Source organism: Chenopodium quinoa, unplaced genomic scaffold (assembly GCF_001683475.1).
Source record: "Chenopodium quinoa cultivar QQ74 unplaced genomic scaffold, ASM168347v1, whole genome shotgun sequence".
NCBI classification, from domain to species: Eukaryota; Viridiplantae; Streptophyta; class Magnoliopsida; order Caryophyllales; family Amaranthaceae; genus Chenopodium; species Chenopodium quinoa.
In genome coordinates this window covers 552,457-624,545 of record NW_018743574.1, presented here as the reverse complement: position 1 = coordinate 624,545, position 72,089 = coordinate 552,457, and the positions used below count along the sequence as shown (strand labels likewise).

Below are 72,089 nucleotides of genomic sequence, written 5' to 3'. Positions count from 1 at the left end.
TTCGGGGCCCGGTGTCAAAAAGGTTTGAGATTTTATGGGATACATCTCGGGGTCATATAATGGTGTTTGGAACCATATATGATCATTATATGTTTCATAAATTTTCGTGGTAGGCTTGAATTAATGAAATTAGTGAGAGTTGTAAATCGGTAAATTGGCCATTTAGAGGCAAATTGGATGGTTTCACCTACCCAATTGGACTCCCCTAGATTATTAGGGACCATGGTAAACATTTTGGGAATTTTATTTCTAGGCGAAAAAAGTCAAAAAATTAAAAAATTGAAGGAAAATTGGTGCAAGTTGTAAATCGGTAAATTTATCATTTAAAGGCAAATCGGATGGTTCCACCCACCCAACGGGACTCCTGGAGGATATTAGGAACAATGGTAAACATTTCGGCAATTTTTATATACGGGCGAAAATAAGTCAAAAAATTCAAAAATTGAAGGCTAATATCCATGCTTTTTGAGAAATTTTGGAAGTTTCGGGGCCCGTTCACGAAAAAAACTTGAGATTTTAGGGGATACATTTTGGGGTCATATAATTCCGTTGGAACCATATATGATCATTATATGTTTTCATAAATTTTCGTGGTAGGCTTGAATTAATGAAATTGATGAGTGTTGTTAATCGGTAAATTGGACATTTAAAGGCAAATTGGATGGTTTCACCTACCAATTTTAACTCCCCGAGGGTATTAGGGACCATGGTAAACATTTGGCAATTTTTATTTCTGGGCGCAAAAAAGTCAAAAAATTCAAAAATTGTAGGCTAATATCCACGGTTTTTTAGAAATTTTGGAGTCTACGGGGTCCGGTATTTAAAAGTCTTGAGATTTTAGGAGATACATCTCGGTGTCATATAATGCCGTTTGGAACTATATATGATCATTATATGTTGTTACAAATGTTCGTGGTAGGCTTGAGTTAATGAAATCGATGAAGTTGTAAACCGGTAAATTGGTCGTTTAAAGGCAAATTGGATGGTTCCACCCACCCAATTGGAATCCCAGAGGGTATTAGGAACCATGGTAAACATTTTGGCAATTTTTATTTCCGAGCGAAAAAAAGTCAAAAAATTCGAAAATTGAAGGCTAATTATCTACGCTTTTTGAGAAATTTTTGAGGTTTCGGGGCCCATTGTAGGGAATACATCTCGGGGTCCTAATATGCTATTTGGATTTTTGGAACCATATATGATAATTATGTGTTGTCATAAATGTTCGTGGTAGGCTTGAGTTAATGAAATCGGTGCAAGTTATAAACTGGTAAATTGGCCGTTTAAAGGCAAATTTGATGGTTCCACCACCCAATTGGACTCTCGGAGGGTATTAGGGATCATAGTAAAAATTCCGGAAATTTTTATTTTCGGGCAAAAAAAAGTCAAAAAAAATCTAAAATTGAAGGCTAATTATCTACGCTTTTTGAGAAATTTTTGAGGTTTCGGGGCCCATTGTTGAAAAGGTTTGAGATTTTATGGGATACATCTCGGGGTCATATAATGTCATTTGGAACTATATATGGTCATTATATGTTGTCATAAATCTTCGTGATAGGCTTGATTTAATGAAATCGGTGCAAGTTGTAAATCGGTAAATTGGCTATTTAAAATTGGATGGTTTCACCCACCCAATTAGACTCCCAGAGGGTTTAGGGACCATGGTAAATAGTTCGACAATTTTTATTTTCAGGCTAAAAAAACGTCAAAAAAAATCAAAAATTGAAGGCTAATATATCTTGTAGAGTAAATTTTGCAACATTTCCCCTCACTCTTACAAATCAATACTCAAATTCTATGCATTTCACTTCTTTTTTTCCTACTCTTTTTTTTATTATTAAAAAAAAAGTTAATAACTACCCGTTCTACAATTTTTGTTCTTTTCGGTATTTTTCAAGGAACTCTAATAACTACTAATATTTCACTTTGAGTTATTTTCTTTTGCGTGAAAAAAACCCATGCATTCGCATGAGTATGCTCTAGGTATTCTTCAGCTATAAGCCAAATGTTATTAGAGGACCTTGAAGAAAGTGCGCCTACATATATACTTAGGGCATGTTCACTTCAACTCTTAATTAATTTCCTTCTCTCATTTTAGTTCAGTTTCAATCACTTCAGTTCGGCTCAGTAAATGTGAACAGACTCTTAATTTAGGCCCTTGGGCTTGAAATGTGTATGCAACACAAGCCCACTCATACCTGGCTCAAATTAATTTCACTTTGAAGGAGGAATGGATGAGATACGAACCTGTGACCTCTATGTCACGTTGGCTCCAATACCATGTTATTAACGGACCATCTCAAACAAAAGCTTAATCTTATGGTTGAGGTCCAGGAATATGTTTTATACTCTATCATATGATTTATAGTGTATCAAAAGATTTATCTTAACCAAAGTCGGAATCATAAAAATATAAAAACAATAATTAAAAAAAAAAATTAAAGAAAAACTTCAACTTTAGTGCTTTAATACATTGAAGTGAAAATTGGTACTGTAATAGAGTAAATTAGATACAGTCAGATTGAAAAGAAGCCAATAATGATAAGCAACAATCTTTATTAATCGATGGTACTAAATTATTACAATTGATAACTTGTAAAAGCAACTAACAATATAAAATATCAAAGAATTGAATGATGAGTACGACTGTACAATTAAGTGATCAACTAAACTTAATCCTTGAAACTATTGCAGTTCCAAATACCATAGCTCAAGTGGTTAGATCTTTTCTCCAGGAGAACTTTCTCACCTCCATCCTTGTGTCCGATAAACACTAGGGGTGAACATGGTTTGGTTTGGTGTGGTTTGAGTCTTAACCAAACCAAACCGCAAAATACGGTTTGGTAAAATTTTTCAAACCAAACCAAACCATATTAGTATTGAAACCAAACCAAACCAAACCGTAATAATACGGTTTGGTACGGTTTGGTTTGCGGTTTATGATGAGATGATATTTTTTTTTTTCCAAAAATTGTCAAATAATACTTCACTAATTTATAATAATGTTTAAATAAGTAGCCCAAACGAATTAAATTGTACTACAAAGTTACAATAAAGATATCAAGTACTAACACATAATAAAAATAATACATAACAATAAAAGATATTCATATGAGTACTACATTATAGTCATTAATTATAGAGTATTGACGGTATAGTTTTTATCTAATTTTCATGGTTTTTTATTTATTCTTTAATTTTTTTATATAATATAAAAAAAAATTATTGAAAAATTATATAAATATTAATATACGGTTTATTGGTTTACGGTTAGGTTTGGTTTATAATTTTTGCAAAACCAAACCAAACCATAAACCATATTTACAAAAAAATCGAGATCAAACCGTAATTTTATAAACCGTAAACCAAACCAAACCGCTAAAATACGGTTTGGTTATGGCCCAGACCAAACTGTGTACAGCCCTAATAAACACACACAAAAAAAAAAAAAATGGTCAAGACATGAGCAAGGATAATTAGGATTTCCCAAGCAGCAAAGCTCATCTCTTGGGCGCTGTTACGACTTTCCCAAGCAGCAAAGCTCATCCTGATCAACACGGTCCTGGTAAGTATGTCTTCTCATATTATGAAATGTATGAAACTTCCACAGGGGATTGCAAATAAGATTGGTTCCTTAATCTCGAGGTTTTGGTGGTTTAGCAATGGAAATAAAGGCATGCATTGGGTGAAGAGGAGTGTAACCCAACTCCCGAAGGGTATGGGAGGATTGGGGATTAGGGGCACCTCAATCCTAAATGATGCCCTCCTTTTCAAACAAGCTACTAGAATGCATCTTCACCCTCAACTTCTTCTTGCTAGAGTGTATAAGGGTTTTCAATCGTGTTGCATATGTAGGTTGAACACTCCCTACATCAGGAAAGGGAATGCTTCAATGGGTAGGTCTAGTGTTCAGAAGGTCACTCAATTTTTCAAAGAAGGGTTTGCTTGGAAGGTAGGAAATGGCAAACTAATTAGGGCAATCAGCATGCCATGGGTGAAAGGGGAAATTCCCCTAGTAAATTCAAGTCAAACCTTGAGGGCTGCTTCGGAGTGGAAGGTGAGTGATTTTATTGATGAGGAATCAAGGGCTTGGAATGCAGGGAAGGTCAGGAAGTGTTTCGATTGGAATAGTGCAAAGGCAATTCTAGCAACGGAACTGCCGAAGTCTATGGAGGACGACTTCCTCTACTGGAAATACCACCCTTCGGGGAGGTGACAGGTTAAAGTCGTATCCCCTAATCAAAAATAATTCCTAGATCCTCTAACTAAAGTAGATAGGGAAGTAGGGTCGATCTCCAAAGGGAAACAAGTCTTTTTAATTCTAATTAATTATTATAATCTAAATTATTTAAGTAACCAGTAATTTAAATATGAATTCTATACTACGAAGGATGAGTTTAGGGAGAAAAGAATCAATAATAAGGAAACCTAGGGTCACAGGTTCACCAATAATTAATATTTCGGGATAGAACGAAGCAATTAATAATTAACAATGCATAGGTAACATGATTAACAGGCTCTCGCAATTTATTAACCAACATGGATCTAACAGGCTCTCGCAATTTATTAGACCTAAGTTCCTATTAAAAATAGCCTTTAATATTAAATCAACATCTGCTCGATTCATCAATTCAACATTGCTAAACATTCACAATCAAATTACATCTGTTCGATTCATAATCTAATTGCAAAGAATTAAAACAATTCAATAGGAAATTATCATGCAATATCAACAATCAATAATTACAAACTATCCCTTCATATTAATTATGGATCCCCATAAACCCTAGAATTAAACTACTCACTAATCATCATAATTAAACCAAGCAAATAAATAAATAAGAACATGATCAAGAAAGCAATTAAAAATAACTGAAATTAAAAAAGGGAAGAAATTGTACCAAACTAAATCTGGAATTAATGTAGGAATTAAGAACAAGAGTTAGAGAGAATTTAAGAGAGAGAAAAATACTAAGTAGAGAGAGAAAGTCTAAGAGAAAGAAGATCCGTAATTAATCCATACAAAACGAATAATATATACATCTCCTAAAATAAGAATTAACTAAACTTAATCAGGTTCTAGAAAAACACGCGCCCGATCGGGCGAAGGGGGCGCCCGATCGGGCCCGCCTTTTTCTCATTGCCCAGCCTAAAGTGTCGCGCCCGATCGAGCCAACGCTCACCCGATCGGGCGCGCCTTTACTTGATAGCTGGCATGCGCGCAGCTCGCCCGATCGGGCGTATGCTTGCCCGATCGGGCCCGGCTTCATCTTCATGGTTTGGACTTCGATTGGGCTAGATTTCTCGGCCCAATTCATATTTCCTCTCGGGTCTCGAATACATGGTCCAATTAAACTAACCCTTAATCACCGGCTCGATGTCTCTAGCCGGCCTTGGGCTCCAAGAATGGTCGTGTTCCTCCAATGCTCGTAGTCGCTTCATAAAAATCTCGGGAAAATGCTCCAAAGGTGCAATTCCCTGCAAAACTTAACCAGAACAACAAAAACACTAGAAAACACATATTAGTAATAAAAGTGGCCCTAAAGGGCCAAAAACACTACTAATTATGAACAAGGGACGAGGGTAAAACATTATATAAAATAGACATATCAGGAGGTATACGGTTAAAACAGTAAGGACGTGGGTTTAGAGTCGACCAGTTACTTGGCCAGGGATCGGGATTTCGTCAAGTTAATTTGGAGATTGGAGATCCAGCCAAAATGGAAGCTGTTTATGTGGCGGCTCTTCCATGATGGTATTGCGGTCAAAGGTAATTTGGCCAAAAGGGGAATAGGTGTGGATACCACCTGCGACCACTGTGGAGTGGAGGAGGAAGATAGCCAACACCTCTTCCGATCCTGTATTCTGGCAAAAGAGGTTTGGGATGATGACTCCTTGACTATTTGCCATGACTTTCCTGGATTCGACTCTCTGAGAGGATGGATCCAGCACTATATCCTGCTGTTTTATAGCGAGGATGGTAAACATAGTGCCCGATGTGTTAGGTTTATAGGTACTCTATGGGGCATATGGAAAGGTAGAAATGAGAGATGCTTTAAGGGAGCTAGGGGTTCGACAAGTCTGGTTAGGGAATTCATTGATCAAGCTATGCAAGACCATGAGATTTTTATTTTTCAATCTAGTATAACGACCGATCCAGAGGCAGCTAGTAAGGATAACCCGGTTATTCCTCCAGGTTTCAATTATGTGCAGCTAGGAACAGTTAAAACTGGTTTTGAGGATTTCATTATGGAAGCGGATGGTTCTTGGGATAAGGATACTTGGTTGGGCAGTGAAGTCCAACCAGCAGGGCTTGGGGGTTAATGAAGGAGGAAAACACGGGACTGCTTCTTCTGTTATCCATTGCGAGGCTTGGGCTTGCCTTGAAGCAATGAAGTGGGCTAGGACAAAGGGTAGACAGGGTATTCTTCTGCTCTCCGATTCAACCTCTCTTTTACATAACTTACAGGACAACAATGGTAAGGAGATTTCGATCAACTGGGTGCTTAAGGAGCTTAGGGAAGTAGGGAGCTCGTTTGAACGGTGTACGATTCTAAAGGTCCACAGGGACCAGGTTAAAAGGGCAAACGACATTGCTAGGGAGTGTCGTGTTACTCTTTCTAACCTAATGTAGTTTTCTTTTTGTTCCTTTGCTATTGTCAAAAAAAAAAAAGAAAAAAAAAAGAAAATTAGGATTAAGCAATTCCAAATATTACCGGATTTAACATTCAAATAAAACAGAACGCAAGCCATGATATTTTTTTTAAAAAAATTATTATTACTAATGGTACCACTAAATTATTACAATAATTCAATTCATAACTTCTTGATGCAACTAACCAAGATTGTAGCTAAATATAATTTTTTTTTTTTGAAGGGAGCTAAATATAATTCATAATACTTTTAAACATAGTATGATATTGATTAAACAACCCTAACAAATAATAATCAAAACATCTAAGAATTGGATGAGTAAGCTAATAAGAATTAATTTGGTAACACTTGATTCAATAACAGAAATTAAAGAAACCCTAACAAGTAACAAACGTACCTGATAAAACTAAAACTTATAATAATCAAATAATTAAATAAACAACCCTAACAAATAATAATCAAAGAATTAATTGAATGACGAGTAAACTACACAGAATAAATCTCCAGCATACATGAGAGTGATAACAGTCTTGGACAAATTAATTAAACTTAATCCTTGAAAGAGTAATTATGGCCTATTGCAGTTCCAAATACCATGACGGGTCTTCCTTTGATGATGACAAAGTGAAGAGCGTTGTTGTGTCGACACGTTGCAACAAGTATGTAATCATCTTCTTGTAGTCCATTCTCCTTCTTCAGTCTAGGCCACACCCGTCCTTTCCCGGACTTCAAAACATACTTAAATCCGGGATCATCCTCGTTGTTGTTGTCGTTGTTGTTGTTGTCGTTGTTCTTCTTCTTATTTTTATCAAAATAATTCCATCTACTAAGGGGCATCTTGTACACGAACGATCCCATGATGACCTTGACTTCGATATCCGCTTGTTTAAGAAGCTCTTTCTCTTGATTTGTTAGAAACGACGCGTCTAGCTTTTTTTCTGAACCTGCCGGGAGGGCTAGTCGTGCCTGTTGAGGTGCCATGTCAGATGGAGTCATTCTCTTTTCCATTATTACTTTGACTTCGCTGATATCTTCTTTATTGTATCCCAAATTACGCGTCACATGCTCGATAATTGAGGCTTTAGTAGCATCATTATTATGATCAACAAAACATAATTTAATAGCAGGCTTCTTGATCTTCTTCACTTTAGGTTTGTTGTTGTTGCTGCTGATCACGTGCACGGGGGTTTTCGAGGCCTCGCCGGGTTGTTTGTTGCTGTTGTTTAAAGGTTGTTGTTGTTGTGAAGGTGGTTTGGCAAAGGTAATCTTTAAGTTGAAATTAGGGTTTCTCATAATGTAACATTCTCTTTGTATCTTGGATTTTGGTTCATCATCATCTTTGGTGTTTGGATTTGTTGGTAAGGAAGACGAGGTTGTAGCATCATTGTTTCGTTTCTTGTTGATCATGGTGCTGGTGTTCTCTTGGCTTTCATCTGATTTCTCCGTCGAAATCGATCGAGAAATTAAGAAGAAGGATGAACAATTAAGGGAGAAAGATTTAAAGGGAATGAAGATTGCGTAGAAACTGAATATGAAAGTAGAGTTTGGGATGATATAGGAAAATATGAAAGTAGAGTTTGGGTGATGTAGGAGTGAACAAATTGAACTTGGTGAGCAAGTATCCTAATTGTAGTAGTAATATGATACGAGTAGTTTTTAGGAAATCAAATCCAAAGATTTTGTTCATAAAAATGATAATCTATCTTATTTTAGGAAACAATATCTAAAAACCTTGATTATGATCGACATATACTCTAATATTTTAGGAAACTTATTAGTTTGGAAGCTAATAGACTAATACGAGTAGTATTAGCTAGCTGCCTAGCTGAGGTTTGTTTATAAAAAATCTCATCTTTTACAATAATGTGACGATATAATCTGATATTTACTCAGCCCATTCCTAATTAGATCTTGCAAAACCCTTCCTAGATTGTACTTGTATTACAACGATTCTAATTGTAATTTTATTTTCGATGCAAATTCTAATTGTATTTTAATACGATGAAAGTCCCACCCCCTATCGAACTCAATTTGTTTAACTTGTAATTATATCAACTCTATCTTATATTTTATTGTTTACAATTCTATCAGATGAAGCCCATGCTATGCGATGCACCGTTTATTTGTATTATATACAAATAATATTTTATCTATTTACGGAGTATTATTTTATTCTTGTACATCTTACATCATTTAATATTTTTTATTTTAAAATTAGTTGTGAATTTGCTCCCATTCATTATACTTCATATATTAGTAGTACGCTAATACTTATAATGTCAAAAGATAATATTTTATATTTAAAAAAAAAATTAACTCTAAAATCTCATTCGCCGATTTTGATTACGTAGCACTTGAATTATTTAACTTTTAAAAAAAATCACAAATCTATTATTTAATTGGCTATAACTAAAATTTTTAATCTTACATAGCGTGTTAAAAAATCAAAATAATCATACGCGGCGATCTTAAAACATGGATAAAACTTCCCTTTATACATATGCTAAACTCTTAAATAGACCTGGTTCACACTAATTTATTGTGGACCACTTATAATAGAGATACTATGGTCATTTTATTAACTAAAAAAAAAGGTCACTATGTTAAAATAATGGTCATTATGTTAAAATAAAAATGATTGTTTTTATAAAGGTCATAAGCGATAAAAATTTTTAAATGAAAATTTTAAAATACGGGTCAATATGAATAATATAGGTCGGTAGGTTAAAATTAGGATCATAACATCATACTTCAGGTTTTGCAACAATACTAAAAATAACACATATTTTATTAAAGGTTACTATGTTAAAATTAAGGTTACTATATTTAATATTAGGGTCACTATATTCAATACAAAACCAGTTACGCACATGTGTAACTTCGGGTCCATAATAATATTATTGTGAACCAGGTTCATACAAGTTTTTCTGTATACATATTTTCTGTTATCGTAAAACTCCCTTTTATATATATTTTCTATTATCGTAAAGACGGGACAAGGGTAGTTAGTGGGCCCCACATGACTTCACATTTAAGTTGAGAATCAAGTATGTAGGTAAGAAGTTTCACTACACCAAAATCTAGTATAAGAAACGCAAGATATAAAACGGTTAATTTGGATAACCGTTCTCTATCACTATATAGAACGCATTTCTCTCTTAACCGTTTTATGAGTAAAAGATTATAGAACAGCTAGCTTACCTAACCGTTCTATATTGTTTTTACCCATTAAAATTAATATTCATTTAAAAAAAATAAGAAGTTGGAGAACCGTGTTCTTTCCCAACTGTTGAGCATATTCCGCCCATCTTACTCCATTAATCTACAATTACTCCTTCTAACCCAGAAAAAAAAATTAAAAATAAACCCACCCTAAAACCTATCCCTACTGGCCTACTTCGGCTCACTTTTAACCGCCTCAGCTCCTTATCACTTACCCTCTTATACTTTGCGGTCAATTCGTCAAAATCAATCGTCAACCTCTTTCATTAGAATCATTAACACTCTCTCTACTTTGATTTGAGCTTTAATGAATCAAACTGATGATAAAGCTCTCCGAGAAATGAACAATTCTTCGTATATTAAGAGGTTGGTACTTTTACATACCAATAATATTAATTCGTGGAAATTTTAGATCTGTTTTTTTTGTTAATAGAAAATTTAGATCTACTTATTTTTTAGTGTGATTACTGATTAGTATTGTTTGATGTTGTTGGAAATAGTTGTATGGTATAATGAAGGGCGCAAGCGAAAACGAGATTCGATTAGTTGGAATGGAGCTGCAACAAATTAAGCGTGACTTTGTAAGTTCATTTTTTTTTTTAATGTTTTGTTTATACATTGGATGTTTTGCTCAACAACTATGGATTGTGGTATCAATCCAATCACTTGATGTTTCTTTATATTATTGCGACTTTTATGATTTTATCATTCGTATGTATAGATATCACAAATTCACTATTGTTACTTTATTCTAATTTCTTGGATTTTAGCGAATTCATTATGTAGTCTTTGATATAATGTATAGCTATCGCAAAATCACAGTTGATAAATCTTTTTAGTTGGAATAAATTTTAATCATATATTTCGTATGAATTTTACTTGTATAATTTCTTTTCTTTATTTCGTAGGTTTTCTAGCATGAAAGAACGAGTATGAAAGACACAAGTAATACAATTTACGAGTATGGAAGAAATGAGTAACAGCTTTATTGGCAGACTTTTACTTTGTTCTTCTTATGTTAAGAATGCTAAATCTCTTGCAAATATTAGTTTGCTTATTATAATTGTACATCTTTGGAAAAGATTATTTCAATATATAACAAATTCGATCTTATTGTATTGACTTGTAGAATTTTCTCCCACCAAATCATATAATTACACGTATCAAATTTCAACATATATATATTTTTTTTATTTTAAATGAAGAATAGAGAACTGTTATCTTACCTAACAGCTCTATTAGGGGAAGGAAAACAGAACGGTTAAGTTAGATAACTGTTGTTTTTTCCTTCTTTAGTTATTGAATTTATGAAAGGAAAAGAGAGTTGGTATCCCAATAACCGTTCTCTATTGCTCAGCATACAAATCGCCTATTTAACCCGTTCTATATACTTTATACATCGCTTAGCAGAAGAACGGTTGTAAGACGTTCTATAAAGCCACTTTTAACAGTTCTCTAATCCCTTTTTTGTAGTATGTTTTGATGTTTTGAAAAATAGTTGGTGGTAAAATTAAAAAAAAAAAACACTATAGGTGATAATTGTTAAAACAATAACAATTGTAGGTGGTAATTGTTAAATTTTCCTATAATATAATATAATAATTTTCCAAAAAAAAAAATTATAATATTATAATTTAAGGTGAAAATAAGGATTTGAAAAAAAAAAAGTAAAAATAAGAATAAGAATATGATGTCAATATTTGATTTAGGCGGGATATTTATGACATGTATACTATGTGAAAAGAGGATATTGTGGTTGTTATTGTAGTAATATTTAAACATGTGTAATTTTTTTTTTTATAGATTCATAATTATATATTATAAAGGCTAATAAGATTAGTCTAATACATTATAAGATTTTAAGATAAAATTTATTTTTAGAAAAATTATAACTTTGTAGTGTAAAGGGAAACTTTAACTTTAAATGGAAAATTTGTGAATTCAATAAACTTGTTTTGGTCATAGTTCAGAAATTTATAAAAGATGATCATTTTAGGAAATAAATTCTTAATCCCTCATAAGATGATGATAATTTAAGAAACAAAATTATCATAACTGTTCGATTTTAATTACTTCATAGGTAGTAGAATTTGTTATAAACTCTCGGGTGTATCGTACACCCAAGGCTAGAGCTGTCAATTCGGGTAAACGGGTCGGGTTTGGGTCAGGTAAGAGTGGATCGGGTCAACTCGAGTCGAGTCAATTCGCATTAATTCCATAACCTATACGGGTCGGGTCACGTCGGGTCATACTTCATTTCGGGTTTGGGTCGGGTTTAGGTCGGGTTAATAACAAGTCAGGTTACTGATAGGTTGTCGTACACCTGTCAAAAATAAAATTCCTAACAAAACCAACTAACAATGTAGTAGGGTAAGTAGGGTCGAATCCATAGAGAGATGGCTATTCAATCTAGCTTTCAAGGTATGGAGAAACTAAACTATGTCGCGAAATTGGGATAAAAATATAGTCTAAATTAAAAGAGGGAAAAAAATAATTAATAAAAAGACCTAGGGCTATGGTTCACCATGTTTATAGTTCTAAATCTATCAAATATAAATAACAATTCAATCAATCAATTATCTAGAGCAATTGCTAAGCCTACAGTCGGGTCTTAACGCTCTCAATTCAACATATGTAGTTTGGTCGCTAACATAATCAGAATTGCTAATTGTAGGTAAGCCTCTAAAAGTAAGATCTTTCAATTCAAACTCTTATTAACAAAAATTAATCAAACAATTGATCAAGTTGCAAGATTAACAATAGAACACTATCAATTAGAGAAATCAATAATCAAAATATTAAAATTATCAATCAAGATTCATAATATATACATGGATTCCCAAACCCTAGAAATTTAACTACCCAAACATGAAATAAATAATTAAAGCTAAATCTAATAAAGAAAGCATAATTAAAATAAAGAAATAAAATTACCTCAATGAATTGAAATAATAAACCCAAGAATCATCCATGGAAGAATCCATGGAGATGCCATGAGAAACTAGGGTTCAAGACAAAAACTAAAACGAACGTAAAAATAAAAAGGCATAAAAAAGCATAAGGGAAAAATAAAATCCCTTGGAGTATTTATATTATCCTAAAACTAATCTAAAGATAAATAAATAAATAAAAGATAAGAAATTAAAATAACAAAAGTTGTTCGATGATTGGACAATTAAAGGGGTCGTAGTCGATCAAGGATCGTTGCGATGATGGAAAACAAGGCTCGGAGATGACCTGCTGTGTTGGAAATTCTTGAGTGAAACACAAAGAAAGGAGAGGGAAAATAAATGTGATAAAGTCTCACATTGATATCTATCTTTCAGTTATGTCTTCTGTTGGGGTTGATTCCCCAATTGTTAGCTGTTTAATGGGTGGTTTAATGGCAAAATGTTAATGCTCTTTATGGCTGCCATTTCTCCTTAAATCAAGCTAGTTGTTGCCTTTTTCATGTTGCACGTTACCCTTCTTTTGGCTATATATATTTGTGCTTTCACAAGCTACGAAGATATACAAAAATCAGCTATCTTTTACCCTCTCTAAATTTATCCCTTCGGATTTTGGGCAAGTATTCTGGTTCCAGTCGGGTTTGTGAGTGCATATAAACTCCGGCGCCGTGCTTATCCTGGAGGGCGACCTCTTCTAGTCTACTGCATCGGGAGGTAGCGCGGAATCGTCTTTTAGGTCAGTGGTTCTCCACGACGCGGCAATTATCAATTTGGTCCACACAACGTTGAGATAAGTATTTATCGTTTTATAATTACTTATTTACTAACATGCTGCTGGGCGCGGAAACCAGCTGCCGCTGGGTATCCATCGGCCAGACCAGTAGCTGCTCGTGGCTTGGGAGTGCCGACTGCCGAGCTTCGGGCGCTGGTGGTCCGCTGGTTCGCAGGGTCGTCTTTCAAGGGCTATAACTCCTGTTATAGAAGGAGTCTCGGGGCGTGTAACCTATCACTGGAAAGCTCTTCAAGTCTAGTTTCCAAATCAGTTTGAATCTCATCAATCCAATCTGTATAACTCAAGATATGATCAAAAGAGTGGACAAAGGTCAGTTTTGATAATTTGTAAACCATCGTTTTTCTTCATTTCTAGCTCAAATTCATTTCCGTAAAGTGCATAACGACCCTTGTGGATGCTATATTCATTCCTCATGCATATAAATCTCAAAATCAACATCCACAAACATGGGTTCTCCAATTAATAAACTCAATTCATCGGCTTCCATCCAAATATCATCCGAATCAACTCCAAACACTACGAAAGCGTCCAAATGTCTATCAAATCACCTGAAACATTAAGAAAAACACAAACGGAGCGTAATAGAGTACAAAACAAACAACTTATGTATTTACGACCTAAAAAGCGACTAAAAGACTTAAAAAGCAACTATAAACTTAGCATAAACGTGCCTATAAATCCTATATAAATGTGATTCATCAGTTACATTCGGGTCTGGTGAACAATAGGTTAGGTTTAATTAGGGTTTTCACGGGTTAAAACGGGTTAGGGTAATTCTCGGGTTCGAGTCGGGTTCGGTTCAAGTCAATAATTTGCGGGTTAGAATCAGGTTGGGTCATTCTCGGGTTTGAGTCAGATTCGATTCAAGTCAATAATTTGCGATTATAATCAGGCAGGGTCATTTTCAAGTCGGGTCATTCTCGGGTTCAAGTCAAATTCGGTTCAAGTCAATAATTTGCGGGTTATAATCAGGTTGGGTCATTTCCAAGTTGGGTCATTCTCGGATTCAAGTCGGATTCGTTATGTTCAAGTCAATATATAATTTGCAGGTTAGGTCGGGTAATTTCCAAGTCAGGTCATATTCGGGTTCAACTAACTATAAATAGATAATTATCATTTTTATCAAGATAATTATTTCCTTTGACTATAATATACTTCGTATGTGGCAATATATTAGGGAACTATAGTTTATAATTTAGGAAGATAATTATCTCCTTTGACCATACAACAATATACTATATTTAACTCTTAAATTTGAGGATGATGTTCCTTTCTTTTGCTTGCCTGGACCGACTTGATATCCCTAGACAAAATGTTTTGATAAACAATAATAAGGTGGTCTAAATTACATTTAAGGTGATTTGAAATCGGGTCAGTAATAATTGGGTTAAATTTAGGTCAGGTCAATAACAAGTTGTGTTAATTTTGAGTCGAGTTAGTAACAGATCTGGTTGAATTTTTGGGTCGGGTAAGTAACTGGTCTGGTAAAATTCGGGTCGGGTCAATAACAAGTCGGGTTGAATTTGGGTCAGGTCAATAACAAGTCGGGTTGATTTAAGGTCGGGTTTGTAACAAGTTGGGTTAAATACGGGTCGGGTTAGGAACAAGTCGGTTGAATTCGGGTCAGGTTAATAACAAGTCGAGTTAAATTCGGGTTTTGACGAGTAAAAACGGGTTCGAATAAATTTCGGTTCAAGTCGGGTTCGGTGCAAATTAATAAAATTGGCCATAGTAAACCGGTAAATCGGTGAAAGTTGTAAACCGGTAAATTGGCCGTTTAAAAGCAAATAAGATGGTTCCACATACCCAATTGGACTCCCGGAGGGTATTAGACAATTAGCTAGGGACCATGGTAAAAATGTTGGCAATTTTTATTTTCGAGCAAAAAAAGTCAAAAAATTCCAAAATCGAAGGCTAATATGAACGCTTTTTGAGAAATTTTGGAGATTTCGGGGCCATGTGTCAAAAAGTCTTAAAATTATAGGGAATACATATCGGGGTCATATAATGCCATTTGGAACCTCATATGATCATTATTTGTTGTCATAAATGTTCGTGGTATGCTTGTGTTAATGAAATCGGTGCAAGTTATAAATCAGTAAATAGGGCGTTTAAAGGCAAATTGGAGGGTTCCACCCACCCAATTGGACTATCGATGGTATTAGAGACCATGATAAAAATTTCATAAATTTTTATTTCCAGGCGAAAAAAGTAAAAAAAATTCAAAAATTGAAGGCTTTATCCACGCTTTTTGAGAATTTTTGGAGTTTTTGGACCCCGGTGTCGAAAAGTCTTGTAATTATATGGAATACATCTCGTGGTAATATAATGCCGTTTGGAACCATAAATGATCATTATATGTTGTCATAAATGTTCGTGGTAGGCTTGAGTTAATGAAATCGGTGCAAGTTGTAAACCGGTAAAATGACCGTTTAAAGGCAAATTAGATTGTTACACCCACCCAATTGGACTCTCGGAGGGTATTAAGGACCATGGTAAACATTTCTGCAATTTTTATTTCCGGGCGAAAAAAGTCAAAAAAATTCCTATATTTCAGGCTAATATCCACGCTTTTTGAGAAATTTCGAATGTTTCGGGACCCGGTGTCGAAAAGCATTGAGATTTTATTGGATACATCTCGGGGTCATATAATGTTGTTTGGAACCATATATGATCATTATACGTTTTTTTATATGTTCGTGGTAGGCTTGAATTAATGAAATCGTAGCAAGTTGTAAATCGGTAAATTTTCCGTTTAAAGGCAACTTGGATGGTTTCACCCTCCCAATTGGATTCCCGGAGGGTATTAGGGACCATGGTAAACATTTCGGCAATTTTTATGTCCAGGTGAAAAAAGTCAAAAAATGGCAAAATTGAAGGTTAATATCTACACTTTTTGAGAAATTTTGGTGGTTTCAGGGTCCGGTGGAAAAAAGTTTTGAAATTATAGGGGATACATCTCGGGGTCATATAATGCCTTTTGGAACCATATATGTTCATTATTTGTTGTCATAAATGTTAGTGGTAGTGTAGACACCCAAATGTGTCTCCCCAAAACCAAACCCAATGATGATTACCTTTCACGTCATTTGATTATCGAACAAAGCGAAAGTGTGAAAAGTCTAGTGATGAGGATGTTTTTATTAAAATATATTTTCTTTCTGTTTTTGAAAACATATATTTTCTTACCTTATTTATGATAAACGTGCATTCCAGTTTAGTTTGGTCCATTATATGGGTCCAATAATAGTGTAGTTGGACGGGGCTCGAAAAGACCTTTCCAACGATATATTATAAGCTCAATTACGATGAATAATGAGGAAGTTACGGCCAAAATACTAAACTGAGTCCAAATCGGTTTTTACCTATGACCCAATGATCATGTGGAGGGTCCAAAGGTTTAATCCTATTCCTAAACTAATTAGGATTAATTAGAAGCTTATATAAGTTTCTAAAAGATCTTAATTATCCTTTTTGAAAAGATAAGATTAAAGAAATTGAGTTAAATAAAAACTTTCCTTTTTTAAAACTTTCCTTTTCTTAAATCCTAATTCTATTCAAATTTAAAGATGTTCAAAGACAGTCAGATTTTATTTTCGTGCCTCATAATATTTATCCAAATTTTATATGGTTGGATAGATCTTGACATTATCTTTCCAATGATATATTATAATATTAATTCCGAGCTATAACGAAAAAGATATGAATGAGATACAAAACTCTATCCAAAACTGACACCGTTCCACTATTTCAGCCATATCTTTTTATCTACAAAATATTTAATATGATTCTAATTGGGTTGGAAATTATACTTCAAGAGCTTTCCAACGACATATCATATGCCTTATTTGGACTTCTAGATAAAAAGATATGATAAAAACAAAATTCACAAAAACTGATGTCCATCGAGTTCTATTTCGATTCGAATTCGGATTCTCTTCTTATTCTTCGACCCTATTTTTTCTCTATAAATAGAGGTCATATCTCCCTTTTTCAATCATCAATTCTCATCAATTATAATCAATTCTTCTCACCAACTCTCATCAAGAATTTCTTGATTATCTCTCCCTCTTTTCTAAGCCTAGCTTTTACAAACACAATTCCTCATACATTAGCACTAGACATACCTAGCCAAGTTTGAAGTTGCCTTCGCCCTAGACGTGAAAAGTTTTAATTTCGGAGGGTTTGGTCCCAAATCTCTCTTTCGATTATTTAATTTAATTGTTTGATTTAATATTTTCCTTGAAGTTACTAACGCGTGTATTTTGTTATTAGAAAGAGGTACGAGGCATCCAAGTAAGTGCTTTAATTGCTTTATTGATATTATGATATAGAAATCATGCTTACGTTGTTATTATGATTCCTAGTATCATGTTAGAGCGTTTTGATCTTCCTAGTATCATGTTTAGGGTAACTTTAATATCAAATATGACAATTGTGATGCTTCCTATATTCTTTCCTAATATTCATGTTAGTATCATGTTAGGGCTAAAGCTTTGATTTTTATTGCTTAGTGACATGCTAGGGTTTGTTATTAATCTTGTTAGTATCATGCCTAGGATCTTGCTATTATAATTCTTTAACATGAACATGATTATTTTAATTATGATTATAATTGTTTTGATTATTATTATGTTGCTTGATGATTATATTTATTGTTATTGCTTGATCACGCCTTTTATGCATGTTTAAAGGGAATTTGTACTTGTAATCACGCTTAATAAGATAATTAATAATCTTATTTAGGGTTAACATGATTATAATTCAAGTGATCGCCAATAATAGTTTTGTTTGTGCATTAATATTAAACCAACATAGATTAAACAGGTTTAGGGTTAATCCTATTGATTGCATGTTAGTCAGAAAGCGCACATGAATACGATCAGAATAAAGTAGAGGCCTATTATTAGGGCAGGTTCAATCTCTTTTAGGTTGGATTTGTACCTTCATCCCCGAACTACCAGTCTTGGTTCCAGACCTGTTGGAGTTAATGATCTCCTGGATCGTTAAGGGGTTTTACCTTCAGATCACCTCGTGAACGGTTTACAAGTTCCTAAAACTTGTAAGCGATTCTTTTGATCTAGATTCCTTCCCTTTGGACGCCACCATGCTTTAGTGTATGATCACAGTGGGGTTCAAGCTAGGGATAATGCTTGAAATATTCCCTATAGGTAGGCTTGAGTTAATGAATTCGGTGCAATTAGTTGTAAACTGGTTAATTGGTCGTTTAAAGGCAAATTAGATGGTTCCACCACCCAATTGGACTCCTGAATTTTATCAGGGACCATAGTAAACATTTTAACAATTTTTATTTCCGTTCGAAAAAAGTCGAAAAATTCCAAAATTGAAGGCTAATATCCATGTTTTTTGAGAAATTTTGAAGGTTTCGGGGTCCGGTGTCGAAAAGAAATGAGATTTTAGGGGATACATCTCGGGGTCATATAATGTCGTTTGGAACCATAAATGATCATTATACGTTGTCATAAATGTTCGTGGTAGGCTTGGGTAAATGAAATCGGTGCAAGTTGTAAACCGGTAAATTGGCCGTTTAAAAGCAAATTGGATGGTTCCACAGACCCAATTGGATTCCCGGAGGGTATTAGGGACCATGGTAAACATTTCGGCAATTTTTATTTCCGGGCGAAAAAAGTAAAAAAATTCCAAAATTGAAGGCTAATATCCACGCTTTTTGAGAAATTTTGGAGGTTTCGGGGCTTGGTGTCAAAAAGGCTTGACATTTTAGGGGATACATCTCGGGGTCATATAATGTCGTTTGGAACCATATATGATCATTATATGTTTTCATATATATTCGTGGTAGGCTTGAATTAATGAAATCGGTGCAAGTTGTAAATCGGTAAATTGGTCGTTAAAGGAAAATTGGATGATTCCACCCACCCAATTGGACTCCTGGAGGGTATTAGAGACCATGGTAAACATTTCGGTAATTTTTATTTCCAGACCAAAAAAAAGTCAAAAAATTCCAAAAAAGTCAGAAATTTTGGAGGTTACAGGGTCCGGTGTCGAAAAGTTTTGAAATTTTAGGGGATATATATCGGGGTCATATAATGCCATTTAGAACCATATATGTTCATCATTTGTTGTCATAAATGTTCGTGGTAGCTTGGGTTAATGAAATCGGTGCAAGTTTTAAACTGGTAAATTCGTCGTTTAAAGGCAAATTGGATGGTTCCACCCACCCAATTGGACTCCCGGAGGGTATTAGGAACCATGGTAAACATTTCAGCAATTTTTATTTTCGGGCGAAAAAAAAGTCAAAAAAATCCAAAATTGAAGGCTAATATCCACGATTTTTGAGAATTTTTGAAGATTTCGGGGCCCGTTGTCGAAAAGCCTTGAGAGTTTAAGGAATACATCTCGGTGTCATTTAATGATATTTGGAACTATATATGATCATTATATGTTGTTACAAATGTTAGTGGTAGGCTTGAGTTCATGAAATCGATGAAGTTGTAAACCGGTAAATTGGTCGTTTAAAGGTAAATTGGATGGTTCCACCCACCCAATTGGACTTCCAGAGGGTATTAGGGACCATGGTAAACATTTCAGCAATTTTTATTTCCGTGTGAAAAAAAGTCAAAAAATTCAAAATTAAAGACTAATATCCACGCTTATTGAGAAATTTCGAATCTTTTTGGGCACGGTAAAGAAAAGCATTGAGATTTTAGGGGATAGATCTCGGGGTCATATAATTTTGTTTGGAACCATATATATGATCATTATACGTTTTCTTATATGTTCGTGGTAGGCTTGAATAATTAATGAACTCGGTGCAAGTTGTAAATCGGTAAATTTGCCGTTTAAAGGAAAATTGGATGGTTCCACCCACCCAATTGGACTCCCAGAGGGTATTAGGGACCATGGTAAACATTTCGGAAATTTTTATTTCTAGGTGAAAAAATGTCAGAAAATTCCACACTTTTTGAGAAATTTTTGAGGTTTCAGGGTCCGGTGTCGAAAAGTTTTGAAATTCTAAGGGATATATCTCGGGGTCATATAATGTCGTTTGGAACCATATATATATGATCATTATTTGTTGTCATTAACGTTCGTGATCGGCTTGAGTTAATGAAATCGGTGCAAGTTATAAACCAGTAAATTGGTCGTTCAAAGGAAAAATTGGATGGTTCCACCCACCTAATTGGACTCCCGGAGGGTATTAGGGACCATGGTAAACATTTCGGCAATTTTTATTTCTAGGCAAAAAAAATTCAAAACATTTCAAAATTGCAGACTAATATCCACGCTTTTTGAGAAATTTCGAATGTTTTGGGGCTCGGTGTCGAAAAGCATTAAGATTTTAGGGGATAGATCGATCTCGGGGTCATATAATGTCGTTTGGAACCATATATGATCATTATACGTTTTTTTATATGTTCGTGGTAGGTTTGAATTAATGAAATCGGTGCAAGTTGTAAATCGGTAAATTTGCTGTTTAAAGGCAAATTGAGTGGTTCCACCCACCCAATTGGAATCGAGAAGGGTATTAGGGACCATGGTAATGTTTTGGCAATTTTTATTTCCAGGTGAAAAAAAAAAGTCAAAAAATTCCAAAATTGAAGGCTAATATCCATATTTTTCGAGAAATTTTGGAGGTTTTAAGGCCCGGTGTCGAAAAGTTTTGAAATTCTAGGGGATATATCTCGGGGTCATATAATGCCATTTGGAACCATATATGATCATTATTTGTTTTCATAAATGTTAGTATTCGGCTTGAGTTAATGAAATCGGTGCAAGTTGTAAACCGGTAATACTCCGTAAATTGGTCGTTTAAAGGAAAATTTGATGGTTCCACCCACCCAATTGGACTCTCGGAGAGTATTAGGGACCATGGGAAGCATTTTGACAATTTTTATTTTCGGGCGAAAAAAGTCAAAAATTTCCAAAATTGAAGGCATATCCACGTTTTTTGAAAAATATAGGATATTTAGAGGCCCGGTGTCGAAAAGTTTTGAAATTTTAGGGGATACATCTCGGTGTCATATAATGTCGTTTGGAACCACATATGATTATTATATGTCGTGATAAATGTTCGTATTAAGTTTGAATTAATTAAATCGGTGCAAGTTATAAACCGGTAAATTGGTCGTTTAAAGGCAAATAGGATGGTTCCATCCACCCAATTGGACTTCCGGAGGGTATTAGGGACCATGGTAAACATTTCTGCAATTTTTATTTACGAGCGAAAAAAAGTCAAAAAATTCCAAAATTGAAGGCTAATATCCACGGTTTTTGAGAAATTTTGGAGGTTTCGGGACCAGATGTCGAAAAGTCTTGAAATTATATGAGATACATCTCGAGGTTATATAATGTCGTTTGGAACCATATATGATCATTATATGTTTTCATAAATGTTCGTGGTAGGCTTGAGTTAATGAAATCGGTGCAAATTATAAACCGATAATTTGGTCGTTCAAAGGCAAATTGGATGGTTCCATCTAGAGCTGTCAATTCGGGTAAACGGGTCGGGTTTGATTTGGGTTAGTGTGAGTCGGGTCATCTCGGATCAGATCAATACGGGTTAATGTCATAACATATGTGGGTCGGGTTCGGGTTGGATCATGTTTGAGTCGGGTCACGTCGGGTCATACATCTTATCAGGTTTGGGTGGGGTTTAGGTTGGGTTATTAAAAGGCCGGGTTACATTCGGGTCTTTATGGGTTTAAATGAGTTAGGGTCGTTCTCGGGTTCGAGTCGGGTTCGGTTCAAAGTCAATTATTTACGGGTTATAATCAGGTTGGGTCATTCTCCGGTTCAAGTCGGGTTCGATTCAAGTCAATAATTTGCGAGTTATAATCAAGTCGGGTCATTTCCAAGTTGGGTCATTCTCGGGTTCAAGTCGGGTTCGGTTCGAGTCGGGGTATTGTGAGTCGGGTCATCTCGGGTCGGGTCAACAATTCAAAGTGAAATATTAAAGGAATAGAGTTAGGATCGATTCAATTTCCGTTCCAATACCAACATGGGATAACGACCTATACATATTGATTTAATAACAAGTCGGGTTGAATGTGGGTCGGGTCAATAACAAGTCGGGTTGATTCTGGTCGGGTTTGTAACAGGTTGGGTTAAAATTCGAGTCGGATTTGTAGCAGGTCGGGTTAAATTCGGGTCGGGTTAGGAACAGGTCGGGTTAGGAACATGTCGAGTTGAATTTTGGATTTAACGGGTTAAAACGGGTTTAGGTCAATTTCGGTTCAGGTCAGGTTCGATTTAGGTCAATAATTTACAGGTTACATTCGGGTCGGGTCGTCTCTAGGTCAGTTAATGTTCGGGTTCGGGTCTCAATACTCGGGTCAACTCGGGTCTAGGGTTGGCTTCAAGTCAGGTTAGGTCGGGTTCGGGTCACCATATTTTCGGGTTCAGACGGGTTGGTTAATATGTCGGGTTAGGATCGGTATTTCGGGTCGGGTTAGCTTTTGACAGCTCTTCAGTTGATGATAAAATGAAAAATAACCTTCAAAATGAGAACAAATACTCATAAGTGTACGGTACACCTGAGTATATATAGCAACGTCTATGTAGTTACAATAACAAAAATAAATCCCCTTTACTTGGAAAATAATTAAAGTATACATTATATCGTGTTACAATATGGTCATTTACAATTTCAAGTCCCTTACATATGCGATTTTTTACAACAAAAAAAAAATAAAAAAAAAATAAATAAAAACTATGAAGAAACTATTGTAAAAGAGCCGCAATATAATAATTATTATTAATGGTATTCTAATACGTAGTAATAGTACAAATTAAATCTTAAGGAGTATTATAAAGAGCCGCGATCCTAGTTGATCGAGTACCACTTAGCTTTGAAGGATCAACATTTCTGCAGGTTCTTTTGCAATTAAGTTTGCTAAATTCAAGCTTATGTTGCTTAGTTTGTCATTATGCATGCTCATTTAGACCAAAAACGTTACAAATCATTAATACAAACGAATTGTTACAGGAAACAAATTATAAGCCACCAATTACTATACATTAGGATTTCCTTAAAAAAAATATCAACATACAAATGATTTCTTGCAGGAAGCAAATAAGCCACCAATAACTATACAACAGGTGATCAGGATTTCCCCTCTTGTGTAAGTGTCCTAACGTTTCTTTTACTTACCTTTAAAAAAATGCCTTGAATTACTATACAATGTAGTGAACAATTACCTACAAAAGAATGCACATCAATTCTGTACAAAACATCAGAAACAAACTTTTTTGGGGTAGACAACATGAGTGAGATAACCTAAACAAGATGGTGCTGTAGTAGCCACTCCTGAATTGCAGATCGCAGAGCACGATTAGGAGTAAGATTATGATTACTGAGTTTTAGATTAGTCATTGGTGAAGTATTACTACCACTCTCAAACCACCCTCTTACAGCATCTGCTTCATATGTAAATCCATCAGCAGCAAAATGTGGATCCCGCATTATATCCTACATGTTCAAGTTAAGCTCATTCAATGAAAGATATCTGACAAATGTGTCAAAGCGAGTTGGGAAAAATTTAAAGGGTAGACCATAGACTTATGCTGCATATATATCTTCAAGCTACGAAAAATACAAACCTGAAAAATGGGACAAATGAAATAGGATGGTATTTGGTCTCCACTGACAGGCTGCAGAGGACTAGAAAAGCTCTCAGTTGAAGTTATCACTGGGTTAAGCACTCTCCAAATCTCCGAACCAAGGTTTGGATGGTCTTTTGCTTTTATGTCACAACTTTTCAAAGCCATATGAGCAAGTTGTTGAGCTCGTACAACCGGCCAGTCACCAGCAGCAGGATCTAATATGCTATGGAGATAATCATTCTCCAGAGCATGTTGAACCTCTTTCACTATATTCAGGGCAGGTCTTCCAGTTAATAAGCGCAGCAATATAATTCCGAAAGAATATACATCAGATTTAAGGGAAAGAAGTCCATCATCTAGAGAGTCAAGGTCTATGTAAGAAGAAGTTCCCATTAATTCATCTATTGTGAGAGTCTGCTTGTTGTTAGGGATAATATGGCAGAAACTGAACCCACTGAGCTTGCAGCTGAAATTGGCGTCCAGAAGTATATTTTTTGGCTTTAAATCACTGTGTATAATGCTGCAAGGTTGGATAGAATGCAGGAAGTTAAGGGCTGAGCACAATTCAATGACTATCTGAATTCTTGTTTGCCATGGTAACGGGGGAGTGTTGTCTTTGCAATTCAGTCGGTCTTCAAGATTTCCATTGGGAAGATACTGATAGATGAGAGCCAAGGAGTCATGGCATGGACCAATGAGACTCACCAGGTTTGGGTGGCGCAACTTGCTTAATACATCAACCTACAAGCAAAGTTCAAATTATGCACACGAGGTATGGAACAGTTCAAAAGTGATTGCTAATATTACTATGCTTATAATCTATTCACTACATACATGCAAATATGCAATAATAGTTTCATACAACGTAGTTTCTCCAAAAATTCTTCTATAATCCAAACTCTCCAAAAACAATATGATTTTACAGTTAATGATCATCAGAACAAAATTTCTCTTGTTTAAAATGCAAGATTACAAATAAAGTGTAGTTAAATTTCTCACCTCATGTTTGAACTCTGCATTACCCTGCAAGCTATCAGGTTTAAGTACCTTTATCGCGACTTCAGTGTTATGCAGGCAACCTTTGTATAGAATGCCATTGTCTCCTTCATGAATTATCAATGATGGATCAAAGAACATAGTAGCTTCTCTGATATCTAACTGGGAGAACTCACAGGAAAACATAGGAACATTTGAACTAGATGGTTCCTGGGAAACTTGTTCCTCCAACACTTGAACTACTTCAGCAGAATCATCATCCGCAGATAGGTATACATCAAGAGTATCATCAAAATCCATTATCACTTTATCACATTGCTTCTTGTTCTTCTGCAAATATTCCGTGAAGAGCATTTTCTCTTCTTCCTCATCCTCATCCTCAATTTCAATTGATAAGAACTCACCAGCTGCTGCTGCTTGGTAAAGCACCTTTAAACCTTTATGTACCTTGAGCTGTAGATCGTTTATTTTCCCCTTCATCTTATTTAGCTTTTCATCAGAAGCTTTCAACTGCATACATGTAAGTCGATAATTAAAAATAAAAATCTTCAATGCAGTGAAAGAAAGAAAAAAAGAGGGAAAGAAAAAATTCCACTTAGTCTTCACCAAACTGCTTTACAAACAAAGTAAGCTGTTTGATTGACATATTATGTGAATGTGATAGGGTCATTTTCATGCTCAATGCCTCTAAAAAAGGGAATTTCTTCAAGGATGACACACACAAATTCAGACAAATCATAATGACATAATCTTGGCTTTTGTTAGTGTCTCTGACTGTATAAAATGCTAGCTTTGAGAGAATCTATTGAGTTTTCAATTTTGATCTCCCCATGATAAACTAAAACAAAACAAAACTTATAGAATCTCTGGTATTCAAACCAACAAAATAGTTATTCATTGTTTCAATGGAATAGAATATATTTGAAACTTACACTGTGAATTGCCTTCATGGCCTCGCTCTCAGCTTTCTGCCGTCCCTCCGAATCTTCACAAGCTTCTTCTTGTCTAACTTTTTCAGCTTGTGCTAAGGGTTGCTGAAGTTGATCATATGAATCATTGTCTATGATATTTTGCTGCTGAAAAGCAAAGATTCAGTTGGTTTAATAGAATTTCAAGTAGAAATGAATACTTAATACTTGAGTTAATTTAGGATTATTGTTGAAAAATCCTTAAGAAAAATCAACTTTTAACTTCCCGCACAAAATATTTGAATCCTATATCCCTTTACCCACCAAAATTTTAAGTCCTCAGCCGTTGATGACTATCTTTAGTAATAGGAACAGGGGCTGAATGCCTACCAGTACAGTAGCAGGTGACGAATCATGATGCATGTTTTGAGACAACGGTGATGATTCAGCTGATGGTAAATCGATAGATTGTTCTAAATAACTCAGTCTGTTCAACTGATTTTCTACCAGATGCTGATTCAGTTGCCTCATGGCTTCCCTGTATCGACGTGTTGAAATCAGTATCTTGCAATCACTAATATTGATCTCATTAAGAAGAGGAAAAGGCATGTTGTTGCTCTAAACTTTGTTAATCATGTCACATATATCCCTAATTCTGACAGGTTCAAATAATGTGACAACTGATTCCAGTTCGAGAGAATACAATGTTAGGCTTATTTTTTATGTACACAAACAAACTATTCTAAACCTTTCTGCAAAATTCTCAATACTCACCTTGTACAGTAATTATGACACCATACCAACAAAACAATTGAAAAGATTTAAAGCCAGTACACACAAAATCATCAATTTCAAGTAACACTGAATCTGTAAGACTATGAACACATTGTAAAATTATTTTCCAAGTAGTAAAATATACCTCGTATATATTAGACGACTTTTGTATACAAACCAGATGTGACAGAAATCAGGAGCCTTATTAAGGACTTCATTAGACTTTTCTGAGGTGGGTTTTGGTTTTATCCTGCAATATCAGGGCAACAAAACAGGACATTTTAGTCAATAGATTGAGTTGCATGTGTGCCAAAACATATTAAACATAAAATTTGCCTTTTCTCAAAATAATGCCTCGTATTTGGCCAATAATATCATAAGTTGTTACTTGTTACTCCATTCCTTTAAAAGTAAGTAGACATCAAAACAGAGTACAAAATGTGAAAGTGCTTAGCAAAATTTGTGTCAGAACCTCAAAAATCTGCTGTTGGCTCCTGCACCCATAACCAGTTTTTGTATCCCTAACTGAGATATGAGTTCCAAAATCCCATCAGTTACAGACTCCTTCTCGATAATTATTTTTTCAGCCGGAACCTGCCAAAAGGATTACAGAAATTTCATACTTGTATTATTTCACTCATTCTTTATTATAGTGTTATGTATCTACGAGACTATGACTATTCAACTTCTACCTGGTGCTGTTATGATCCGAGAGATAAACTTGGGTATAAAAAGATCATACCTGCTTAAGGGCAAACATATTAAGAGAATCATCTAACATTTCTTCGACCTTTAGTCTTTCCAACTCTTGATTGACCTCCACTCCTCTGACTGTCTTTAAAGGAGATCGAAAACCATATCCTACATTCAAATTGTATCATCAAGAAAAATGAAAATCCAAGCAAATAATTGAAAAAAAGAAACATCAAATCGAAAAGTTGGAAGTTACAAATGAATGATTTTATAATTACTTGTTTGTTGGCGAGTCTTTTGGGTAGGCACATGAACATGAACAGCACAAATGGTCTCCCCATTCCAAAACTTTAAAGCCCAGTTTAGAACTGATTTTCTATCATCACCCTCTTCTTTCCCAACTGCCACATATAGCTTGTTATGATCATCCATAATTAGAAGACAAGAAATTAATAAAATTCAACTGAAATAAACTTAATAGAAGAGCAATTAAGCTGTCAAAGTCATAGAATTTAATTAGTGTATTAAAATATTAATCGAGATTATTACAACTAATACTATTACTACTTCAACAAAAACTGGACTACTTTGATCCAGTCTATATGCATTTCTTGGATAGTGACTCCGTTGACAGAATCAGTCATCAAATCTCATGTAAAAATGACAAATGTAATTTATATTACAGAGATATGATGCATATAGACTGGACCATATGGACTAACTCCCTAACCAGCCGCCACCATTGCCGGACCCACTTTCACCACACCCTACAACACAATAACCAGCTGCATACTCTACTTCATATGTGAACCGGTGAAATTAATACTATATGGATCCGCCACCAATAAGTACGGTAAGCAGTAAAATTCTTGATTTCTAACAACTGAAATTTAATTTTATGGAACAAAATTGGCTTTTACAAACTAAATTTGATTATATTAATTTATGAGCTCTTAGATTCTTCCATATACCCAATCCAAGTTCAGGGAGATTCTTATTATGAGCAAACTGAAATAATTTATTAACAAAGTTGAACAAGTCATCATACACATGATTGCTACACCCTGCAAGCAAAAGATATGCCTTTGATTGCTACACAATATAATGATAAAAAAACATCTCTACTTAAGAACCCTCAAATCACATCCATGCTGTACATAATTCAAACAATGCCTGATTTTAGTAAAGGAGAATTGGCAAGCTAAAGTAGGTCAGATGAATAACTGTTGGTGCTGCTGAAGCCAATCCTGAATTGCAGATCGTAGAGCTCGGTTAGGAATAAGTTTTTGGTCATCAAGTTTAAGATTAGTCATTGGTGAAGTATCATGACCACCATCAAACTACCGTCTAACAGCATCTGCTTCGTATGTAGATCCATCAGCAGCCATATGTGGATCCCACATTATTTCCTACATTCAAGTAGCTAATTCAGATAAAGTCATAGGATATCTACAAGTAAAATAAAGTTCATAGAAAAACAAAAAGAAGATTAAAAAACATGAACTCATGATACAAGGTTTGATCCAAGGTAAACGAACCTGAGAAATGGGGCAAATGAAATAAGAGGGTACTTTGTCACCAGGAGGGTTAGATGAGCTTTTACATGGCATCATCATTTCTTTCAGAACACTCCATGTCTCTTAATCAAGGTCTGGTCGGCATTTTGCTTTGACATGACAGCACTTCCAAGCCATGTAAGCCAGGTGATTTGCTTGTGTGATCGGCCAGTCACCAGCAGACGAATCCAAGATGCTATAGAGACGACCATTCTCTAGAGTATGCTGAACCTCCTCCACTATCCTCAAGGCAGGTCTTCCAGTTAATAAGCGCAACAATATAATTCCAAAAGAATATACATCAGATTTAGGAGAAAGATGTTCTCCTTGAAAATCAGGGTCTGTGTAAGAATCGCTCTGCTCATCAGTTGTAAGAGTCTGCCTATTGTTTGGGATGATATGGCCAAATACACTGAGCTTACATCTAAAATTGGCATCAAGAAGTATATTATTTGGGTTTACATTACCGAGTATAATGCTGCAAGGTTGGATGGAATGGAGGAAGTTAAGCACTGAGCATATCTCAGTTGCTATACTGATTCTTGTTTGCCATGGTAAGGGGGGAGTATTTCCCTTGCAACTAAGTCGGTCTTCAAGACTTCCTTGGGAAGATGCTCATAGATGAGAGCCAAGGGATCTAGGCAGGCACCAATGAGTTTCACCACGTTTGGATGATGTAGCTTGCTTAAAAAATCAACCTACTTAGTACAATTGATGCAAGCAGAAGCAAGTTACAATTAAAATAATAAATTTTTTAAAATTTACATTGCATCAAACATTAAATTAATTTTGTATGACTGAAATAGTCAGGAACAAATAAACAACAAGAAATGGAGCAACCATAGGCCCATACTATCTACATTATGGAAATTATACACCTACTCTCTTTAAAAGAAATAAAAGGGTATGTTCTTAAGTCCATAAGATGAAGTATGACAGATATAGACATATAACTCTTGATGAATATTGTTACCTCTTGTTTAAACTCTGTAATATACTGCAACCTATAAGGTATAGGTGTCTGTGTTGCCAATTCACAGTCATGTAGGAAGCCTTTGTACACATTACCATTATATCCTTTCCAAATTCTCAATGATGGATCAAAGAACTTAGTAGCTTCCACAAGATCTAATTGTGAGAACTCACCGGAAATTGCAGGAATATTTGATCTTGATGCTTTCTGGGAATCATCAGACTCCATATTCACTTCATCAAATTGATTCTTGTACTTCTGCAACTCCATTTTCACATCATCTCGTTGTTTCCTGTACTTCTGCAACTCCTCTTCCAATTCCCTACATTTATGTTGCTGAAATTAGTATTTGCATTCAATATTATTTTCTCACAAATTGCATTTTCTTTCATTAGAAGATATCCTATTATTCAGGGGTAAAGGTACATGGTTGCTACCGCACTACCGCAGACTGCCAGTCTTATCTGGTATCTAGCCATGCATCTTCAACCAAATAATTCGTAAGGATACTAATCTACCAGCCTAAGCAACACTTATGTTCCAAATCACTTCAAAAGCTTTACATTGAACACACAATGAACAAGCATGTTTCTATCATACTCCCCCGATCCATAATTGATAGTCAAGTATGCTATTTTAAGATGTTCAGACTTCAAAGTACAAAATAAAGGCATCTCCTAATATAGCAACAGTTTAGGTGATATGGAAATTAAACAGCTATTAACAACGGAAATTTTCTTTGTACCATATATATACCTCATACAGATCAGAAGACCATTGCTTACAAAGAAGATATGACAGAAACCAGGAGCACGTAATTAGACTTTCTTGAGGGAAGGCTTGCACTTCTCTTGCAATATTAAGGCAACAAAAAAATACATTTTAGTCTATAGGTTGAATCATTGAATTGTAATTGTGTCAAAACATGTAGTTCTTGTCACAGCATAGTGAATATAACGTGGTCACTATTATCATTAGTTGTTACAATAAAATCAAGACCGTAACATAGAAAGCATAACAGAAAAAAAAAAAAAAAAAAAAAAAAAAAAACGGAAAAGCAAAGCAAAATCTGTATCTACACCTCAAATAGATGTTGTTCGCTCCTGCACCCATCACCAATTTCCGTATCCCTAGCTTAGATATGAGTTCCAAAATTCCATCAGTTACTGATTCCTTCTTGAAAATTATATTTTCAAACAGAACCTGCCCAAAAGGACCACAAAAATGATAGATTGAGATATGAATGAAGAGAAGGGGGTGAGACTGTGGAAGAGAGCCCATAAATGCAATTGCTTAAGGTGGATGGAAAGAGCCACACACATAACATATCAACATTGAAACCTTTGATTTTTAAACAAGACTCACATATACACCAAAGAAAGAGATTCTTTGGCCAAGCTTTAGACAATAACTTCTGTTGTTTCCTTGAAACTGTTTATACAGAAATTCCAAGGTTGTTTGGACATATCCACACGAGCACTTTCAAAATCAAAAACAGTTTTCGTTTGGCTCATTCCTTATTCTAAAGTTTTGAATCTTGAGAGTATAATAATTCAACTTCTACTTTGTGCTATCTTAAAGGATTATGAATTTATATGAGATATAAATTGTGCCTTAAGAAAAGGGGATAATGAGATCATACATCATTTCTGGCACACCTCTTAATACAATTATCTAACATTTTGTCCACCTTTCTTTCCTGTTCTTTGAGTGCTCCATCTCTGACAGCCCATGAAGGTGCTCGAAAACCATCTGCAATAATTTAAATTAGGGTGATTAGCATGATTCAAATTCTTTTTTTCTTTTTTTTTTTTTTTTTGAAAAATTTGATCATTTAGAAATAAAAAATCTAAGCAAAAACAAAAGCAAAAGTAAAATTGGAATGTAGGAATATACAAACTAATGATTCTGCAAACAGCAAACAGCAAACCTAAGATATCAACCACCACGAAAAGGGTAATCGCAATTACTTATTGGTTGATGGATATTTTGGACAGGCACATGAACATGAATTACACAGATCTCCCCTCTTGTAAACATTATTGCCCAATAGGATTGATGTTGCTTCTTCAATCTCGTTTCCAACTGCTACATATAATTTGTTTTCACCCGTATAATTTGTTAATCTGGTGGTATTTATGTAAATATATTAAAAAGCGGGGTCATTTATTCAGTACTTTTGGTGAGCTGTCCAAATACTAGTTGCAACTTGCATTTAATGTTTTGTGGGGAAATTACACATGTACCCCTCAACTAGTACATGAAAAAACGCATGTAGACGATTATAAACAAAACAAATTTTGTTTACTTGGGAGATTAACTAGGCACAACTCGTTAAACATATGCATTTGCATGTCAAGTTTGACAGAGTCAATAATTATCATGAAACATAGTGAACAAATTAAACATTAACAATAACACTAATAAGTTCATGTAAGAGATCGATGCTCCCTCTTTACGTTTTTAAATAAAGGTTACACTTTAACTAGCACTTAGATTAAGGGTCTGTTCACATTTACTAAATTGAGTTGAACTGAACTAAACTGATTAGAGCTAAACTGAATTGAACTGATTGGAGCTGAACTGAACTGATTGGAGCTGAACTTAACTGAACTAAGCTGAAATGAATATTTTATGAGAGAGGAAAATTAGGAGTTGAACTGAATTAAGCTGAACTGAACTGAACTGAATTGAACTGATTGGAGCTGAACAGAACTGAACTGAACTGAAATTAAGTAAATGTGAACATGCCCTAAGTTGTACTGTGAAGTTAATAATTTATAGAAATATATGAAGGGGAAAAAAAAGTTATGAGGGTGAGTGGAAAGAGAGATATACAGATTACTAGTATTAAAAGGTAGAATTTTGCCCAAAAAAATATATAGAAGTGTAACCCTAAAAAATTAGTATGTAATTGACTAATTGTAACACTTCAAAAAAAACAGATAGAGTTATAAGTTAAGATAACTTTGGAAAAGGATAAGTTTTGGTAATATGTTAATAAGGATTACCAAGTTCAATTTACACTAAAGAAGTGCTAATAACAATAAAAAAAATAAAAAATAAAAATAAAAACTAAAAAATAATAATTATTATATTAATGAAATCATGGTGAATAGAAATGAGCATAGGCAAATTATTACATATTGACATCAACATAATCACTAATTTTTGGGTTCTTATAACTCATATACTAATCAATTTCTTGTTACTCATACACTAATTAATTATTGATGAACTTTTCTAGATGACTTTTTGATAAAATCATGGAAAACTTTGTTGGCAGCGCGTGAAAATGCAAAATCATTCTTGATTTACTCACATGAAAAGGGCATAATCAATTTCTCGTTACATACTCACACATACAATACTAATCAATTATTCATGAACTTTCTAGATGATTTTTTGATAAAATCCTAAAAAACCTTGTTGGCAGCGCGTGAAAATATAAAATCATTGCTGATTTAATGACGTCAAAAGACAAAATCATTATTGATTTACTGACGTCAAAAGACAAAATCATTATTGATTTACTGACGTCAAAAGACAAAATCATTATTGATTATCTTTGTAAAACTTAGAAATATGAGATTATGCCTAAATATCCAGAGTTTTACATATTGTGTGATCCGTATCTGACTGATCTTTGACACGTAATGTAATTAAACAATAAGATATTGATATGTGTAGCTCTAAATCCTTAGTGACCAAACCAAAGGCATTATTTGGACAGCTATATAAACACCAAGCTAGTAGCCATCTAAGTCTAACACACCAAGTCAATTTTTCTCTACTATCTCAAAGAAAGTGAGAGAGTTAGTCCATTTATCTTTGTTAGGGAGAAAAATTTGTTTAGAGTGCTTTGAAAAAAATGGAGACCAAAACCAAGGTAAACTGAATTACTCCTTATTTATTATTATACATTAGTTCTTATTAATCTTAACCAGTTTCTTTATGTTTTATTTACACCATTTTGGTGTACATTTTTTTCTTTTTTTTTTTTTTGTGATTGTTTTTTTTTTTTTTTTTGACAAATGCAATGTAATTGAGATTGTGATAGTTGTAATTCTGCATATTCATATATTTTATGTACTTATGTTATATGTAAAGATGATAAGCATGTAATTGAGAAGTTTTAAGAGTAATAATTTTGACTGATTAGTTATTTTAGAGAGTTGTTATTATTATTGATTTGTTCATGTCCAAGTCCAAACTCTAGAGTGAATTTGCTCAAATTGGTGTGTGTTTGGTGCATGTTCTTTTGTTGGATAATTTTTTTCATGTCAAATTCTGACAATTGATGTAGGTTGCACTTTCATTCATAATGAATTTACGTATATTTTTAGGTTCGATATAGTCATATAGAGTTGTCAATTCAATTAATATGTAAATCAATGAGATAAACTTGGAATTTCAAATTGCTCCAAGAACAGTTTGTTTTGTTGGTTCAATTATATAATTTGATTGATTAATCAAAATTAATAAATATTTAAACACATGTACGTACTAAATCATTGAAACTTAATCAGAATTTTATGTTTCAACTTCTATGATCAGATTGTATAATCTATTTATTTCAAATGTAAATGAGAATCTAACTTTGTATCGGTTTTTTCCCTAGTAATTAAATGTTGACTAGCTATAGATTTCAAGAAATATACTTCGTATATGATTTTTATGTATTACATACTTATCACCTTAAATTTTTTTTGACAAACATAGTTAAGTTGTAAGAAATACATGATTCATGCTGTAGTATATATCTACCCCTGTATTTTTCAGGTTCCTTTTTTATGTTTAAATGGATTTCTTTTATCTTTGATGAACTGGTGATGTATATATACAACTCATTGATTTTATAATGTTGTTGTTGTGATGCCTTAGGAACTATGTGACATATGCTTTGAAAAGATGGTTATAGGGCAAGGCAAGGATTTGTTTACAGCAGAGTGTTCTCATGATTTCCATATCAGCTGCATTGCTTCCAGGGTTAAGCTTGGCTGTCGCGTTTGCCCTACTTGTCGCACTACTTGGACAGACCTCTTCATACAAATGATACAATCATATTCACCACTTACCTTGGAGCCTACTTCCTTCGCAGATGGCGAACCCCTCCCTGCCCCCACCCCTACCCCTACCCCTGAGGCACCCATCAACAACACCAACACCGACTCCTTTCCAACCTCAACACACCCTCACAATGCTAACATGATAGTAACAGGCTTACCTCAGTACCCTGTACTAAGCAACTCCAAACAATCCGACAATTTTGCTGTCCTCATCAGCCTTCAGGCCCCTAGGCAGATTGACCATGCCCCACTCGATCTCATTGCAATTCTAGATGTGAGTGACAGTATGGGTGGTGAAAAGATCAGGCTCGCCAAGCAGGCAATAAAGTTTGTTGTCGACAACCTTGGCCCTTCAGACCAGCTGTCTATCATCACATTTGTTAACTCAAAACAACAACTGACCCAACTTAGTGGGATGACTGATGTAAGGCGAGTTAACACTATCCAGTTCAAGCACACCCATGACTCTACTAACATCATTGCAGGACTGAAAACAGCCGCGGTGATCCTGGAGAAGAGGAGTGAAATGAACCCAGTCTCAAGTATTATTCTTCTTTCTGACGGTCAAGACAGAAGATATACAGATTCCCTTGACGCCCTCAAAACTCTCCCGCTTTACCTCCGTACTAATGACTCATCAATATCTGTTTCGCAAACTGGTGCAGTTCCTGTACACACATTTGGGCTTGGTCATGACCACAATGCTACTGCCCTGCACGCCATAGCAGATGGTTCAGGCGGGACCTTCTCATATATCGAGTCAATTGATACTATCCAAGACGCCTTTGCTCAGTGCATAGGCGGATTGTTTAGTGCTAAGGCACAAGAAGTGGAATTAAAAGTGAGATGTGTCTCTCCAGGGGTTCAAATTAAGTGCATCTTCTCCAGCAGGTATCGCAGCTGTATCAATGCTGATGGGATACATGGAGTGATACATATGGTGGATTTGTACTCGGAAGAAAAGAGAATGTTCCTGGTGTGTGTCTCAGTCCCACCAGCTGATCAGGAGACCTCAACAACGCGGTTGTTAGAGGTCAATTGTTCCTACAAAGACCCACTGTCTAACCTATACATAACGTCTGACATCATCTGTGTTGAAATTCCCCGGCCACCAGCTGAGGACGTTTCAACAAAAGACATGCTGAGAGAGGTAGATAGAGAGATAATCCGCATTGGAATAGCAGAAAACATTTCCAAGGCAGAAGCAATGGCAGTACGAGGAGAGCTAAGCGAAGCTGTATCATTTCTTGAGCAGGATAAAACAAATCTGATGCAGACAGCCTCAGGAGAGGCAAGGGATCCTTTCTGTGAACAATTGCAAAAGGATTTGAAAGCGATACAAGAGAAGATGAAGAGTAGGGCAGAATTTGAAGCGAGAGGAAAAGCTTTTATGCTTTCAAGGTGTAAGACACTTTTTGATCAGAGAGCTTCAACTCAAGCTCTCATACCTGATGGTGCTTCTGGTTCTGCTCCGCCTGATGACATTCCTTATTATCAGACGTCGATCATGAGAAGAATGGTGCAGAGGTCACAGGAACTGCGCCAACTGCATGATCAGAATGAGAATTCAGCTGAAAGCAGCAGTAGCAACAGCAAGCCTTAAGGGATTACTTCAAAATGTCTCTGCAAACTAAATTCGAATAAGAAATTTTTCTTTCAGTATTTATATTTACAGTAGGTGTGGTTTGGATTAAGGTGAAGGTTTTGGAGATGATTTAGCAGTAGCTTTATCGAAAATTCAAAACTGTAGCCATCTTACCATCCTTTTATATTTGACTAGCTATCACATTTATATATTGTCAATCTATTATTATGAATATGAATGATATAAAAAAAATTGCAGAGATTAATATGATTTCCATTGTGTTAAAGAAGCTTCCTTTCTTTCTTTTCTTCATAATTTTTATATATTCTCTCTATCTTTTCTGTAACAATTTTCTTTTTATTATCTTTTATCTATTACAAATTATTATACACTGTAGTTTTGATAAAATTATTAAATCTTGGTTAAAAATTTATGTGCAGGAATTTTTTAATGTTGAAGATTATTGCTTCTGACTTTCAATGTTTTTTTATTTAGTAGTTCAACCTTTCTGGGTTCTCAAGTCTCTGCATTGTATTAGATTCTTTATTAGTAGGAACTATAAATTAGCTGACTTAATTAGGTTCTGAATTTATAAAATGTCTTCGTCCAATATAAAATTGTAACACACAACAAAGTATAATTTAAACTAGTAATGTGACAACTAAATCTGCACGAAAAGATGGAATAATAGGGAAAAAGCCCCTTGAAGAAAATAAAACCACTTGTCGAGAGACTCTCTTCCGATCTACCTAGCTAGTTGTTCTTAATTCCCAACAATTGTGACTTTGAAATCTCACACTACTTGAACAAAACTGGTTTTTTTCCCTTCAACAAAAGAAGTTAGTCAAACTTCATAGATAACTTGTGAACTTGACTTTGAAACTATTAGGTTTGGATTAGAATTACCATGCAATGCATCATTTAAACACTTTTACACAATATAAAACTCCTTTCATACTCATTAACTTAATGTCACTAAGCATTGCCTTATTAGAAACCTACATCTTTATTCCCTATTAGTATTTTGAGCTCAAAGAACATCACCAAAAATGCCTTGCACTACACGGCGAAATTTCTTTCTTGCTCTCTCATTGATTGCTTGCTTCACTTCAGGCCAAGCAACTGCACGCCATTTGCTACAAATGAGCCTATTCGATCCGTCTTCCCAGCTCGGACTACCAACTCTACCAACACCCTCACTCGGAAAAACTCCAGGATCACTGACATTCCCTACATTTCAGGAACCACTTGTTCCACCACACTTCTTCCCAATTATCCCCTTCCCCAGCCTGCCTAATATCCCTTCACTGCCCACGCCTACAGGACCGACATTCCCTACGATTCCCACAGGATCCCTCCCCAGTATCCCGGGCAGCGTACCACCTAGCTTTCCCATTCCACCACCTAACTTTACAACAGAGAATCCGTCAAGTACTCCCAATATGAACCCCTGAATCTGAAACGTCTCACAGAAGCAGAAAACTGATCTGATGTAATAATATAAGCCGGTCTCCCACGGGACTCATACTTAGATAATTGTATTCAATAATGTATTAGAAATTTAGCTTTGTTTGGACTAGCCATATCTACTAGACTACTAGTAGTACTTTGTAAGAACTTTTACTTCCAATACATTAATAGAAAGCTGCAAAAAATATATAATTTTCTTTTCAACTAATTGATAATATACTTGTATATGTACATGTTATAACTTATCAGGACTATTACTACTTTACCTCCAAACAATCAACTCCTTTCATGAAATTAACAAGATTTAAGGCAGAACAGTCATCCCATCTGAGAGGCATGTCGCGTTAGTTCCTAGATGAAAACAGCACAAGCCTCATTTACTACAGGATAACTACTTATAGTCTACTTAGAGAGTCTATACAGAGTCGATGATTTCTGCACTCTGGAATTTGATACACACACTCTCATTTCACTCCATCAGTATGTCTTCGAGTTTATCAGGATCTTGGAACTCATTATCAGTATCTAAGGACTTTTGGGGGATTAGAGTTGGCTTTGTAACTTCTTCACTAGATGAGTTCAGAGAACTTTTTACTTAACCAAGAATGCATAAAATGTATAGAACCATGTTAAAATCTCGCGTGTTTTACTTTTATGTTATTCTGCACTATAATAAGTCCTCAACTTCTCATAGAACAAACTACGTCGAGACTAGACACAGAGTAGGGAAGTGTAGTATGGAATATGGATGATGTTCGAAATTTGAGCTTGGGGTGTATCCGTGTATGCTAAAGAGGATGAGAAATGTAACTACGTCGAGACAAACTAATTCAAGCCAGGGACAGCATATGCAGAGAGCCAGAGATAGCAACTCAGGCTCCAAGGAGGAGATTCACCATTTACGAATGGCAGTTCATACATCTCCTCCAGAATTGTAATGTGCATTGTGTAAAATCCTCTGTATGCAGTGTGCTTTGTGTTAATGACACCAGCACAACAGCAAACATTAGAATTACAGATTTTTCTAGTTTTGGGTTTCTGTTTCTGAGATTTGAATCACACCTAGTACATTATAACAAGATTGTGTGAATTTAAAAATAAAAATGTATTACACACTCCGCCAAAAACCTAAGGTAGTCTAAATTTTGAATTAATAAACTACAGCTAAAACGACCTACATTGTGAACCGGAAGGAGTATAATCATCAAGTGTGCCAGCGAAAAAATCTTGTATCCCCTCATCCCTTCCCCTACTCTTAGTCTGACACTAAGCCACTAAAAACTAATTTCTCAATCTCTTATTGTACCCATGGTGAGTGGTCATTAATTGTGGGAATGGTAATAGATTTGTATATGTAATTTTGCTAAGAAATTTTATTTTCATCGCTATCAATGGAACCTTACCTTCAATTCTCCAAACATGTGTTTATTGTTCACAAATTTCATTACCACATAATACCATCTTTACAGTGGTAATGAAAATTTTGAATAAAATATTTGAGGAAATAGCATTACCATGGCCATGGGTGCTAACGCGGTTTTTTTTTTTTTTAACAATATAAAATCATTACCATTACCACTATTTATTACGGAGTACCTATCAACAACCAAACAAGATGTTAGAATCACCTACGAGATAACTCCCCCTCCCCCCCTCTTTCTTTCTCTGTCTGTTCTTACAAAAAACTTGGCACTATATGCAGAAAATGTTAGAAATTGCAAATTTTGCAACACCTATAACATTTTTCCCTACTTGACATTATAAGTTAGTCAAACTTCATACAGAACATGTGAACTCTCTTTTTGTCTATCTATATTACCCTTGTAATAACATGCAAAACCTGATTTAATGTATTAGGTTTGGATTAGAAACACCATGCAATGCATCATTTCAACCCTCTCCAGCACACTCTATATAAGTATATAACCCTCTTTCAGATTCAAAAGTCAGAAGCACTTAACCTCGACTCGAAAACAACCCTTTCATCATCTGTTTAAATCCTTGAATCAAAGAATATCAACAAAGATGTCTCATACGATCATTTTCCTAGCTCTTTTGCTGGTTGCTTGCTTCACTTCGCACCATGTGGCTGCCCGTCGTTTGCTACAGAATAACTTACCCGATCCATCACCCCAGATTGGACAGCCAGCCATGGCAGCACCCTCTCAAAATAAGCCTTCAGCATCTATGGCTTTTCCAGCATTTCACAAACCGCTTCTTCCACCTCACTTTCTCCCCCTATATCCCTTCCCCAACTTACCTACCTACCCTTCAATGCCCACCATCCCTTCACCGATACCCACAGGACCGTCCAATCCTTCAGGTCCCATCCCCGGTACCCCAAGCGGCGTTCCACCCAGCTTCCCCAATCCACCGGCTAAAATGATGCCACAGAATTCAACAACAATGACTCCAGGTAATGATGAAACCCTGAACCCCTGATTCTCTCCACAGAAGAAGCAGCTAAATGGAAGAATAAAGAAAAAAGACTGACGCTTTTCATTCTTAGATCATTATACTCAATAATCTATTTGAAAATATCATTGTTTGGACTAGCCACATCTACTAGTAGTACATTGTAAGAACTTTTACTCTTAATATATTAATGGAAAGGTGCAGAAATAGAATGTTTTCTTTTTAATTATCATACACTCACATATCTACATTCTGAACATAGTACAACTACTTTACATGTATTGAATCAAAAAAAATTAATCAGCACCCCCGTGAAAAGATTAGTAAGATACAATTAGCCGACCTCCATGCTCGGACAATAGAAGAAATAATCATTTTCATAGTCATCAACTGCTACTTACATTGTAAGAGTATTTAAAGATGACGGATAAAGGAATGTTTATAGTGTGACCTTGATCCCCAAAAAGACCTATCCTACCATAACTAGCAGCAGTACTGTTCATAGTAGCATTCAGAGATACAGTCAGTACCTGTTTCTCTCCAGCTGCAATGACAAAGTGTGTGGGCTCAACCTTCATAGAAACACCATAAGGAGCGCTCCAACCAACACGAAAAGTTTCATTCACACCAACATTTAAAACTGTTCGATTGACATCTCTAGTTTGGTTTAGTGTCCCGATTGTAATAGAGGGTAAGTTCAAGTCTGAGCCAATCATAGTAGGAATCCCATCACAGGTCTGACCTGTGTAGTTTAACACTACTGGAGCTGAACCATTTATACCACAAAGGAAGGAAACCAAATCATCATAGGCTGCAGCATCAAAAAGTGCATATATGTCAGATTTTATTGCGCAGCAAAGATGATGGCAAAGAAATATCAAAAGGTAATACCGAAATAATTGTCTGAAAAAGTGTACATTTGTCAGATTTATAACACTGTTGGTGTCACTATTTCGTCATTCCATACCACATTACCACGGCATCAAACTTATAACATAAATTGAGCCTCAGAGATGACTCGTTACCAGACCATTATCAAACAAAATCGCAATTCTGACAGGTTATAAAAGACGTTTCTTTAAAGATGCATGGAGTTAGATACATCTTATTCAACTGCATTCGACATTGCTTCAAATCACTTTAGTGCAGAGAACTCAAACATGAACCCATATTGATATTTATTTGCCTGTGTTCAAATTAGATCCCTCACTAAGTGCAAAATTTGAGTCATATAATCGGGGCTAAGCCTAGTTATATCCTAATATGGCGGCATTTAAAATTCCTTTGCCAATGTTCCACGGAATTACAAGATTAATTCACATCTGCATCCCAGTTTAGCTTGTGAAGCATGAGAAATTATATGACCATATTCATTATCACTTCAGATTACAAATAACATCGTCAAAAAAAATAAAAAAAAATAATACAAATAATAGAAGGAAGAATCATTAGCAGTTCATTATTAAACCTTATTGGCGACAGTAGCATATTATAGTTTTCCAAAATGTGAGACTTACTTGAATCGAAGATGAGTCCTGGATCTAGAGCAGCAGTTGCATTAACAAATCCATTGCCCATGTCAAATGGAGTTGCAGGAGATGTGTTCACATCTGGGTTAGAATAAGCACGCTGGGCCATGATTGGCCCTCCATTCTTATCACGAAGTGAAGCTGTCGTCGAAAGAGCAGAGGCAATAGCTGCTGGACTGAAAGTAGGGAATTTCTTCTTAATTAAAGCTGCCAGTCCTGCAACATGAGGAGCAGCCATGCTTGTCCCAGACACCATAGCAAACTCCTCCCCTATACAATTTACATTTTGAAGCAAGAAAGTCAGTTTCACCTAAGATTTACCCATATTCATTATCAGCAAGACACCATGTAAATGGATATATACCTAGAAATTCAGTAGAATCAGTACCAAGTGAGCTCCAAGCACCCCAAATTGAATTTCCTGGAGCAACCAGATTTGGTTTCAGTATATCTGCATTATCAAGAGAATTGTCTTCTGGATCTGGACCTCTAGCAGAGTAGTACATCACCTTCGGAGCAGAATAACTGAAATCTGGCTTCAGTCCACCAGAAATGCTGGCTACCGCTCCAAATTTTACAACTTTTTTGGTGGTCCCATCTCTCACCAAAGAGGTATTGTAATATTGGAGTAACACCTGTCAAAGGAAAAAAAAAATTATTGATGAGGATGAACGGAAGATACAGTGCAGTTGCACAGGCAAAGATCTCTTATAATCTTATTGACAATTTGAGACGAATGTAGGTACGCTTAGAAGCAGGAAATTATAGACTGTCCGTACATGCTTCAAAAAATAAATAAATAAAAAGGGTACCTTGGAATCATTTGCTGAAGGAATTATGATGCCTGGCATATCCATAGGAGTTGGGTTTATCTGAAACCCTAAAACAAAAGGATCCAAGTAAAACACAACACCAGCTGCACTAAGGTTCTTGGCAGTCTGCAAAGCCTGTTTGATGGTGGAAACTCCTAGCACGAAACGTACTGAGTAACTACAGATCAAAAGGTTTCCAGCAACAAGGTCTGGATTTAAACTACTGGGATTTTGACATTCCCCAACGTACATATCAGTTGGAGCAGCAGTATCATTGCTCAAAGCATGCGCAGCAGAGATCAATGTATACATAGTGTCATTTGTACCCGCTGTGAACCAGATAAAAATTCAGATAAAGAAAAGAATGAGTAGCTTGAATTTTGTGATGGCCAAATACAGAATCAAATAAACAGGAAAAATATACTTATTTAGTCTAATTCAAGCTTGCTGGATAACAATCCTTATTAATTGTTATTGCTAACTGAAACACCAGCTAGAAATTACAACCAAGACCAAATAATAGAAAGTTGCACAACCTTTATGATATTAAGTCTTTTGATTATAGCAGTACTGGAGTATTAAGCACTACTACCCCATGGACCAATGCACACATTACTAACACATAGGTGTTACGGATGTCAATTCACCCAAAAAAAACCTGACTTCATGAGTTCAACAGGAAAGCGAGAAACAGATACCAAATCCCATGAACCAGCAACTCCTCTCAAATTCTAAGGATGTTCTTAAGTTCAACCACAACAGTAACACCCTTATCAATAATTATATTAACACAGATCATAGCAGTACCATTCAACAAAACACTACTATCATAAATTGAGCTGAATAACTAGAGTCTAATCTTAACTTATAGCCCATTTGTGGACAATGGAGCTATCACAAGTTGGGTTTTCCAAAAAAGAAAAAAACAATACTATCATAAATGCATATGGTAAAGCTTCAGACTTACATGCAAGTCCAGTCCCAGATAAGGTCACATTGTTGCCAAGAGATATGTAGTTATTATAAACTCTGTCATGAGAAGCAGCACCTACTGTGAAGATCCATGGGCTAAAGGAAGAAATACTGCGAGGAGCTGGACCAGTGTTTCCGGCTGCTTGTACTACAAATATACCAACTTTGACAGCTGTTAACAAGGCCATGTCTATAGGATTGAAGAATGTGGCAACTCCTGGAGGACGCCTATTGGGTGTGATCGATAAGCTAAGAATGTCAACACCATCCTGAGCTGCCTGCATAAATGAGTATGAACCTACACAGTTAGTAAAGAGGAAAGAAGAAATTCATCATCAGGGTTTTTATAAGAGCAAATTTTTTTTATTGAACTAGACTGCTAACGAGTTTTAGGAAACAACTAAATGAGCTAACAAAGAATAATATTTATGAAACAAGTAGTCTTGCATGACACTATCACAGTCACACACACCCTTCCCCCTTCTAGAGTGACACAATGGAGAAAATGACCATGCAAACATATCATTTTCAGAGACCACAGTCTTGTAGTTGTCCCTTTACATTTTCCAAGGGAGAATTTCTGATATCTGTCACTTGGGTACAAATGCAGTGTCCTCCGTCATACTTGAGGAGACTAGAAATTTGTATCATATCATCATAATGAATAACTGATAGGTACCTGGTCTATGGCTGCAACTACATCAGCAGCAAATCCACCGAAACCCTTGTACAATGCCTTGTATATAGCAACACTGAAAAGAGTGAAATAAATTGTGTGAATGTATGATCAATAAATTCATTCAACTCCTGAAGATGGTATAAAGGAACATTTGTCATAATAGCTAATGGTTATTCTGAAAGAATAAGTAAACCAAAAAGGCAGAAAATAATCTTAATCTGAGCTTTCTACATCGACACTCATATATAATTGTTAGCCAACAACAAGGGATTTATATAGGCCAACCAGCCTAGATATGACTATATGAGACAATTGGTTGACGGCTTATATAAGTTGAGGAAATAGCTGAGATATTAAACGAGTTGTGTTTTATTAATTTCTATAATCTAAATATAGCAGGAACGTATGAAACCAACATGAGAAATTTAATGCTCCAAAATGAAACAGCAACCAGACACCACCTAGAATATGCAAGTTGCTTTTGAAAACAATTAGCTAAAAACGTCAATTGTGTATTCCAACAACCTGAACTTGCAAGTAAATTAGCTTCTGAATCATTGATATTCTACTGCTATTAAAGGAATTCTTTGCCCCATAATATAAAGCCAAAATCCCCCTTAATGACTATTCCATGAAAAATACTCGTAATAAGGAATGTATAATTTTTTTTATAGGGAATGTAAAATTATTGATAGCAACAGAAAGGTGTTCAGATGCATTACTGTGAGCGAGGAGCCATTCCACTTGCGTTTCCAAAGAGATGCCCAGATACAACAACCGGAATACCATGGTTTCCTGATGCAATTGAAGCTGTATGCCTATATTCATAGCCAAGAAGCAGACATAAGAATAGCAACATCAAATTTATGATTCCATCTCTCTATATTTTTAAAAAAAAAGAAAAAAAGAAAAAAAAAATCACAAACTTACGGCACTAAAGAAACCACTAGCTTAATTTTCTATTATACATAGGACCCCCATGAAAATAAGTCCTACTAGATGCAAAATTGAATGAAATGTAACATGAGGATTAGTACTTCAATTATTATGAATGTTGTTAGTATTGTTATAGATTGACAATGATTATTCAATTATACCTATTCAATTCCCACACCCCTGCTTCGACTGCATTGATAATGGGTGATAGTGCTGATGTTATTGATTTGTTTTTCATAAGAATAATGCAAAACCATCAAACTGCTGAATATGGAACCTCAAAAATGCAGTTATGCAATACGTTACTATAAACCTCAAGAAAGCTCATTATCAACTATTCAATTATCATTTTTCCCCTCGTATTATCATATCAGCTAACGGTTCAGCACACCATCCATTCTTAGCCAATTTCAACGCAACAAGTATAAAATCACATAAGCTAGTGATAACAAGAAACATACATTCGAAAATATTAGGCAAACTTTGGTATCAGGAATGAGCTTTCATCAGCATCAGTATACTGCATGCAGGGCAATAGTAAAAAATAAATGACCTAGAAAGATGTGATAACACCCAAAAGCACAAGAAACTTACGTCCCATGTCCATCACCATCAAAAGGTGATGCGTAGTCCTTACTGTAATTGAAAATCCCTCTTGTTATGGCCGATGCAGCGAAATGCCTCGCCCCAACAAGTTTTCTGTTGCAAGAACCAGAAGGAAAATCCCTAGTAACTTCACAGATTCCGGAGAAATGTTGCGGAACTGGATATGCATTTGCTTCCATAGAATCTGAAAAACTTGGATGCATAGGATCGATCCCAGTATCAATAAGTCCAATCACAACCCCTTCTCCTGCAGAATCATATCCTCCTTCCTGAGGCCATGCCCCTTGAGGCAATCCTAGGAACTCAGGTGTGTGTGTAGTGTCAGTCCTAACAGAGAAGTCTAGTACCACATTGGCTACTTCTCTTCTTCTAGAAAGCTTGTCTGCCTTAAAAATTTTACATATAAAGTCAGTATTAGCAAACAGTAAGTTACCGTGATTTATGACCAAAAAAAAGGTTTAGTATTGGCAATTATCATCTACTTTCCATGTCAAGATATATTTTCATAAGTTACACAAACACGATTATTGCATTAAAAATATCCCCGTCCACGACATACAAAATCAATGAAACATATGCAGTTAATGTAATTAAAATGCGCCTAAACAGAGAGTCTGACAATTGCCTAACAAGGCGGGTGAAAAGCTTTAAGAGGGTGTACTGTACTCATGAACGGGGTCTAAGCATGTCTGTACCAGCCAATATGCACACCAATGGGTAAAGAAGATCAAAGGAAGGGAAAAGGGGGGTGGGGAACACAATCATTAAACCCAATAGAATGAGACATGAAAAGTTAAGTGTAATAGGACTTTTAATTAATCATTATAAGTTGTGCACATAATGCATAACACAACATGGTAAACATTATACCTGCCCAGGGGTAACAAGCACAGCAAACCCATTAATCAAGTAGTGATAGCTATACAGCTTCAGATATCTTTGCCCTCTCAACGCCCTCCTCAACAACGAATCGTGTACTCGTGCAATATACGAACCGTAATGAGGATCCACTTTCGAGTCATTCCTGAATAATTCACATCGTTGGAGGGAAAATCAGGTACATTATAATTCAGAAAGCTCAAATCATATTACAAGAAGGTAAAGTAAATCCCTAGTATTCAACAAATAAGGATCAAATAAAAAATCTAAAATTAGGTAACAGAAGTAACAGAACACAAATATCTTAATATACAACTGACAAAAAACAACAAATAGTAATATTTATCAATCTAAATCAAATAAATTGGCAATAAGTCAAAAGGACAAGCATTGGTAGGACATAAATGAGAAAGACAAGACCCCTAATATAATAAATCCAAGAAATCCAAAAAAAATGAGTTGGGGCCAAATGGCCAATTGCTAAAACCCTTAATTTCTCACAAAAAAGACAAATAAATTGACCGTTGTACACATCCATGATCCCATGTAATGTAACATACATTATACAGAAATGATTTTTTTGAAGAATATAATTACAAATTATGTTACAACCCTCCAAAATAATTGAAAATAATATCCCAAAAATGATTAATCCCTCCAAATTATCCCATTATAATTACTAACAATAATATACATGTGCAAAAACCCAAATTAGAAACACAATATATTAGTAAAAAAGACAAATAATCATAACTAAAATGAAATTGAAGAAAAATATGGGTTTACCTAAGTTTGTGAAATGTGCTTGACTTAATGGGAGTATGTTTTTTGAACCCAGGTTTATGCTTTTGACTCAATTCATTGAAGTAAAGATGAGCAGAAGGAGCTTGCTTGAGAATAACAATGTAAATTCCAGAAACTTCATCTGAATCATTCTGACACACAGCAACACCCACTAAAAGTAGCAAGAGTAAATGCAAGAAATTAAGCTTAATCCTCTCCATTTTTCGCAAGGAACAAAAAACCCAGAAAAAAAAGATGAGATCTTTGTTGAAATTTCACAAGAAACAGAGCTAAGAATCAAAACCCAGAAAAATAAACCCCAGAAAGTGCCCTCCAATATATTTAAAAGGGGTAAAATACAGAAAAATGGAGGAACTTTTTATTGAAAATGGGAAGAGTGTGAAGTGATTTTATGGAAGATTGGGAAAAGGGGAAGAATTAAATTAAGGGAATAGGATTTAGGAGAGAGAAAAAGAGTGAGTCCATTAATAAGTGCACAGTGACCAGTGAAGCAAAGTAAAAGGGAAGAAGAGAGAAGAGAAGAGAGAAGGTTGCTGTGTGGGGCGGTTGTATAAATTGTTTATGTGATGCGCCAGATAGAGAGGCAGAAATCCTCCATTTTCTTCTTGTACTCTTGTTTCTAGTCACTCTTCACACCGCCCAAAAAGCTTGGCCATTATTAACATAGTGGCAATATGTTAACATAATTTACATTACATCTATCTTTATGTGATACATTGGCCTAAATTCCTTTTGGCATTTTTCATACACTAGGCTAGGTTGGTGGTATAAGTCGTGTACTCGTGTAACTCGAATTCCTCAAGTTTATATATGGGAGTAATGAGACATGTCGTATATAGAGTAGTCGCAGATGACTAATGTTGAATTGAATTTATCGTTGTTATCATGACACTGATCGTGTTGCAAATTGGCTCGCAAACTATGGAGTTGAGCTGAAATTAAAGAAAAACAAAGTTGGCTAGTCCTAAAGGGTTTTCGTGCTATTTAATTAGAGGATTTTAGCAGAATGACATTAGATAGAAAAGCCTTAGCTATCGCAACTTAGCTAATATGAAGGACATGCATTTAGCTTAGTTTGTATTATGTAAATAAAGTTAGTGAATTTTGTATAAATATGTTGCCTTTGAGGCTTTGAGCAGTAGTACTCAGCCTTCACATGTAAGATTCCCGGTCTAACTCTAATACCCAATGTATAATACAACTTGAGTGGCACCCAAAGAGGTTTTACCCCAAAAACCGTGTGACAATATGAGGAGTAGTCCTTAATCTAATTTGTTTAGTTGTCCCTTCTTTTATCAATGTGGGTCATTATGTATTTATATGTGTTGTTGGGAAAAGTTATACGAGTACTAATATCTATTTTCTCTAATTGCATTAAATTGTGACCAAGCTAAGATTGTCTTGTGTTATACTCCATGGTATTGCAGACCATATGGTCAAACATACATGCTAGCCGTTGATAAACGAAAGAGAAAGCGGGTCCCAAATGTCAAGGTTAAGGCTAGGAAATTGAGGTTGAGGTTAAAGCATATGCATCTTAGCTTATTCTTCTCCAGATCTAATCTCTCTTGAGTCTTGACTTCATTTCTTTAGTGTCACTTTCAGTGTTCTACTTTAAGTGTCCTTTATATTTTTAATCTTTTCCTATTTTGTTTGTTTCCTAATTTTTTCCAGTCTTTATTTTGCTGGGTTTACTGAGCACTATCATCTGCATCTAAATTTGTCTTGAAAAAAAGTAAATTTTAATCCCAGCAAAAAATTGTGGTCACAGTTTGTAAGTGAAGCCAGGCAGCCAGTGAGCCCACTATAGGTCGAGCCATTTTAATGCAATATTACGTCATGTCCTCTTTCTCACTTTTTTCTTTTCATTTTATGCATGTTATTCCTACTACTAACATTTTCATGTACTTTAGGAAAGACATTGATGTGTTAGGTCAATCTTTTAAAACTAGGGAGTACTTGTGCTAGTATTGTTGTACAAGAAAGTGAAGCATCAAGGCCAATTACTTAACCAACTACGGACATGTGCTAGTAAATAGTAATACCTTCAAACAACATGTATTGTGTATTGTACAAGTACAATTAATTGAACAAGTGCTAGCAAGACCTTAGGACAATATTTATTGTACAACTATTTGTATGGTGTAAAAAAAATTACTACGTACTTGGTTGCTTAGTTTGAGAATTTTCAAGCGAGCAAAAGAGCAATATAAACAATGTGACCTGACTTGTTTTGGAAAATCACATTCTTAGGATTTATCATGCATGCTTGACAAAACTCGCCTAGTTGTCCAATGTTTAAATACTTTCCTCAAGTTGGCTTATCTAGTTTATTTATAATCATGAATAAACTTTTGTTTATTGTTCATGAACAAATTTGTTTATTAAAAAAAGGTCAAAGCTAATTTAATAAACATCAGTGACTTAATCACAATTGTTGATTAGTTGCTAGAAGATTTGGTTATTATGCTTGAATTAGGGATTTTTAGTCTAAAATGTCAAATTAGCGTATACAAGTTTTATATATACTAGTAAAAAGCTTGTTATGAACATGAGTCAATAAACGAACAAATTCACCATGGTATACTATAACGTCCTAATTAAACAAGACAAGTTTGAACATATGTTTGAGTTTGGTTAATAAAACTTAGTTCAGGCTTTAATTACTTGAATTAACTTACATGAACATCACTATTCACTACTCTCAACTCATCTTGCTAACCCACTAATAATTATAACAACCAAATATAAAGACCAACTAACAATATACATTAAAAACACATGGGTAATAAATATAAGAGGGATTGAGTTGTTGGTTTCTTAATTAGTATCTTTATGAGTTTATGCTACATTTTAAATGGGATTACAACTAAAAAAAAAAAAAAAAAAAAAAAAAACCTAAAAGCCAATGTGTTGTACACTATTTGTATTGTTACATTGTAAAGAGAATATATGGATTGATCATGAATAATCACAACTTACATACTTAGGAAAAAAAAAAAGAAAAAGAAAAAGAAAAGGAAGAATGCAAAGTAAAAAAACAAAAAAAGGAAAAGAAAAATGTAGGTAATGATAATGTCCCTAATGACCCCTCCATTAATAGCATAACTTTCCCGCTCTTATTCCGGTGCCAATCATAAAACTTGACTTTATCTTTCATGTGCTATCACTTGAAGATCTTGTGTTTTGCCGCCTTTTTGGTTCCTCTTTTTAACGGCCATATGCCTATTTTAGTGGGGTAAATTTTATGTACAATTGTTATTCATTTTCGTTGATGTTACCCTACTCGTGCAAGCTTATATGATGGTGCATTAAGGGAAAGGTTAATCTTGGCCTACTTGGGGTAATTTGTTCTGCTTAGTGCTTTGTTTATAACTAAGAAAAAGTTGTTGAAGATATTACTAACATATATACACGCAGTCATGTATGAAGCTAAATTTGACCTAGTGATTACGATTAGTACGTGAGTTTCGATCTTAACTGTTAAAATTAAGAGTTTAAATTTGTATTAGTGATTCTTTGGCCTATTACTTTCAGGATGACTTTTGAATGGCCACAATAACATTGTGGTCATTGTATTATATCAAATCATAGTCGTTAATTTCTATTGATTAATGTGAGCCGTTGATATGGTTACTTTTTATTTATTTATATTTTTAAAAAAAAGAAATTTGAACAAGATTTTTTTAAAACTATCACATTCTTATCAGTTTTCGATCTTGTCAATTTCTTCTTTCTCAGTAATTGTTTTCCTTTACTTTTTTGTTTTAAGGATTGTTTGGTTGACAAATAAAAACATGGAAAGTTGGAAATCCTAGGAATTGAATTTCTTTGAAGTTGTTTGGTTGACAAATTCATGGGAAGTAGAAATTCCCATGAATTTCCACTTCCCACAAAATGGGGGAAGTTAATTACCTAGGGGGACCTAGGTAAGTGGAACTTTCCATGGGAATTTCCACTTCCCTTAGTTAACCAAACACTTTTTAGAATTTCCTAGGAAGTTCAATTTCATGGGAAATCAATTTTCCAAGGAATTTGCAATATCTACATTCAACCAAACGAGCCCTTAATTTGGATACATATTGCAAAAAATTTAAGCAACCTTAATTGGATGCCAGATTCAGAGGCAACAATTGACTTTATCTAATGCCATATCAGTATATCACCATGCGCAAAAAGCACATACAAAAACAGACATGCAGCTTTTGTTATCCCATCCATTGCGAGAAGACAACAATGGTTGAACTTGGAGCCAATAACCAGAATAGGTGGATCACAGGCAAAGATTGAATCATTGAAGAGAAGTAAATGGGAAAAAAATACAAACTAATCAATAAAGAAGAAACTGATAGTGGTAGTTTTTACAATTTTTTTTTTTTTTTTGTCAATTTTTTTTAAAATAAAATAAAAATAAACCATATCAACGGTTCAGGTTAGTCAATATAAATAAATGGTTGTGATTTGTTTTAATACAATGGCCACAATTTTATTGTATCCATTTGAAAATTGTCCTTACTTTCATCATCTTCTAACTCAGGATAAGACGATAATCAGTTAATCACAATTATGCTTACCAACAAGCCAAAAAACATCTTTGTCGAAAAAAAAAATAAAAAAAATAAAACCATTTGTATTCAACTATAACTTTTGGAAAAGGAAATAGCAACGGCCTCATTCACACTTTACTCGTTCACTTTCCTAGGCCCCACAATTTGGCCCAAAGGCCTAAGTATGTGATATATTGCGTTACCCAAATATAGCAAACTAATAACCCAAGCACACTTAAGCCCAACCAATATAACAGGGTAGTCCAGGCTTAGACCAATTTTTTTTTCCAAATAGTCCGTATTTGTTACCGGCCAGAGCCCATTATTCCCAAAAGATGAAGATCATCTAAAATTTAGTGGTGAAATTGCAAATTATTGGGAAAGTGTATATTGCGAATTGCGATAGGTCTTAAGACTTTTACGTTATCTAGATTTGAAGAATAGATGGCACATTAATGTAGGTCAATTGGTCAAAGTTGCATACAGAAAGGGTCAAGGGTGTATAATTGTGCATATTTTCAATTGTGTTCCCTTTTTTATCATCTATCACCACAAGACTTTCATTACCCTATTATGCACGGCATGGAAGTGCACCTGTTCATTATCCTATTGTGCACGAGATTATGAGACCATGAGAGATGTACATGCCTTGAGAAGATCAAGACCGTGAGGTGCACCCAAGTGACACAACCCTTAAATGTAAGATAAGTGGGTATAATTGATTAGCCGAGTATTTTTTTTTTATCAACAATTTGACTTAGGGTATGTTTTGTTCACCGTATTTTCACTTAATTTAGGTGTAATAAGTTCGGTTAAATTTAGGTTTAATAAGTTTTGTCAGGGTTATCCAAGTACGAATTACAATTTAAATAAATTTTCATAAGGTCTAATAAGTTTAGATAAGTGAAAATCAGGTAAATAGAATATATCCTACTAATCAATCTAATATGGAGTACTATTTATATATATTCATTCTCAACCTAATATAAAATACTCCGTATAAGATATATAAAGTATCTACGGAGTGTACAATTATTCAATAAAGTACTCAAATCTAATACAATTGTGAGTTTCCAATTTAATGATAACCAAACATTTCTTATCACTATAATATAAGTGAATTATGTATATTTAGTTCTTTCTCAAGCATATCCAAAAGTAATTTTTGCTTGTAAGAATATTTTAGATTTGTATGGGAGGATATGTAACACGGGCCGACTGGACTTAACAGGCCGATATCTCAATCTGATACAGATACGTAGCAATTTAGAACCATATCGACATTTAGGCAAAAGGCAAACATGTCGGCCCGACAATAATTGGCACGTGGCAGCAGCAAATTGACACTTGGCCTGTGATAGATTGCATGCCATGCAGCCACCTGTCATCTAGTAGGGTTATAAATAATCAAAAATTTACCCATAATAAGGTAGCATTTATTATTCTCTCTCTCATACTTTCTCTTTCTTCTTATCTTTTTAAACACTTTCTGACTTTGTCGTTGGAGTGGTTATCCCCGGATCCACCCGGGGTTAGCTAATTTCTGTTCCTTGTGTAGGTTCTCGTCTAGACGATAGGAGCTCAACGAGTTTCAGGCTCGGGCTTTGGATCTCGAAATCGAGTTGTCGGATCCCGACAGAAACAAAATTGTCCAAAAATCATGAGCAAAAATAATTCATTTTGCTGAGTGCACACAAAAATTAATCAACAAATTTTCATTTTATATTTACCAAGACAATTTCTTCTCTTGAAACATTTTAGCGTATAATTCATAATTTACATTTACAAAATTGTTTATGTGAAAAAGCCATCCATTACACAAAAACCTCAAAGTAAAAACTTTCTCCTCCTCAAATTTCTAGTAGAAGCCTTAGAAACCAAGAAACCCACACCCAAACAAACAACCCATATACCCACATCAACAGCCCATCTAACCCGTTCCATTTCCTCCTCAACCATCCGATCAAACTCCACTTCATCATCTCCACCGTCCGATTCACTCTCACCCTCACCACAACAACAACACCACATCTCACCTGATCCCTCCTCCTCCACCACATCACATTCTCTCTCCTCCGGAATCTCATCCAACGCCACCTCAAACTTCCGGCAATTCCTCCTCCTCCGCCGCCTCTTCGCCACCGCTTTCTCTCTCATCAAACCGCCATTCTCTGATACTACGAAAATCTCCGCTTCTCTAACACCGAATTCTCTCTCTTCCTCCATAAATCTGCACTCCATTTTGAAATCTCCGTCGTCGTGTTGCCGGAAACCTCCGTGAAGGAGGCGGTTTCCGGCGAGGTGAACCTCGAAAACGACGCCGTCGCAGGCGCGGATTCGGTCTCTTGAGGTAAAGATGAAGTCGGATTTGAGAACGCGGTGGAGTGTGATGAACGCCGGAGAATCGGGGCGTGTTTTTGAGCCGTTGATTTCGAGGAGGCCGCCGTTGATCCGAGGGAGGAAAACGAGCGTCAATGATTCCGGGAGGAGAGACACATCGGCGGCGGTGGCGGTGGCGGAGGATAGAGAAAGTTGGAGGGAGATGGCTTTCAACCGAAGAAAGCGATCCTGACCGTGGTAATACTCCGTGGTACGACACATTTTGTATCGTGTTATTATTGTAAGACCGTCTTATACAAGAACGTGTCGTGTTTTGAAAAATGATATCGAATTAATGAATTGTGGATGAAGAAGTAACGAAATGAATGAGTTGAATGATGTAAAAATGGTCAATGTTTATGTTGTGTATAAATAATGAGAAAATGTGGGTGGTTTAGAATTTAGAGTAGATATATTATACCGGAGTTGAATATAGGGAGCCTTTAGTTTTGGAGGGATTCAATGGGAGGAGAAGCACACGGTTTAGGAGAAATAAACGACAAAAATTGATAAAAAGGCGGGCAAAGGATACTATGTGTAATGCTCAACCTCGTAATAAATTGATTTTAAAGTCTTATTTATATGAATTTTAATAATTGGTGTAGAGTATGTTTCTAAAATTAAATAATGATAAAAATAATTGAGAGCAAGATTGGTGGTAGCATAGATTGGAATGCTTACACCTATTTGGTAAAGGATGATAGTCATGCTAGTTTTGCTACAAGGCTTACAACTCATGTCATTGTGTGTCATGGTCATGGATTGTGTGAGTTTTGGACATTTTTGGTATTGTCTTCCATGCATATTATTGATTTTTGTTACACTTGTCAAAACGATTGATCGGGTGGTTTTGATTTCTTGCTAGATTCGTTTTGGTTTGGAATTAAGTATTCTTGATAATTATGACACAATATGTTTGATTATGGGCTAGTTGGTCGGGTCTAATGGTCAACGACACTTAAACTGTTTCAAATTTGAAAAAATAAATTACATTGCATAATTATAGTATCAAATCTGGTTAAATCTTCTTAAAATGAAGTTGTAATTACAAAATTACAAAATTGAAAATTGTACATATTCAAGTTGTGATAATGGCTTTGGATAATTAGGCATGACCGCACGAGAGAATTATAAAACTTTTAGCCTCAATTTAATTGTGTTACTAAGTACATTGGTGAGATAATTTTTGCATCAAAAAAAATATAAATAAATAAAATTGGTGAGATAATTTAATTTTCATCATTATAATAAATGTTTCGATTCAGGTCAAGTTAGACTCTCTTGAATTTGGTTTTTCTAGCTACTTTTATATTTTGAGCTCTAATTTTGTGCTCAAATCCAATATTTTTAAGACGGCTTTTTAGACAATCTAAATTCGAGTCAAATTTAAATAGGTCTAATATTATCCTCAATTGCCAAACAAGAACCACTTACCTAGAGTTGTTTAATTTTTTTTAAAACCATCTTTTTTTAATTACAAGTAAAATTATTGGTCATGTACTCATGTTTACCTGTAGTGCCCTTTTGGGAGGTAAAACTAAGGTTACATTACAAAGAAGAGAATATAGTCTTACACTCTTACATGAAAGAGCTTCTAGCGTACTCGTACTACATAAAAACTTAAGAAGTACGTTGTGGTCAATCGAATATTGGATCTATAAAAACGAAAAATGGATGCACATATACTGACTAGCATAGTACTATGGTTGGACAAATTAGATAACGTGCCAATAAGATTTTGGTCCATGTCACCTAGATAACGTGCCAATAAGATTTTGGCCCATGTCACCTCGTCCGTGGGCTGATAAGAACCTTGGACACAATTAGTATTATATGCACCATAGTGCACCTAGAAATAGGTGCACCATGACTATACTTTTGAACATTTAGTAAAAAAATTTGAACATTTTACAAAAAGTGAACATTTAGTAAAAAGAATATGAACACGTCACAAAAATTGAACATAAACATGCAATTTTTATGTTCATATTTTATCAAGAAATGATCATTTTGTATACATTAAATGTTCAATTTATATTAAAAAACTATTGAATTATTACGAATCAGTTCAAAATTTGTTTGACTCGTAATAATTCAAAATTTGCGATTGTTCAGATTTTTTTACTAAATGTTCAAAATCTTTTATTGTTCATATTTTCTTACTAAAATTTCAAAATTATAGGCATGGTGCATTGCGATTGTTCAGATTTTTTTACTAAATGTTCAAAATTGTGATGTTCAGATTTTTTAACTAAATGTTCAAAATTCTTGATTGTTCAGATTTCTTTTACTAAATGTTCAAAAGTATAGGCATGATGCATTGCAATTGTTCAGATTTTTTAACTAAATGTTCAAAATTTGCGATGTTCAGATGTTTTTACTACATGTTCAAAATTTGCAATTGTTCAGATTTTTTTACTGATTGTTCAAAAGTATAGGCGTGGTGCACCTAGAAATTTGTCCGTTGGACAAATTAGTAATTGCATCTCAGTTACTCAATTGCTCTGGCAATATTTAGTGATTTTCTCCACAAGTACTAGACTAAGGCCCTGTTCTTTTGAGCTTCTGGACAGAGCAGATTTCAGCAGAAGAGCAGATTTCAGCAGAGCCGAGCAGAGCAAAGCAGATCCTCGAGCAGATTTCAGCAGAGCCGAGCAGAGCAAAGCAGATCCTCCTACTACTACTACTACTACTACTACTGTTTCGGGGTTTTCTGATGTCCTGCGGGAGAGTTACAATTCCGAGACTGGAACCGGACGCCTGTACCTGCAAAATAACGGAGACTCCTGAGAGCTCCGCCTCCAACGGTCAAGTTAGTACCTGATTAAGGAGTAATTAATACGGAAATTAAAGTAATAAGGTCTCTCTAGGTGAGAGTGCTTAGTGTTGGTAATCTGCTTTGTTAGCGAGATCAGCCGGTTATTACTGTGTGTAATTAATGTATTTTTTTGTAATTTTCTCTCTCTCTTCTTAATGAGGATTAAGAAGAGTATTTATAGTCTTGAGAAGCGTGCCACTCTTTAGGTTTAGGGTAAACCTAGGGCTGACCGGGCCTCTAAACAGGATTGGGCCTTGGTCGCCGGTTTCCCCATTTGGCATGGGTGGACACGTGGCGTGTCTCAATTGGTCCGCAGAGGACGAATCTGTGATTGACACGTGGCAGGCTCCTATTGGCCTACGTGAAGGACACGTGGCGGAACCTGGTTGGTCCACTTGTCAGAAGGTGATTGGAGGATAAAAATCCCCGAATCATTTGCCCCTCACAGGTGGCACGTGACTGGTCACGTGTCGCCTGTGACAGGTGTCGCTTGGTGAGAGGCGACGGCCTGCTACAGGTGTCACCTTGCAAACGGCCGAGAGATTTTCCCGCCCACATTTTGAATTTGGAAGCGACCCTTCGCCTTCTCACTTTGCCTATATAAGGAAGTGCTGACTTCGGTCATTTTCACATTTGAGAACTTTGCGAGAACATTCGGACCCCTGAACTTGCTCTGACATTTCGGACATTTTCTGCCTACCGCCTGTTCTGACAAGCCGACTGACCCGGATTTCCAGAACTTCATCAACCGTCACTCGTTCAGGTAACTCAGTTCTCTTACTCTTAATTTTCTTTTTATTTTTTGAAATGGCACCACGGAAGCACACGACACGACCTAAGTTAGTGATCAGCCGGTCACCGGGGACGGCTGAATCTAGGACTAGGAGTGCCGCCTGCCCTTTTCTGGACCCATCTTTGCCCTTTATACAAAGTCCGACTGTATCTGTGTCTATGCAGAACGTGATGGCCAGAACAAAAAAGACTGCCATGATATCAAACTCAGACGGCTCCTCCCAAAGGGTGCTCCTTAGTGAAACATCTGACCAGGCGCCAGATGTAGAATTGAAACGAGGCGGCTGCCAAGCCGACAGTTCTGAGAGAGGGGCCAAGGTGGTACCTTCCCATCTTACCGTTGATATGTCTAATTTTCCTCCTGCTCCTTCTAAGGGAGAGAAGGCGGGCCCCTCTGGGAGAGGGGAGGAGTCGTCCTTTTCGGACTCGTCAGAGGACGAGTCCGAGTCCAGCTCTTCTGGCCACAGTTCTCCAGGCTCAGAAGAAAGAAACAGTCGCCTACAAGAGGCGAGGCTTTCTCATGCAGTTGAGAAAGGGGACAATTGGGCGGAGCCGTCCGCCTCTCACAGAGAGGAAAACACCCCCTATTACTGCACGGTACCCCGGGGCCGGATCGCGGCCATGAAAGACAAAGTGGAGAGCTTTATAGCTAACCACAGAATGGGCCCCGGATTTTTACTGTTCGTGCCGGATCCAGAAGACACTGTCGTCTGGCCGGCTGGTACCAGCTATGATATCGGCTGCTTTGGCTACTATGAGGCGGCCATCAAAGCTGGACTGCGCTTCCCATTACATCCGGCTGTTCAGCGGATTTTAGATGGGTATGATTTGGGGTTATGGCAGTTAGCCCCCAACTCTTGGGTAAACGTACTCGGCTATGTGGCCGGGTGCGAAATGTACGGGGTGGAGCCAAGCTTTGAGGCTTTCGCCCACATGAACTATCTCAGCCGGACCCCTAAGTCGGGAGGTACCGGCTGGTATCAATTAACGAGCCATAGGGGTTACCTCATGACGAGGGGTAAAGCGAACAAATGGAAGGATTGGCGGAACACCTTCCTTATCATAGAGGGTTCAGACACGGAGCTGAACCAACGTTTTAACAAGTGGAATAGGGATCCGCCTCTTCTCGCAGGCGGCCGCAGCATGCCGCCTGTTCCCCCAAAGGCTAAAAGAGAGATCCTAGACAAAGGACTCTTCAAAGTAGAGACTAGGGTGAACCCTACGTCAGGGGTACGAGAGCAAGTACCCCTAAACTGCGTCCCGAGCTTCAAGTGGCTCTATGACGAGTACTTTTTGGCCGCCTGTGGCCTCAGCAGTCGGTGCTCTAGAGGTAGCCGGCCTGACAAATACTCTGTTTTTTCACGCCTTGTTTACTTGGGATTTTTACTAACTTTGCTGTTTATTTCTTGCAGCTGACGCCATGAGTAAAATAACAGCATCCAAGACTGCGGCGGCCATGTTGCGGGCCTCGCTCATGCAACAGTCTTATGCCGACTCCCCCAACAAGGGGGCACCCTTGGTAAGCTTCGAAAACTCTTCCTCTTTGAGTTGTCTTATGCATATACTAACTCTTTGTTTTCAGTCTGGCACTCCAAGGGCTTCTTCCTCGCAACAGCCGGACCCCAAGGCCCGGAGGACGACTGTTGCAAGCTCTCCTGGGTCTTCCAGGAAAACTGTGGCGGCTGAGAAGCAGCCGGCCACTTCTTCAAAAACCCCGGCGGGGCCGCCTAGAAGTATGGACACACTTGTAAAAACTCACCCTTGCTTCCTTCTTGACTAGGTCTAACTTGTTTTTTTTTTTTTTTCTTTCGCTTAATGCAGCCGGCCCTCAGGGGCTTGACTTGGTTGAGGTAGCCAAGTCCATGGTTAAAGTAGTTCCTCCATCTGAAAGGGAGGCGGTCAGGGGTGCCGGCACCCTTGACCTTGATGGGATTTCAGGGATCCTTGCTGAGGTATACTTAGCATATTTTTGAGTTTTTGAGTTCCAGGACGCCTGTTATCTTTTTGTTTGGAAGCTGACGCCTGTTTTTCTTTGTACTTAGGCCCTGCTCCGAGTCAACAGCCTTCGCAAGCCGATTGATCGGAAAAACAAAGAGGTAAAGGCCGCAAAAGCTATGGCCTCCTCCAGCTGTGATAAGGCAATGTTTCAGATTGCCCAAAATGAAGTACTGACCATTGATCTTCTTTATTATCAGGCGCAGGCTACCGCAGCTGTTCGGGCTCAGTTAGAGGCGGCCCAAAAGAAGGTTGACGAGCTGGAGGCGACCGTCACAAACCTTAAGGCCGAGCTGAAGCCTCTTCGCCAAAAAATGCACTCTTACGAAGCCATGGAGAAATCTTTGGCCAACGTAAAAGAACGCCTGGTGAACCAAGAGAAGAGTCTTACCCAAGAGCTCTCGGAAAAGGCCGAGCAAGAGAAGAAAGAGCTCGTCCGGGAGATGGTGGAAGACTCCGCTCAAATCCAGCGCATGACCTGGGAACGACTGTTCCCCAGTGCCGACTTTGCCTCCTGGGAAAGAACGTACCGCCAGTGTTCGGAAACATATAATCAACAGATCCTGGCGGCTGCTGAAGACGAGGCATTGGAAGGTGCGTTGGAGGAGGAAGAGCCGGTTGTGGCGCTTGTGCCACTTGGGGGTAAGGCATCAAAAGAGGGTGCAGCTAAAGCCGAGTCCAGCAAGAAGAGTGCTGACCAGGCGACAGCTGCTGATACTGAACTGCCCCCTTCTTAAGCTTTAAGTATTTTTTCCACGGCCTGCGTGCCGTTTGCTTTGTAATTACCCGGCCAGGGGGCCGGGGTTTTGAATATTCTGCTGGTCCTTAATGACCGGCTCATTTTTAATCAAATTTTTGTTTTGGTTCAAATTTGTCTAAGTATTCCATATCTAATATCCCTTTGTTCACAAGACCGACTGTTGTGTATGGCCGAACGTTAAGACAGGTACAAATAGTAAGTACGCCGCCTATGCCCCTGGACGACTGGTTGTCTGTTTCCAGGATAGACGATCAGTCGGCCACTTATTCAATCGGTATTCGAACTATTTATTCAATTGGTCTGACCAAGTAAATAGTATTACCTAGTCGTCAAGGAATTAAGTAGGATAACAAGCGGCGGGTGCCGGTTGTTTCCCTTTATTGCCAATGTTGGCTTTTAACTCGTAATTTGTTAACCTAGCAAGAGTAGTGGTTGAGAGCCCCTGATTATTAAAAACAGGTGGACGACTCATACCTTTTAGGCTCCATACTAAGTTTGAGTGACTATTAAGTTAACATAGGAGTTACTTAGTCTTCGTCACAATCTAGATTGAGTAGTAGAGGTACCAGGCGGCGTAGGCCGGCTAGACCCCTTGATTCGCCAATGTTTGTTGGCTATTAACTCAATAGGTTACCTAGTAGGAGTAGGGGTTTGAGTGCCCCTGTTTGTTTAAAACAGGCGGACGTCTCCAACCTTTTAGGTTCCATACCAAGTTTGAAGGAGTGACTATGAGTTAACGTTAGAGTTACTCAGTCGGCGCCACTTTTGTTTGAGAAGTAGAGGTACCAGGCGGCGTAGGCCGACTAGACCCCTTGATTCGCCAATGTTTGTTGGCTATTAACTCAATAGGTACCCCCTGCATTTATCCCAAGTAATACAGGCGGTCATCTGACTCAGATGTCAACTGCTACCACTGGTTTGGTTAGTGATAGAGTTATCCTTGTCTCAAAAACGGCTACGTGGTTGCCCTTGGGGACAGTCGTATAGGTGCCGTGTAGTTAGTTTATAGAACAATGTTCCACCCAAAAGGGAGCTGCTCTCTGCGACGAATTTCATCCAGAGGGATGCCGTCGGACGCCTGCTATGATGTTGGGACAGGTCGTAAGTTCTTGGTGAACGTAGGTGCTAAGTAAAAGAATGGTTAGCCGCCTGTAGGCACAGGGTCGGCCAGGCCCTAATCTTTTTAGCTAAGTATTGTGAGTAAAATACTCAATGGAGAGTAGCCGACTGTAAAGGAACAGACGGCATGCCCCTCTGAAGATAGAGTGTAAAACTCAATGGAGAGTAGCCGACTGTAAAGGTACAGACGGCATGCCCCTCTGAAGAGAGAGTGAAACTCAATGGAGAGTAGCCGACTGTAAAGGTACAGACGGCATGCCCCTCGTAATACAAAATTGAATAGTAAGTGCAAGCTTTATTAAGTAGCTCTTTACTTTACATCCTTCAGAAGAAATATTTTTTGAGGTTATCTACATTCCAAGTTCGAGGCAACGGTTGTCCGTCTGGTGTTTCCAGACGGTAGGTACCGTCCCTGACTTCCTCATAGATTCGGTAGGGTCCTTCCCAGTTGGGAGTTAGTTTGCCAGACTCATTAGCCCTACCAACTGCTTCCATTTTTCTAAGTACAAAGTCCCCTACTTTGAGCGGACGCCTGTGTACTTTTTTGTTGTATGATCTAGTCATCCTCAGGCGATAGATCTCATGGCGCAAAACAGCATTGCCCCTCTTTTCAGGAAGAGAGTCTAATGCCAAGCGCATGGCTTCCCAGTTTGCCTCTTCGTCATATAACATTACTCGAAGAGTCGGCTCGTAGTGTTCTATTGGAAGAACAGCTTCCGCACCGTAAGTTAGGAGGAATGGAGTTTCTCCAGTCGCCCCTTTTTCAGTCGTCCTAATGGCCCAGAGAACATGTGGTAGTTCATCCGCCCATAGGCCGCCTGCTCGTTCAATCTTTTTCTTGAGACCGTCTGAGATGATTTTATTAAAGGCTTCTACCTGGCCGTTTGCTTGTGGACGGCCGACAGATGCAAAGTAGTTTGCAATTCCTTGGTCACCCAACCAGCTTTTGAGAACAGGCGTCTCAAATTGGGGACCATTATCAAAAACCATAGACATGGGAACCCCGAACCGAGTGATGACATTCTTCCAAATGAATGAAATTACATCTTTCGTCTTGATTCCCTTTACCGCCTCTGCCTCTACCCATTTAGTGAAGTAGTCGACGGCAACAAGTATGTACCTTCTGCCGCCTGTAGCAGGCGTATATGGACCTAGAATGTCCATGCCCCACTTATCAAACGGTAGTGGGCTATGAATAGTAGTGAGGTCAGTAGCCGGACGGTGAATTAATTTGCCAAACCTTTGGCACTTGTCACATTTTTTCACCATCTCCATAGCATCAGCTTCTAAGGTAGGCCAGAAGTAGCCCTGGCGCCTTGCCCTTTGAGCAAGCGTCCTTCCACCTATATGTGAAGCACAGTAACCAGAGTGGAGATCTTCTAGTATCTCTCGTCCCTTTTCTGGAGTAACGCACTTTAAAAAGGGTTGTAGGTACCCCCTTTTGTGAAGTTCTCCCTTTATCATTTCAAAATTGGTGGCTCGTCTTTTCAGTGCTGCCGCCTGTTGATGATCATCCGGCAGTGTACCGTTTGTCAGATATGCCCTGATTGAATCCATCCAGTTTGAGCTTCTGTCTAGGATTCCAATAGGGTTTTCCTCGATGCTTCTCTTCTCCATTACTTCCCAAAAAACAGTTCGGGGAGTATCGGAGGAGGCGGATGATGCTAATTTTGACAGTGCATCTGCCTGGTTGTTTTCTGATCTCGGCACTTGGATCAGATGGAAATCCTCAAGGGAGCCGACTGCTTGTCGGACCGCCTGTAAATACTTGATCATGGCCGGATGGGTTGCTTCGTATTCGCCATTGTACTGACTTACTATCAATTGCGAATCAGAACAGGCGTCTATTTTTCTTGCCCCTGCCGCCTTGCACATGCGGATCCCGGCTAGTAAAGCTTCATATTCTTCCTCATTGTTTGAAGCCTGAAAACTGAAGCGTAGAGCATACTCAAACCTGTCGCCCTCTGGAGATTGACATACGACGCCTGCTCCACAACCATTTGAAGTAGAGCTTCCGTCCACATATACCTTCCAGACTTGGTCTGGAACTTGAGAGTCAGGAGGACGAGTCATCTCCACAATAAAGTCAGCAAAGGCTTGCCCCTTCACTGCTTTTCTAGGCTCGAACGTAACTTCGAGGCTCTGTATTTCTATGGCCCATTTGATCATTCGTCCTGACGACTCCATGATGGTAAGGGGCCGTTTGATTGGTTGGTCGGTATACACGACGACTGCATGTGCCAAAAAGTAGGGCTTCAATTTTTTAACAGCCATGAAGAGTGCAAGACCAAATTTCTCCACTAGGGGATACCTCAACTCGGCATTTTTCAGTACGTGACTGACAAAGTAGACCGGGAGCTGACAGCCGTCCCTTTCAGCAAGGAGCACAGCGCTTAACGCATGATCAGAGACGGCCAGGTACATGTAGAGATCTTCTTTGGGCAAAGGGCTGACCAGCCTCGGCAAGGAATGCAAGTGAACCTTTAATTTCTGGAAGGCGGCCTCAGCATCCGGCCCCCATTCAAACCTTGCCTTTTTCTTAATTGCCTGGAAAAAGTATAGGCATTTGTCGCCTGATCGGCTTAGGAATCTCCCCAAGGCCGCCAGACAACCTGTTAACTTCTGAACCTCTCGGACGGTACGAGGCGACTGCATGTCAATGACCGCCTGTACCTTCTCAGGGTTCGCCTCTATTCCTCTCTGATTGATAAGGAATCCGAGAAATTTCCCAGACTCAACTCCAAATACACATTTCTTGGGATTGAGCATGACATGGTGCCGCCTGAGTGTGGCGAAAGTTTCTCGGAGGTCCGTCAGATGATCTTTCTGAAGTTTAGTCTTGACAATCATATCATCAATATATGCCTCGACGTTTCTCCCAATCTGATCAAAGAACACTGTGTTTATCATTCGTTGGAAGGTAGCCGGGGCATTCTTAAGACCAAACGGCATGACCGTGTAACAGTATAACCCCTGATTAGTGACGAAGGCCGTCTTCTCCTGATCTTTCTTCCATAAGGGAATTTGATGGAAACCAGAATAGGCGTCCATGAAACTCATCAAGGCATGGCCGGCTGTTGAGTCGACCAGGTTATCAATTTTAGGCAGAGGGTAACTGTCTTTGGGGCACGCCTTGTTTAAGTCTGTGTAGTCTACACACATTCGCCAGGTGCCATTCGGCTTTTTAACAAGCACCACATTTGCAACCCAGTCTGGGAAGTAACATTGCCGAATGAACCCTGCATCAAGTAATTTTTTAACTTCGGCGGCTGCCGCCTGACTTCTTTCTTCGCCATGGTTCCGCTTCTTTTGCCGTACCGGCTTCTTTTTCGGATCCACAGCAAGTTTATGTACCTCCAGATCAGGACTAATGCCTGGCATTTCATGGACTTCAAATGCAAAGATGTCCTTGTATTCTTTCAACAGGTTGTGAAGGTCGTCACCAAGGTTTCTCAGAGCAGTCGTCCCAACTTTGACTGTTCGGTCAGGACGTGAGTCGTCTAATATCAGGTCCGCATGCTCACCAGCCGGCTGAGGGCGGAACTCATCCGGCCGCTCCTCTGCCAATGATTGCTATTTTCTTGCTTTTCTTGCGGACTCTGTCTGGGACGCCTTTCTCTTTTTGTCGCCTGTTTCTTGAACAGGCGCACTCTCCTTGACATTGTCAAGGTCTGTTTTTCCTCCACTTGACCCAGTGGCCATAAAAGTGGGCTTGACATCCGAGAGATAGCACTCTCGGGCCATCCTCTGATCTCCCCTTAGGGAGCCGACTGTTCCATTATCCCTCTCAAACTTAAGCAGCATAAGAGACGGGATTATAACAGCCTTGGAATTATTCAGGGTTGGTCGACCCAGAATCATGTTGTAGGCCGAGAGTTCCTCTACTACTAAGAACCGGACTACCATGTGTCGTCCTTCCCCTTTTTCGCCCAGGCGAATGGGTAAATCTACTCGTCCCAATGGGTGGACGACTCCTCCTCCAAACCCTATTAAAGGGTGGGAGGCCGGATGTATGCAGTCCGTCTGATATTTCAGTTTTGACAGACATTTGCTGCTGATGAGATCTGAGGAGCTCCCGGTATCTATGAGGATTCGGCCAACTCTCTGGTTGGCCACTTTACATTCAATAACGAGAGGGTCGTCATGCGGCCCCCTTACCCCTCCTAGATCCTCTTCAGTGATAACAATCTCAGGAAAAGTATTTTTGGACGGCCGTTCTTGGTGAACGGAATTTACATCTAACCGCCTTATATTATCTTTGTTGCCCCTAATAGTGGGGCCGCCTCCTGAGAAGCCGCCTGCAATGGTGTAGACGACTGCATCATCAGTGTCGGAACTGTCGGCCTGTTGATTCTTTTTGGCCGACTGCTTTTTTGAGGAGGTGTTCCCCGTAGATTTCTTGACATAAGTGTCAAGATCACCTTGCTCAGCCAAGCGGTCTAGGTACCGCATGAGACTGATGCAGTCATTGGTGTGATGACCAACGTCATCATGATAAGCACAGATTTTGTCTTGGTTCCGGTTGCTTGCAGAACCCTTCATGGGGAGCGGCTTCTCAATTGAGAACCGTCCCTTTATTTCTTTTAGGATAAACTGGTTATCCTTGTTAAACACATACTTTGGGGAGTATGGTTTGAATTCTTTTTTCTTTTTCTGAGCCGGCTGTTTAGAGGAATCAGCCGCCCAAACCTCTTTTCTTTTCTCATCTTTGTTGGACGACTGTTTCTGTCGTCCCTCTCTTTTGTCGAACCTCTTCCCGTCCGACTGTTTTATCGTACACAGATCAGTCGCCTGTATATAGGCTTCTGCTTCAATCAAGGCTTCTTGAAGAGTCGCCACCCTTTTTCGAACTAAATCAAATTTGAAGGTAGACCCGTCTTTGAGACCTCTAAAAAAGTCAGTATAAGCTACCTCATCCGGTAACCCTTGAATCTGTATTCTCATCAGGTTGAACCGCCTGATGTAAGAACGAAGCCCCTCCTTCTCGCCCTGCTGAATTGTTCCCAAATCAAGGGTCGTTTTCTTCGCAGGGATGTTCATAGCGAAGTTGGAGGCAAATAAGTAAGCAAGCGTCCTGAAGCTGTTTACACAACCAGTCGGCAGGTTGCCGAACCATTGCTGTGCAATTCCCTTGAGAGTCGCTGGGAAACACTTGCACCAAGTGGGATCATCCAACCCTTGAAGGTACATCAGGTTGGTGAATGCCATCAGATGGTCTTCTGGGTTAGTAGTGCCGTCATAGGCGCCTACTAGAACATTTTTTACTTTGGCCGGCTGAGCGGCTTCGGTAATTTCCTTGGAGAAGGCCGACGGCTGTTCACCAAGTCTAAGCAACCGTAGCTGCCAGTCCATAGGTTGGACGTTTTTTGCTGCAGGTCCACCAAATGGAGGTGGCTGCATAAAATACTGTTGTTGCGGCACAAATGGTAAGTTTGGTACCGCCTGGGCACTATGAAAGCCGGACTGACGGGAGGTACCGCCTGACTGACTCTCATGGTACGACTGAGTATGCCTCATCGAGGTATTTTGTAAACTTTCTTGAAAATTTGAAGTAGAGGCCGACTCTGACAGTCGGTCACTCTTCTTCTGTTCTAACAACAGACGAGCGTCTGTGTATGTTTTCTTCGACCCATCCGCCTGAATGTGACGAACAGGTTTCCTATTTCCCATCGGATGACGGAATTTTGTGAAATCAAGAGCAAGCGGCTCCCGCTTCTTGGATTTAGGATGAGGGGTCGCCTCTCGCCCTTGAACTGGCTTCCTCTTCAGTGAAGTGGAAGGTTTTTTGGCCGGCTGCTCTTTGACTGAAGCAGGCGGTTTTTTGTTGATCAACTCTTGAATCTCTCCCTTGAAGTCCCTCATGAAGGTCATGAGTTCGTTCCTTGTGATGGGAGCAGACCCATCAGTCGGCTGTTGCCGAGCAAGCGGTGCGCCTGCTGGCTCGCTTCCTGTTTGAAGATGCTCCCGTTCCCTCCTTTCGGTATGACGGGTACGTCGGGCCCTTAGGGTCCCGTCTGGAGCTGTATGAGTTTCAACTTCAAATTCACTTTCGGTATCATGGTCCGACTGAACTTGAGGGTCGTCTAGGGGACGCCTCTCTTCTGGAGTCGGTACAGACTTGGATGCCATCTCTGAAGTACTCTCCCCACAGACGGCGCCAAATGTTTCGGGGTTTTCTGATGTCCTGCGGGAGAGTTACAATTCCGAGACTGGAACCGGACGCCTGTACCTGCAAAATAACGGAGACTCCTGAGAGCTCCGCCTCCAACGGTCAAGTTAGTACCTGATTAAGGAGTAATTAATACGGAAATTAAAGTAATAAGGTCTCTCTAGGTGAGAGTGCTTAGTGTTGGTAATCTGCTTTGTTAGCGAGATCAGCCGGTTATTACTGTGTGTAATTAATGTATTTTTTTGTAATTTTCTCTCTCTCTTCTTAATGAGGATTAAGAAGAGTATTTATAGTCTTGAGAAGCGTGCCACTCTTTAGGTTTAGGGTAAACCTAGGGCTGACCGGGCCTCTAAACAGGATTGGGCCTTGGTGGCCGGTTTCCCCATTTGGCATGGGTGGACACGTGGCGTGTCTCAATTGGTCCGCAGAGGACGAATCTGTGATTGACACGTGGCATGCTCCTATTGGCCTACGTGAAGGACACGTGGCGGAACCTGGTTGGTCCACTTGTCAGAAGGTGATTGGAGGATAAAAATCCCCTAATCAACTACTACTACTACTACTACTAATTAATATTATTAGTTATAAGTATTATTATTTCTATTAGTATAATTACTATTATTATTACTATTATTATTATTATTAAATATTAATTATTATTATTAATAATAATTTATTATTATTATTATTAAATATTAATAATTAATTAATATTATTATTATTTTTATTAAATATTAATAATTAATTATTATTATTAAGTATTAATTATTATTATTATTAAATATTAATTATTTATTATTATTCTTATTAAATATTAATTATTATTATTATTAAATATTAATTATTTATTATTATATTATTAAATATTTATTATTATTATTATTATAATTCAATATTAAGTATTAATTTTAAGTAGAGTAGAGCAGGGCAGATTTCAGCAAAGCAGAGTTCAGCAGAGCAGAGCAGAGCAAAGCAGCTCTAAAGAACGGGGCCTAAGAGTGAGAAATAGCTCAAGTGGTTAGAGTTTTTCACCTCTGTGCTTGTGACTCTCTATATTCCAAAAAAAAAAACCAAGTACGACACTTAGACACTTAGTAGACTATACATGTTTATGTAAGCTACCCTTTCCTCCGAAACATATTGATAGTGTAATTTTCCCAATGATCGATGTGATAACTAAACTAGGTTGGAGGTAAAAATATTTTGATAAACAAAAATTCTAGAGCTAGTATTGCAGTATGTGTAATTTGGAAATGACTGTTTTAGTCTGTCTGCTTCTTCAGTGTTGATCAATATAAGATTATTTATCACCTTCCCGTATTTTGTAAAAGAAAGAAGAATTTATAAGTGGTCCAAAATGGATAACTAATATGCCTTTTGCATTGGCTGCATGTATTATATGATATAGGTCATATGGAGAGAATAACAAAAGAAGAGAGTCATATTCATGATGGAATCACCTTGGCATCCTTACATCCTAGCTTTGATGTGTTCACTATCCTCATTGCAAGCTCCCACATATTCATGTTTTCATCTTGTTATCTTTTTTTCTTTTCTTTCTTCGATTCTTTTTGGTAAAAAAAAAAAAAAAAAAACTTATAAGTGTCTCTAGAAGCCTCTATTATATATATATAAAGGTAAAGTTGCGTACATATGATGCCACTAAAAGAAATCACGCTATTATATTGTAAATGGATAGCTTCCTACGACCACATAAAAGCGTTGGAAAATACATAATTTCTAATGGTTTTAAAAACCGGCGGAAATTTTCGAAGGCCATAAACAATTCCGACGGCTGAAGCCATAGGAAATTTCCGATGACCCTTAAATGCAACAGATGGAAAAAAGTGCTTTTCGATGGTTTTTTTGTCGGAAAAGTGCATATTTCTGACAAAGGTATTTCCGACAACACATTTCCAACGAAAAACCGTATGCAAATTTATCTCTAGATCTGCCACTGATGATTGATAAGACTTCAAGATATTCACCATGATAAAATCTCACAAGCATTTTCACTTATACAACATTATCCATAATAAGTACACCTCAGTCAATTTTTTTTGTGCACTAAAGTAACTTTTTAGATCTTAGACTGCAAGAATTGGTTCCTCAAGTTTTGGCACCACCTTGCAAGTGGCTATGTGTTTGTCATGTTTAGATTCCAACAACTATTTCTGATGAAATATCTTATGTTCCTTCTAAAATCGATTATTATTATCCAAACTACATTTTTTTTTCTTAGTTCATGAACTTCTAAACACTTGCAGAGTGCCAAATTAGATAGAAAACATGATTAAAAGAATAAGGAAACATATAGAAAGAATTCGACGTAGCTAGAACTCTGCTTGATAGACTGAATAAAAAACGAAGTTAACACTGGATTACTAAATTGCACAGCATTATACAAGATATTAACAATGACATACAGAAAACAGACTACAAGATCAGAGGTAACATACATTAAAAAGTTAAAACACGTACTATCCATTTACTACAGATTTATTACACTAGAAAATAAAAGTGTGAACAAAGATTTTCCCAAGGGTAATTCAAAGACAATCGATTATCTAAAGTACGACTTAGATTAATTCTAAGCTGCTATTTCTTTCAGAGTTGATCCTCTCAAGTTTAAACCTTTCGCGAACAGAAGAAATATAGCTTGCAGCCTTCATGTTAACATTCTCATCATCTACTGTACTGAAGTAGCTTTCAAACTCGTTAACAGACTTGTAGGTGTATTCTGGTACAAACAACGAAACCTTTTGTCTAGGTTGAGAGTTAAAGTCTTGATGATCGACAAGATAAGTGATCGAGGGAACAGAAGCAGATGACAGGTTTGGCCTCATTCTGTTGTTGCTATAATGAACATTTTGGGAAGATTTTGAAGCTCGAGTGAAGGAAAACAACTTCCCCTTGATGAATCCCTTACGATTTTGTTGCGAATCCATCTTTATCTGGTTTATCACTAGCTTATGATTAGTGTTTGATGGAATATGGTGTGTTTTTCCTTTATATGGACTATGGAAAATGCTCTATTTATAATTACTTGATGCACCTTTTACTTGTTAAAAGTTGCCAACTTTACCGCGAACCTAAATTTTCAAGAATATTGTATACAATGCAATAACCTATTGGATAACAGTCGGTTTAAACACGAAACTATTTTTAAATAGTTTTTGTTGATAGGACAAGAGTCTGGCTAATTGCTTAAAAGTTAGGCAACTAAATAGGGGCGATGTTAAAGTCAACAACAATTGGTTTATCAAGGGTATTTACGACATTTTATCCCCCATACAGTACACAAAGACAAAATAATTGTCAATATGCTGCCTTTCCTAAGTAAATTTTTACACTAATAACATCTTTCAGTTGTCTTGTTTGTTCTCCAGATTTCTGATGCTTCATGAATTATAAAAGATTACATGTTCATGTCACTATCTACAAAGTTATTTCCAGGTAATATAGAACTAACTTATGAGTTATTGTAATATATTTCTTAATTATGATGTAGCTTCTTTCGTACGAAGTATTAAGTTATTTTCAACTGAATAATAAAGACGCAATTAATTAAGATATTGCTAAGTGTAACATCACGTTGTCTATGATAATCGGTTGCTTAGTGTTTGGTCCGAGCGATGCATCAAATGTTCTTTTTT

General features: G+C 37.0%; 5 protein-coding genes across 8 annotated transcripts; 1 reads left to right on the top strand and 4 right to left on the bottom strand.

Annotated features, from left to right (window-relative positions):
- Positions 1-23,533: 23,533 nt before the first annotated feature.
- On the bottom strand, positions 23,534-29,392 carry LOC110681828 (U-box domain-containing protein 33-like). 3 transcript variants are annotated; one of them, XM_021857958.1, is made up of 11 exons: positions 29,108-29,392; positions 28,794-28,978; positions 27,848-27,970; positions 27,619-27,737; positions 27,349-27,470; positions 27,022-27,126; positions 26,493-26,640; positions 26,127-26,270; positions 25,198-25,704; positions 24,196-24,939; positions 23,534-24,064 (listed from the first exon to the last, which is right to left on the bottom strand). In XM_021857958.1, exons 2-11 carry the CDS (start codon positions 28,861-28,863, stop codon positions 23,873-23,875), a joined length of 2,274 nt encoding a protein of 757 aa, XP_021713650.1. In that variant the 5' UTR covers positions 28,864-28,978; positions 29,108-29,392; the 3' UTR covers positions 23,534-23,872. The 3 variants fall into 3 exon arrangements, with proteins under 3 accessions (XP_021713650.1, XP_021713652.1, XP_021713651.1); XM_021857960.1 differs by having other exon boundaries at positions 25,246-25,704; XM_021857959.1 differs by having other exon boundaries at positions 26,127-26,267.
- LOC110681829 (U-box domain-containing protein 33-like) lies at positions 29,107-32,209 on the bottom strand. Of its 2 annotated transcripts, none has more exons than XM_021857961.1 (5): positions 32,069-32,209; positions 31,741-31,850; positions 31,180-31,301; positions 30,099-30,420; positions 29,107-29,823 (listed from the first exon to the last, which is right to left on the bottom strand). In XM_021857961.1, exons 1-5 carry the CDS (start codon positions 32,136-32,138, stop codon positions 29,656-29,658), a joined length of 792 nt encoding a protein of 263 aa, XP_021713653.1. In that variant the 5' UTR covers positions 32,139-32,209; the 3' UTR covers positions 29,107-29,655. The 2 variants fall into 2 exon arrangements, with proteins under 2 accessions (XP_021713653.1, XP_021713654.1); XM_021857962.1 differs by having other exon boundaries at positions 29,697-29,823; positions 30,272-30,420.
- A 2,681-nt stretch (positions 32,210-34,890) lies between these two features.
- On the top strand, positions 34,891-37,004 carry LOC110681680 (uncharacterized protein sll0103-like). Its single transcript, XM_021857818.1, has one exon. The coding sequence runs from the start codon at positions 35,010-35,012 to the stop codon at positions 36,768-36,770; it is 1,761 nt and encodes a 586-aa protein (XP_021713510.1). The 5' UTR covers positions 34,891-35,009; the 3' UTR covers positions 36,771-37,004.
- A 3,694-nt stretch (positions 37,005-40,698) lies between these two features.
- LOC110681827 (subtilisin-like protease SBT2.3) lies at positions 40,699-48,610 on the bottom strand. The gene is made up of 10 exons (XM_021857957.1): positions 47,837-48,610; positions 47,042-47,195; positions 46,160-46,557; positions 45,352-45,447; positions 44,630-44,702; positions 43,946-44,228; positions 42,979-43,307; positions 42,531-42,801; positions 42,155-42,436; positions 40,699-41,448 (listed from the first exon to the last, which is right to left on the bottom strand). Exons 1-10 carry the CDS (start codon positions 48,052-48,054, stop codon positions 41,024-41,026), a joined length of 2,529 nt encoding a protein of 842 aa, XP_021713649.1. The 5' UTR covers positions 48,055-48,610; the 3' UTR covers positions 40,699-41,023.
- A 5,618-nt stretch (positions 48,611-54,228) lies between these two features.
- On the bottom strand, positions 54,229-55,002 carry LOC110681729. Its single transcript, XM_021857859.1, has one exon. The coding sequence runs from the start codon at positions 55,000-55,002 to the stop codon at positions 54,229-54,231; it is 774 nt and encodes a 257-aa protein (XP_021713551.1).
- Positions 55,003-72,089: the final 17,087 nt, after the last annotated feature.

Excerpts from the sequence above, each read along its gene's own strand:
- LOC110681828 (XM_021857958.1), bottom strand. The coding sequence starts at position 28,863 with ATGACCAAAAACTTATTCCTAACCGAGCTCTACGATCTGCAATTCAGG. Across the intron at positions 26,641-27,021 it reads AGTCGTCTAATATATACGAG|GGAAGCCATGAGGCAACTGA; the intron begins GTATATTTTACT and ends ACGTCGATACAG. Across the intron at positions 25,705-26,126 it reads CCATGAAGGCAATTCACAGT|TTGAAAGCTTCTGATGAAAA; the intron begins GTAAGTTTCAAA and ends ACATGTATGCAG.
- LOC110681829 (XM_021857961.1), bottom strand. The coding sequence starts at position 32,138 with ATGTTTACAAGAGGGGAGATCTGTGTAATTCATGTTCATGTGCCTGTC. Across the intron at positions 31,302-31,740 it reads AGAGGTGTGCCAGAAATGAT|GTTCTGTTTGAAAATATAAT; the intron begins GTATGATCTCAT and ends CCTTTTGGGCAG. Across the intron at positions 30,421-31,179 it reads GCGAACAACATCTATTTGAG|GGAATTGGAAGAGGAGTTGC; the intron begins GTGTAGATACAG and ends ACATAAATGTAG.
- LOC110681680 (XM_021857818.1), top strand. The coding sequence starts at position 35,010 with ATGGTTATAGGGCAAGGCAAGGATTTGTTTACAGCAGAGTGTTCTCAT.
- LOC110681827 (XM_021857957.1), bottom strand. The coding sequence starts at position 48,054 with ATGGAGAGGATTAAGCTTAATTTCTTGCATTTACTCTTGCTACTTTTA. Across the intron at positions 45,448-46,159 it reads GATGGTGATGGACATGGGAC|GCATACAGCTTCAATTGCAT; the intron begins GTAAGTTTCTTG and ends CTATGAATATAG. Across the intron at positions 43,308-43,945 it reads ATCTGGGACTGGACTTGCAT|CGGGTACAAATGACACTATG; the intron begins GTAAGTCTGAAG and ends TCTGGTTCACAG.
- LOC110681729 (XM_021857859.1), bottom strand. The coding sequence starts at position 55,002 with ATGTGTCGTACCACGGAGTATTACCACGGTCAGGATCGCTTTCTTCGG.